Source organism: Onychomys torridus, chromosome 8 (genome assembly GCF_903995425.1).
Source record: "Onychomys torridus chromosome 8, mOncTor1.1, whole genome shotgun sequence".
In the NCBI taxonomy this organism is placed as follows: Eukaryota; Metazoa; Chordata; class Mammalia; order Rodentia; family Cricetidae; genus Onychomys; species Onychomys torridus.
Window position 1 is genome coordinate 78,474,900 of NC_050450.1, and position 72,089 is coordinate 78,546,988.

Below are 72,089 nucleotides of genomic sequence, written 5' to 3' on the forward strand. Positions count from 1 at the left end.
AAAGTTTTTGTTGCTAGGCACTGGAACTCATCTTCCTGATTCATGTCATCCTGTTTTTCCAGTAAAGACTCTGCAATATTGCATTAGTCAAAGAAATCTGCTACATCATTTAAATGACATAAGGCATCTGCTTGTGTCTGAGCATGACTCAAAAGGGCAGACTTGTGCCAACCCATCTGCTCCTCTGAGAATATACCCAGAATTAATCCTATTAGAAACTTGAAAACAACAGGCTCACTTTGACAGATGACCCTGGTGCGTGGATAGAAAAATACCATGTGCCAAAAGATATGTCTTTTCTTCCCTCCTTTTGCCCATGCAAACCCTAAAGAAAGCCCAGGGATGCTTTCTTGGCTGGATATTGTAGTTGTAAGTTTTCACCGGTCCCATCTGGCCTCATGGTCCCTCAGCCACTTATAAAATAATCACTCAGAGGATTAATATTATTTACAAACTATATAGCCTATGGCAGGCCTCTTGCTAGCTAATGCTTACATCTTAAATTAACCCATTTCTATTCATCTATGTTTTGCCATGTGTTCCATGGCTTTACCAGTCTGCTGGCATGTTGCTCCTTGGACAGCAGGCTGGCCTCTCTCTAGACTCCTCTGCCTTTTCTTTCTTGTCTCTCTCCTTGGATTTCCCACCTGCCTCTAAGCTGCCTTGTCATGAGCTAAAGTGGCTTATTTATTAACATGGGAACAACATATATTCACGGCATACAGAAAGACATCCCCAGCAGGATAACACCATTGCATCCTCTATAGTAAACATAAGGAAAGTGGAAGTAAAACTTCACCCTCTTCAGACTCCCAGCTGGGCCCAAGAATTCAGTTATCATGAGATAGATTAATAGGAGAAGCTAATAAACATCCATTAAAGGTTTTTACATAATATGGAAACCCTCAAAGAAATGCCAAAATCTACAAGCATAACCAAATGATGTGGGGAAGCTAAAGAGCAAGGTAAGGCATGTTTTACATGGTCTTTTTGTGCAAAACTCTCTGGGCAAGACTCTCACTAAAGACCACATCTTTCCCTCGGACATTTTAATTTCTTGTTTGCATAGGGAAGGGAGAGGAGCTTACAACACCTTTCTTGCATTTTTCAAGTGTCTTTACTTGCAAGTAATCCTATGTCAAAGTAGTGTGTTGCAGGGGGCTGGGGGAGAGGGTGGTCGTAACACATTCTGATACTCTTCATACATCCTTTAGGCTTATCAGCCGTGAGATCTCAGTGACACTCACTCAATCCTGACATTGTAAGTATGACACCAGTAGAAAATCAGATGGAAAGAAATGAGTATGGCTCTATTTGATACGACTTTACTTACAAAAGCAGGCAGGGATTTAGATTTGTCTTCAAAATGTTAGCTTGTTGGCTCCTATACTAGAGTCTGGTCCAGGCTATGGCTTTTCAAATCTTAATACACTTAGAAATCAGCAGGTGTCCTGTAAAGATACAGATGCTGGTTCAACAGATGGAGCCTGACTTTGTCTATTTGTACTATACTCTTGAAAGAGGCTGACCAAGGTCCAAGGACCGTATTAGGAAGGCTGAGATTTAAACAGTAGTTCTCAGCTAGTGTCACGCTAGAACTCAGAGAACTATGAAAATACCAATCCTGGTTCTTGATCTCCCCACCTCCATACAGTTCCTCATCCTGAGCTGTGGTCTGAACATCAAAATATTTTCACAGGTCCCCAGGTAACTCTGACATGCAGCTAACTTAAGAACAGTGTACAGCTTGTGAAAGAAGAATCCCTCTGAGAAGTCACTGCTCAACTTTCTGAAATGAAACATTTGCTCAAAACAAAATTGTCCTTCGGGGAAGAAAATACTCCTATTCAAGAAGAATAATACCCTCTCTTATAGGTAAAACAACCAGGCGCCTGAATTACCCAAACAGGATCATATCAAAGCCCATGGAGATGAATGGAAACCTGACAAAGAGATCAACAAAGAGATCAACACTTCCGCTGAGGTTGAAGCAGGAAGAGAAACTGGAATGTGTTAGCGTTCTGTATTGGCAACCTTTATTTTTGGTGTGGGCAGATGTGGGGGGAGGGAGGTTGCAAATGAAGGGATGAAAGGTTGTTTGGCCTGGCTTACGGTTTAAAGGTACTAACCATCACCTCAGGGAAAGCAGAGCGCCAGGGGGGCGAGTCAGGTGGCTACGTGTATCCCCAGTTGGGGAGCAGAGACAAAAGAACGCGGGTGCTCAGGTGGCTTCCTCCCTTTATTCAGTCTGAGATGCTAGTCCACAGGACTGTACCATCTACATTCAGGTTGAGTTATTTCTCTTCAGCTAATCCTCTCTGGAAACATCCTCACGTGCATGCCCAGGGGTGTGTCTTCTAAATTCAGTCAAACCGCCTGGAGCACATAGAACCTTTCTCTAGGAATGCTCCACTGCGGCTTTAATGAGCGAGCATCCCACAGTCCTGGCATCCCCAGCTCCTGGGGTTTTCATTACCATTTAGGCTTTACTTTTACAGCTTCACGCAGTGGTTTTTTTTTAGGACATCCTTGTGGGAAATCCAACCCTGAGCCACACTGCCTCGGTTGGGTGGTTTCCTGGAATTTTGGTGCAAGCTCCTGTGACCCCTTCACTCTTCTATCATTCTGGCACAAAAGCAATACATGAATGATGTTACCAAATTCCGCTGCTAGCTCTAGATACAGCCACCCCCACCGCGACAGCTGTCACAGATACTGTGCACCCTTTGAAGGGTGTGATCTTGCCTCCAGGGCTCCTTTCCCATTGTCTCACCCTGGTCTCTAGCAAACTCCCGCCGTAATGGTCCATCCTAGCACCACTCTAGGGCTTTTCTAGCCCACAGTTCCAAATACTTGCACATTCTTCCTGCAAACCAGCTCAGAAGGCCTGTGAGTCGTGTGATCCAGAAATACCGCACTCCTGGCACTAATTTTCTCCCTTACTTCGTTTTTATATTACAATGACTAAATACCTGACAGGAAATGACTTAGACTTCATTTGGCTCCATGTTTGAGGGTACACCACACTGGAGAAGGCACGAGAGCAGGACTGGCAGGTGGTTGGTCACACCGCAGCCAGTAACGGGAAGCAGAGAGAGAGATGAATACTCAGATGGCTTTCGTCTTCCTCCTTTTTAGGCAGTGTGGAATCCCAGTCTATGTTATCATGCGACCCACATTCAAGGTGTGTCTTCCTTCCCCAGTTAAACATCTCTGGGAACACTCTCACAGGCATGAGCAGAGCTATACCCCAGAGATTCTTATACCCCAAATCTTGTCAAGTTGACAATAACGGTTAACTGTCATAGGTCCAATGTAGAATTTTGGGATATTCATGCCAACTCTTTCCTGGAGAAAGACTCACACAGAAGACTTGCTCAGCATAGATGGGGGAGGGGTCAGTTGCTTAACAGGGGACACGAAAGTAAAGAAAAGGGCTTCAAGGGAATTGTGACATTTTAGAATCAGTTCTCTGACTACTAGGGAAAGGTGCAGAGTCGGGCACAAATGGGTTTCCCGGTGCTGTAGAGGGCCAGCTGTGGTTAGAAACACGTTTTAACTGAATAAAAAGAGGAATTTGCTGACAGTGGAAACTGCAAACTGTCCTGGGCTGACACCAGATATAGGGAATTACCAGTGTCAGGATCTCTACTGTAGGGGAAATCAGCACTTTTTATTTTAAAAAGTTCCGTATGCATCAAGAGCAGCCAAAGGGAGTATTATTAGTGATTTGGGGTAATATAATTAAATGCCAACGTTTGCAAGGACATAGTTGTAAAAATCTACTTAGCATACTATAAAGGTTGTTTACATAACAGCTGCCCCTCATTTTTCCTTCTACTTTATTTTTATTATGCTCCCTCCAAAATGTTTTATTTAAATTTTTTCATTTAATATATTTTAATCATATTCCTTCCCTTCCCCCAACTCCGCCCATATCCTCCTCACTTCCCTATTCACTCAACTTCATCCTCTCTCTCCCTCTCTCTCTCTCAAACAAAACAAAAACAGGACAAAAAGATAGATATCAAAAAGTCAAAACAAACAAATTAAAAAAAAAAATCAGAACAAAAAGCTCCTCCCCCATACACACACACACAAAAGGAACAAATATAGAGATCATTTTGTGTTGTCTTGGACACAGGGTCTGCCTTGGAGTGTGGCTGGTATCCCCAGTGACATTCCAGTGTAGAAAACTGGTTTTCCCTTTACCAGTAGGTACCAATTGCAAATAGCTTCTCGGTTAGGGGCGGGACTCCGAGTCCACTTCCCCCTTACTCGGTGCTAACATTTTTGTCTGGTTTGAACTTGTGAAGGTCTTGTGTGTGCAGCTGCCACTATTAATTTCTTTCAATATTAACTTACTTTGAGGGGAAGAAAAAGGAAGGGCAAAAGATAAGCGTGCCCAGAATTGCAAACATTCTGCAAATTCTTATCTCGAATGCAGAAGTAATGTATCTCTCACATGAATGTTACATTCAGAGACTGAGGAAGTGAAATAAAAGGACTGATGATTAATGAGACAGATGATGTAGCGTTGTGATTATGAGTCAGAAATGCCCCTCACAGGTTCACAGGTTAAACATTTGTTATTCAAATGATGACACCATATTGAGAGGCATGGAACTGTTAGGAGATGGCGTGGAGCCTCACTGGAAGAACTAGGTCCCTGGGGGAGTAACCTTGGGGGCAGCTCATCCTTGTCTACTTCCTGGGTTTGTCCTTTATTCCTGGTCCATGATGATCTGACAGAACTGTATCTGCCATCTGTGCCTGTCACATGCTCCTACAGCCATGAGCTGAGCCCTGCCCAGCCTTCCCTGCCACAATGGATTGAAAATCTTTAAAAGCACGAATCAAAATAAATATTTTTTCCTTTAAGTTGTTTCTGTTGGGTGCTGTGGTCACAGCAACACAAATGTAGCCACTACCGTGAGGTAGAATACAGAGCAGTCATGTGGAATTCAGCAGCCGTCTAAGGTTTTCTGATCCTAAGATGCTGTGATTCTAAGAAAAACATCCGAGCCTCAGTTTGAAAGTAAAAGCCTCTGATGAGAAGGGAATGAATCACTGTATAAATTATTCATTCAGGGCTTCAAGTCCTTCAGGGAACTGCTCTCTGAAATTTGATTGAGGCAGCTATCTCTACCTAACTATCTCTAGAAGGAGGTGCATATTTTTATCTCTCAAGTCCAGAGATAGGCCATGGGTGACTAGGACATGAAAACTAGGTGTTCCCTCAACTCACTTCATTGTGATTGGCAAAAACGTCACCTCTGTTTGCAAAAATTACAGTAAACTATATTTCTGAAAGCTCAGAATTGCTATGAGGCAAATTGTTGTGAGGTGGTGTTGCAAAAGAATTTTATTGCAGTGTAATGTCATGGTCTGCCTGCATTTAGATATTAGTTTTACCACATTGCAAGTAGTGACCTTAGATGGGTGATTTAGGCATAGTGCCAGCCTTAGATAAACAAGAACATCCATGCCTCCAAGGGCTACTATGAGAACATAACACATATAAAGTATTTAGAATAGTAGGTGGCAGGAAGAAATGTGGGTTATAGTTGTGCTTGTAGTATAATTCCTAGTATCTCGCAGCTGAAAGAAAGGTACACTTGCCCAGACTCACTTTTACAACACTGTGTCCAACACAAAAAGGGACATAAGTGAAAGTAATATTAACCCGTTCTATTGCTTTTTAAAGATAGACTACCTTTCTGAAATCGGTCACTGACTGATTCCTTTGGTGTCAAAGTCCATAAGAGGCTGGGGATATAACTCGCTGGGATGGCTCTTGTGTAGTATATATAAGGCTCTAGGTTTGAATCCCATCACCAGAAGAAAAATGTCCTTCATGACTCAATGCCACTGTTAGTTACATTTGTGTGTGTGTGTGTGTGTGTGTGTGTGTGTGTATGTTCTTCTCTAGTAAATGAATAGCATGTACTTGAAACAAGCAAGACTACTTGCTGTGGGCCTACTAGTCACCACTCTTTCAAAACTCTGAACACTTACATTATTTACTCAATACATATGTAATTTTTTTTTTTTTTTTTTTTACTTATCTTGGGTGGCCAATATTTTTCCAAACCTTCACCATCTAGGACAATTGACTTCATCATGAAGACTTTCTCCCAACACCACTTGACAGAAGGTGCCTATCCTTTTTTCTGGCACCTTACCACTTCATGTATATGCACTTGACATATACTCCTCTGGTTTAGACTTGTTTTGTGAGCTTCACACCTATATCTTCAGTGCCTAGTGAAACCTAGAAATTGGTCCTTATTTATATCTCATCTTCTGGTTGGATCCTACCATCCCACCATCCCACCTTCCCAACACACATAGTTATGTGATGGTACCTTACACACTGTAAGATTTTGATAAATCTGGGATGGGCATAGGAGTCTTGAGGATGTTTTTGATGCATATAATTTGAATAGAGATTTGGAAGTTCCCTATCTAGCCTAAATGTGGCAAGATAAAGCAGATGTCTGCTTCCTAGGCACTGTGAACACTTATTGAAATGAGATGTTTAATGTCTAAGAAAAAATTCTTATATGCACTTAGTATTCATCAATTTTCAGTTGCTAGCCACTCATTGGTCCCCTTCTATAACAACTTTCCCACTTAAGCTCCAATGATAGATAAGGTGGATGACACGTCTGTTCGCTCTATCACATCTCCCACTTAAACTAATTGGGATCAGGACAGAGAGTCTGTTTGCAGAAAGTCTGGCTACTTCTAGGCCAGTGAGACAAGACAAGCTCTGCCAACAACACCCTCCAGTGTGAATTTCCAACAGAGACCTGAGAATCCTCATCCAGGAGCTACAAACACCAGAATTAATATAATAACAACAGCAACAATGGTAATAGTAACTATATTCATTGAGGATGCACTACACAGCAGCTGAACATTCAAGGCATTATCTTTATGTCTCAAAGCATCCTGTGAGGTCAAAGCTACTAAAGGGGTAGAAAACTAGAGCACAAAATACAGTGCCCTGGAGCGTTGACTACTTCAATTAATTTCAATGTTTCAGTGTTCCTCTCTAGCACCCCCTGTTTCTCACCTTTTTCTTCCCTTGAGGCTCGAGAGGGAGGTTTTGTTTAAATTCTCTCTGTTTGACTACAGGCTAGATCGTCTAGAAGATAAGTGACTGGCTGGAAGGAAGACTGGGCTTATCATCACTTTAGAGCTCAGATGAGCTGGCTCCTTGGTCATTTCCTATTCTTCAGACCCATGGATCACCCTAAAAATGATTCGTTTCCCTTCTGAATTGCCTCTCTTCCCCCAGCTTCCCCCATTCTCTGTATCCTATGATGAATGTATGTATACTTCTACAACTTAGTGGGTTGGTGGGTCTTCACTGTCCAGGGACACCATTGCAAACTTAAGGTGCACACCTTTTCTGATAGTAACATACGTACTGCTAGTTCAATCTAACTAACTCAGCTACCGAATCCACCAAGATGAGAGGGGAAGTTCTTATCGATCCTATGAAGCTACAGTTGGCTCCATGTCACAGATGAGGTATCTGGAACAGAGAGAAATTGCTCCGCCAGGCATCACATTTACTCCATCTGTCTGCAGTAGCTCTATTAACAACTACGGAAATGTGATTCTCCAGGAAGGGCAGGGAAGGAGAAATGTCCTGTAAATTTTATCAGGGTACTTTAAAAAAAAAAAAAAAGGTTTCATGATGTCAGTCTGATGAGAAAACACCAGCGCCACCATGGAGAACAGTTAATGGAAGGTTAAGTAGCAGAAAAACAACAAAGAGCTCCATGTCTCCTCAGCTGGGAAATTCCCCGGCTTTGGCAATACCATGTTTCCTGCCTTAGAATTTGTGAACCCCGGTTGACTTTTGTATCCTTTACAGAGTAGGGCTTCTTTGCAAGGAGAAGAACCATATGTGCACTTGGTAAAAACCCATGTGGACTCCAAGTCACCCCTACAATTGTTAATTCCTCATCAACTTGATACAAGCTAGAGATATCTGAGAAAGGGAACCTCAGTGGAGAACATGCCTCCATCAGATTACCTGTAGTCAAGTCTCGAGGGATATTTTCATGATTAATGATTGATGCTGGAGTGATCTGGCCCACTGAGGGGGTGGGGGCGTGCCACCCTGGGAAGGTAGTCCTGGATTGTGTAAGAAAGCTAGCTGAGCTAGCCAGCAAGCAGAAAGCATTCCTCTGTGGACTCTGCTTCAGTTCCCAAGTTCCTATCTGCTTCAGCCACTGTCTTAGCTTCCCTTCATGCTAGATTGTGGTCCCAATGAGTAAGCCAAATCAACCCTTTCCTTCCCACGACGCTTTCAGCCAGTGTTTTGTCACAGTACCAGAAAGAAAACTAAACACTCCACTCCGCAGGCCAAGTCTTTGTAGACTGTCAAACTCTGGGAAAGATTCCTTACTTGGATTTGGCTTTATTGAAACACTCTACCATATTCACAGGGAGGTCTGTTCCTTAATGTGTCTGAACCGCCAAAGTTTCACTCATAACATGGCCAAGGCAGGGAGGAAGTCACTAATAACATTCGCTATGTCTTCAGCTAAGAGATGAGGCTGCAGCTAAGCTAAGATGTGGAGTGTGAACACCACCATCACTCCCTGCCCCTGTTCTCCCCCCCCCCCCCGCGCGCCCCTTTTCTTTATATAGCATTCCTTAGGGCTTGTGTGGTAGAGCCCATGTTACCAGCTGGGCTGGGTTGGTCAGTAAAAAAAGAAGGTAATTTTATCTATCCGGGTTTCATTTCACTCTGGTGACTCTGTTTACAAAGTCTCGGGTATTGCCAGAGAGTACCCGCATCCCTTTGTTCTCAAGGGTCAGCTCTGCAGGCACTGGGCTCTTTATCAGTGAGTCTGGTCTATTTTTCCAGAGCTCTGTTTACTCATTATCTACAGCATTCTTCCTAGGCTGCTTGTTTATTGTGCTGGTCTTTAGTCTTGCTGTTTTCTGTTTGGTCAAATCTTACTTTCCTACCCACTTGGACCTAACTGGCCACTTCCCTTCTGTACCCCACCCCACCCTCTCAACATGTAACATATGGTTAGAAAAGAAATTTACTTGGCTACAGGGCAATGGATAAGAAAGCTATCAGCCTGAGTTCAGCCAATTTTACAGTTCCCTAATACAGTTAAGTATATAGCTACAAAGGGGTCATATTTAATTGCGTTCTTTAGTGGATTTATTTGTAAATGAACCAGGCCTGTTTTATAAATATTACCCAGGGTTGTTTCTGACTTTTGAAAGGTTTTAGGCCTCAATAAAATTGCAAAACTCACTGATCCCAATCTTAATGTCGTGACCACATGACCAGATGTACACAAACAAGTTGTGAGATGGTCGAAGAACCCAACATTAAGTTGTGGAGTGCAAAGGACCCTGGGAAGGATTGCCCTGAGGTGGGATTGATACATCAAGTACCGGATGCTGAGTTAAACTTGAATTTCAGAGAACTAATTAATTACCAACTAATATTGCACCAGGGGGCAGAGGCAGACATTTTATACTAAACAAAAATGCTGATAACTGAAATTTGAATTTCCTTGGATATCCTGTATCTTTATTTGGATCTGACAGTTTTACCAAGAGGTTGAGTTTTAATTCTTTTAGCAGCTAGTGTTTATACTCTCCAGCCCTTACACTCTTCAAGGCTGAACAAGATGGATCCTAAGAGTTTTTGCAGCTCTACAGTTATGTAATCCTATGACTCAAATACTAATGAGCTCCCGGAGTGATGTTAGATACGGTATTTAATCTCTTGGTGGATCAATTTCTTCATCTTCAACATAAAAATTATGTAGCCAGTGAATAACCTGACTCAAGCTTCCATCATGGATAAGTAAAGCTGGACATTGGTATATAGGAAAACAGATTTTACTTGGTAAGTGGTGAGGATAAGGGAAAGACATAAGCTTTGAGCTCTGATTTTGGTGACTGCTCCTTTAAAGGGAGAATGAGGGAGTAGGCAATGGGAGTATGTTGAGTTCCTGCAGAGCTATGGAAATGAAAAATCACAGAGGGCTGACCCATGCAAATGTGACTAGGTCAGCTGTGCCTGCAAGCTGGCAGTTTGGAAAACTGGGATTCTATCTTCCCCCTGAGATCCCGGCCACAATCTTCCTGAGGATTCTTTTGCCAAAGAATAGTTTTGAGACACTTGAGAAAAATGTTCCTGAGTTCTAGGAGATAATGTAAAGGCTCAAAGGGCCCGGGAAAGGACTCCTCACCTTGAAGCCCTTTTATACCATTCAGAGGGTGACGGTCAGCTCTTGGCTACAACAGTCAACTTTCCTGACAGCTTTGAACTCAAAGTGGTGGGGGGGTGCTGAAATGACCTAGCAATGCCGCATTAGGCTGCTAGAATCAACTTAGTACAGGATTTAGGTTTAGAGAAGTCTTTTTTAAAAGTTTATTTTTCAAGTTAATTTTGTTCGTTGACCATGTCATACATGTAAATAATGCTTTCTGATTGCTCTCCCCTCCCCCTCTTTGATCTCCTTCCCATCCCTATCAACTCCCTCCCCTCCCTGCCCCAGCCACTTTCACAGATTCATAGCTTTTGGTTGTGTTTTGTGATCCATTCAGTTTAACCAGGGCTAGCTGTGTGAGCACTGGCTTGAGACTAACTGTTGAAATCTGGTGGGGTCACTAGTGAGTCAACAACGGAAGACAATGAGTCATCCACTCCCTGAATCTATCAACAGCAAACAGATGAGCAGTGGAGGGTAGCCTCCCCCAGTCCCTTCTCCATCCACGCCTGACTATGGATGGGCCCATTCTTTTGTAGACCCAATGAAGACACCCACATCTGCTGGGAGTTTGTGATTACAGTGGCTGATTTTCCTAGCAGATTGCATTTGGGAGCCCTTCTTCCTATCTTTTGGCTCTCACATCCTTCCGCATTCTCTTTCACAGTGTTCCCAAGCCTTAGAGAATGTAGTATGAATACCTTGCTTAGGTTTGAGCACTCACTCGTCATGTATTCTGAACGCCTTGTAGAGCCATGAGACTGCATTTACCATTGTTCACTGGGGAGAGAGCTTTCCCCAACTAAGGCTGTGGGTGGCATTTGTCTATGAATATGAGCACAAATAATTAGAAGATGATTTAATATTATGTCAACTTAGCTCAACAGCATTATTCTGCTCCCTATGATCTCCTCTACCACGGCTTTTGACCAGGTCTATAGTATCAGGCAGGGATTCTCTTTTGTGGAGAGATCTTCAAATCCAATTAGAGGTATGTTGGTCAACTTCATAGCAATGGTGCCACCACTGCATGAGTGAGTTTGTTCATTTATTTGTTTATTTGTTTGTTTGTTAAGGTTTGTGTGCCCCCAGCTGATCCCAAAGTTATCATGCAGCCAAGATTAGCTTAAACTTCTGATCCTCTTGCTTCTACGTATAAAATTCTGGGATAACAGGCATGCACCACTACACCTAGCTCTAGACAAGTTCTTATGTGCAGCTCTGACTCTCAAAAGTTCTTGACATGCCCACTCGTGTGTGAGAAGCAGCATAAACCTGAAGTTGCAGCTACTCAGGAAGCTGAAGCTGGAAGATCTCCTGAGCCCAGAAATTTGAGACAATCCTGGGCAACACAGTGTGTAGTGATATATTGTGTGGTGAGATACTGTGTACCCTAATAAAATTTGCCTGAAGATCAGATGACAGAACAAGCCATTACATTAAACATAGAGGCCAGGCAGTGGTGGCACACACCTGTAATCCTAGCACTCAGGAGGCAGAGATCCATCTGGATCTCTGTGAGTTTAAAGCCACCCTGGACTATATGAGATTGACTCATTCTAGGAGAGAAAACAGCGAGGCAGTGCTGGCACACACCTTTAATTCCACTATTGGGAATCACATGCCTTTAATCCCAGCACTTGAGATCTCGTGCCTTTGCTTGGGAAGTACACACACCTTGAATCCCAGAAGTGGTGGCTGGATGGAGAAAGGTGTTTATGTAATGAGAAGATAGGAACTAGAGGGTTTTTCAGGCTGAGGAGTTGGTGAGGTAAGAAGTGGTGGCTGTGGCTTGTTCCTTTTTCTCTCTGACTTTTCAGTATTTATCCCAATATTCTGGTTCTGGGTTTTTTATTAAAAGACTTTTTAAAATTTGAGTTACCACCCTGTCTTAAAAAAAGAAGCTGCTGGGCAGTGATGGCACATAACTTTAATCCTAATTTAGGAGGCAGAGGCAGGTGGATCTCTGTGAGTTTGAGGACAGGCCAGCCTGGTCTAGAGTGAGTTCCAGGGCAGTCAGAGCTGTTACACAGAAAAACACTGTTTCAAAAAGCCAAAAAGAAAAGATAAGGAAAAGCCAAATAATTACTTGCTTAAAGCACTGTAAGGTCTCACATAATCAAATATATGTAGTTTAAAAATTACATGCATACGTGTGTGTGTGTGTGTGTGTGTGTGTGTGTGTGTGTGTGTGTTTCTCTACACTCATTAGATTTCCATTTTTAAGTAGGATTAAAAGCTGAGTTAGGCACAATGCACACAAAAGCCACCATGGTTGGCACTGTCACTCCTGTCTCAAAAGCATTTTCACAGATTTAGGCTTTGTATATATAGAGTCTTCAGCCAGGTATGATGGCTCACACTGGTAATGCCAGCACTTGGGAAGCTGAGACTCGATCACTGTGACCCCAAGGCCTGTTGAACCTCAAAGTGAGTCTCTAAAAATGATGAAGGTGGCTAGGGGAGTTAGCTCAGGTGGTAAGGTGCTTGCTGTGGAAGCATGAGGACCTGAGGTTAATCCCCAGAATTCAGGCCAGCAGCTGCTTGTGGTGGTCTGCGCTTGTTCCCAGCACTGGGGCGGTAGAGACGGGTGTATTGAAGAGTTCACCAGCCAGCCAGCCCATCCAGGGAATTCCAGTAAAAGAGAGATGCTATCTTAAACTGCAAAGTAGAAGCATCTTAAAATGCAAGGTAGAATGACATCTAGGTTGACCTCTAGCCTCTCATGCACACTGGCACACACACACACACACACACACACACACACACACACACACACACTAATTCTTTTATATTTTTCCAATTATTCCCCTTTATTCCTCTCCCATGATATTATCTTAGTATTCAGCTGTACTGCCTCTTGCCTGGACGGTTGTAATCTGTTCATCAGTTTCTCTCGCAGTATTTGCTAGGGTAGGGTAAATGTGAGAGAAGCTCCATTTAATTACAATCATGAACTAGCATGGCAGTTCCACCGAAGTCATTGGACTTAAGCTCATCTGTCTTGCTGTTCTATCATGCCAGACTCACCCCGTGCATCTTCTGTGTCCACAGTTCAACCTATGCAGGAGGATAAGTAGGCAAAGGCCTTGACTCTTAAAGCATGACCCAGAAATTACACTGTAGCTCACATGGGATTGTCTAGTACTCAGCCATCTGACCACATTTGCTGCCAAGTAAGCGGAAAAACATAATCTTTATTCTGGGCAGTCATGTGTTCAGCTAAAGACTGGAGTTTCTATTCGTACACAGACAAAAAGGATATAGACTGTACTGTGCAATGTGGAAGCCACATGTAACTACTGAAATTAAACATAGTGAAATGCAGTAACAGTAACCATCATATTCCTCAGAGCACCTTGAAGGTACTCAATAGCCAAGGGTGACAGTGTGCATTTAGACCATTCCAATCCTCATGGCACACTCTACTGGCTAGAGTTGCTATCAGTACCGGCCATCTCAAGTTTCCCTCTTTCAGCTGTTTCCCATACATCCATCTAGATATGAAACTGATCCCTTCCCCTGAGTGTTACGAGATTTTCCAACATGAACTCCAAGTGTTATCTTAATGCTCCCATCCCTTCTTTACTATGAAGCCTATGTACCCACCATCTCCACCTGGGACTCTTCTTCACTGAAGTCTCTAGCTTGCATCACGTGGGATTGTCTCAAATGCATCAGGCCTTTGTATGGTCCATGTTTTTCCCTTGGAGCTTAACTTGCTCACCTTCCTCTCCTGCCTAATTTGCTAAATTTCATTGTCGCCTGATGACCAAGTTACCCCACACTGCCCCATTGCCTTTAGAACATCCTGAGCAATATTCCACCTGAGGATCACATACTGAGCTGTCATTTTTGTTTGGTTGGGTGTTTTTTGGGGGGGTACTTTTTTTTGAGACAAGGTTTCTATGTGTAGTTTTGGTGCCTGTCCTGGATCTCACTCTGTAGACCAGGCTATCCTCAAACTCACAGAGATCTGCCTGGCTCTGCCTCCTGAGTGCTGGGATTAAAGGCATGTACCACCACCGCCTGGCTCTGAACTGTTACTTAATATCAGATGCTTATCTCCTCCTTGAATTATCTTACCAGACTTTCTACCTGACATTGGTATACTCATCAGACTGTATGCAGTGTGCTCATTGAGAACATGTGTGACAGGAAAAATATTTCCCTTTTCATATTCATAAGAAAACTAGCAACAATTAGTACTACTTAGCTGTGGTTTTAAAATGTCATTTAAATTTATGTTTCTTCCTTGGTATTCATGAGATTTGGTTCCAGGACTCACAAGAATACCAAAATCTCAGGCTGCTCAGTGTATACACATACATATGTAGAGTTTTCAGATAATCTGTGCATATCCTTCTGTATACTTTAAGTCGTCTCTGAATTACCTATAAATCCTAATGCAATGTCAATAGCCCACATCACTTCACTTACGTGGATTTGGTGTGGTACTTGGTGCATAGTAAATTCAAGATTTTACTCTCTGGAATTATTCTTTAAAAGTCTTTCCATTCTGCAGTTGGTTGCATGTATGGCTAAATGCACAGCCTATGGATGCAAAGTGTCAACTACAGAAGTCCGGCAGTGGGTGAGCTACGGTGACTTGTCCAAGAAGGTCCAGCTGAACAGGAAGTATAAATGATGATGTGAGTTGTGTCTGGATCCTCTCAGGAGGCTAGGGTTTCAGAACAGCTCCTGCAGTGTGTGAGCATAGAGAAATACTCTTGGGCAGTTCCACCAACAAACTCTACTTTTCTCTCCTTAAGAGAAGTTATGTTTCATCTTTGCCCACAAGCCAAAAGAGTACCCAAGAGACACAGAGACACAAAGCCCCTCTCAAATCCTTTCCTTTGTGGTTCACTTTGGCCATGGTTGTCCGCACTGACTTCTTAATATCCCTTTAAGAGCAAGAAGCATGAATTAGATGGCTATCCATCCAAATTCAAGGACGTCCAGACTTTTTAAAAAACCTGTTATTCTTTCTTTTTTCAGTGGGGGGAAAAAAAAAAACCATAGACGATGGTTTTGTACAGACCAGCGTAAGTCCGTGGTATGCTCTTGTGGCTTCAGAGCCACGTGGGTGACAACCACTGCCATTAACTTCTGCTTTGTTTGAGGCGTATTTCTTTGCTTACCCAAAGCTGCACCTACCAAGCCTTCTTCTAAAAAGAGAGCTGCAGCTAGCCCAAACCTTCTATAGTCCGCAAGAACACTGTGAGACTGTAGGAGTATCCTATGTGGATCTAGTGCAGTTGGGTTGGGGAACCCAAACACTACAGTCAGTCCAATGTCATGTACTGACTTCCCACTGAGAGTGGAATACTGCTTCACACAGGGGAGAGTCACACACTCTGTGAGGAGGCCTACTTAGAGGGACAAAAAGCATGGGCGTGGGGGCAGAAAGTCTACTACACTCTTAACCCTTTCACTTACATTTACAAATCGAACCAACTCCCAAAGTTCTCTTAATGCTTTCACTTCTTCACTTATAAAATAGACACATTTTCTTGAAGGATTATTATTATTCTGGGAGGATGAAGTCTTACTATGCTACCTAGGTTGACTTACAACTTCTTGGCTTAAACACATGATTTTCCTGCTTCAGACTCCAAGTAGCTGATATCACAGGTGTGCAGGCATGTGGCACTTTGCCTGCCTTTGGCGGGATGGTTTTAAGGGGGAAAAAATGAAAGAATGGACGTGAAAGTAGCTCGTCAAAAAAGTTAATCTGACTAACCACTTTACCAAATTGTTACACACGATCCAGTCTCTAAAAGAATTTTCAAAAACAATACTAGAAAACAGACAATGATAATAATAATTTTTAAATAGGACTGTACATTTTATTTGTTGAGAAATACAATCTTTTTCCTACTCCTGTCATTCTTGTACCTTACTACCTGTCTATGAACCCTTACACTTTGCTGAATCCCTCCCAATCTCATCAAACACCTTAACCAACATTCTCTGGATTATGGACTATTCCTTTCTCTTACTCATCCTCACCAGAAAGATCAATATAGACCACATACAGGTATTAGTTACTGATTTCCATTGCTACAAGAAAACAAATGAAAGGTGAATGACAGACAGACTGAGAGGCAGCTGACCACACTGTCCACGGTCCTGAGCAGAGCAATGAACATGGGTGTTCAACTTGCTTTCTCATTTCCCCCTTCTTGTTCAGCCTGGGAGCCTGGCCAATGGGATGGTTCCAGTCACATTCAGAGAGGGTCTTCCTTTGTTGGTCCAGCCCTTTCCAGATGCTCCACTGAGGACACAACAGAAACATGTCTGCTGAGTGATTGCAAACCTAGTCAAGTTGACAATGAAGATCAGTCATCATAGTATCTGGGTCCCTCCCATTTCCCCGGGTCATCATTTTATGTCTCATTGTGTCTTGGGTAACTTTCATCAGGAAAGCCTGGGGACGGAGCATACAGAGACAACAGATCTCAGGGAATGTGAGTAGAAGAACAGGAAAAGGCAGCATTCCTCCTTTGAAGAAAGGGGAAGGCCAGGAGACTTCCATTAAAGTAGTTGCTTTACCCTGTCATTTGTACAGACACACCATAAAGTAGTAGTAACCCATCTGAGTGAAAAGTTCATTTAACCTTCAAAGGGCATCTCAAGGCAAAGTTTGAGTTCTGAGTGGTCCATCACTGTCAGGGAAGCAGGGTCCAGGTGCTTGCTAGTCACATCAGCATCCTGTCTAGGGACCCTGTGTACCTCAGTCAGCAGAACAGGTGTTCTCCCAAAAGCTGCTTCAGCATCTGGTGTCTACACAATGACAGATCTCCTCACCAAAGAACAGGTTGTTCTTGCAAATGTATCTGCAGTTTTGTAGAAAGACCTATATCCCCAAACCCACGAAGAACGTTTGTGTTCTGCTAGTGCAAAACAAACAAAAGAAAACCCACAACCAGTGACCAAAATAAACAAATAGATAAAAAGCCAGACCTCTCCATTTTCTTTAGCTCCCACTGTCTTAATCTCAATTTCTAAATTGAAGCCAGTATTTCTCTGCTACACATACACTTGAGATTTCTTCTCATAAACCCATGAGAAGGGGGCATCTCACTTCGCATGTGTATGTTGTATATACATGTCTATGTGGGTATGTGCACAAGTATGTGCATATGTACACGGGAGCACATCACATCTGTATGAAAGCCAGAGGTCAATATCAAGTATCTCTCTTCCTTTGTCACCTTACGTTTGGAACAGTGCCTCTCACTGAACTTAGGCTGGCTGGTTCTACAGCTGTGTAATAATATGTGACCCTTCTTTGTCTCTGGGTCCATTCATTTCACATAATGTCCTCAAGGTCAATTTATGTTGAGGTATGCATCAGTGTTTTATTTCTCTTACTTTAAAGAAAAAAAAAAGCAAATCTTCTTAACAGTTCTCGGTTTGGAGCAAGACTGAAAGAAGAGCACAGAGACTTCTCACGCCCTCTCACGTATAACCTCCCTTTTGTTCCCCAAGGAAGTGGTACATTTGTTATAATTATGGTTCCTGGTTCCTATCCCTTATGTCATCATTTCATGCGACTAATTGTCACTTATCCTTTTTAGTTACTTCCACTGTTACCATCCCATGAACCACTGATCATTTAGCTGGGGTGTGTCAAGTAGCCAACTGGTAGATCTTCAGTCTATGCTAATTGTCGAGCTTTGCTGTGAGTGGAAAAAAGTCAAGTGCCTGTTTTCAGAAATGTACTGCTTTAAAACTTAGGGGGAGGCCGTTGGCACCCTGAAGGTTTCTGGGGCTTAGTGAGAGGAAGCTGCCTGTGAATCTGTTTTGCATGAGGCAAGTTTCTTTTTCACTCAGCAGATACTCGTTGTACAAAATAGTAGATTTCATTGTGACATTTTCCCATACATGCCATGACGGTTAGCTTTTTCAACTTGACACGGCCTAGAATCACCTACGTTGGGATGGCTTGCGGAGGACTGTCTTAATAAAGTTCACTGATGTGGGAAGACCCAGCCCACTTTGGGCAGCACCATTCCCTAGGCAAAGGCCCCCTAACTGTGTGAAAAGAGACTCTGAGCCCAGCACAAGCAAATGAACGTACATGCATTTACGTTTTGCCCTCCTCTTGTCTGTAGATGTGAGGTAACCAGCTGTTTGAAGTTCTTGTCTGGACTCCCCCATAAGGCTGCCTTGAACTTGGACTTGTAAGCCAAATAAACTCCTTTCTCCTCACAGTTGCTTTCTGTCAGGATGTTCTGCACAGACATGAAAGTAGAACACACGCCTATAATATACTTTGAACAGATTTATCCCCACCCCATACACTTTTTATCTCCCTTCTCCCTGATCCCCTTCTACATTGAAGACTTTTTTTTCTTTCTTTCTCTATATTTAACATATGATAGAGAACATTCAGTATTTGTCTTTCTAAGTCTGGCTTATTTCACTTCACGTGAGATGCTATCTGTTTCCCCACTGAGGACATGACATGGTTCCTCTTGACAGCCTGTGTGGGGAGTTCTAGTAGTTACTCAGACCCATGCCTGAAGAGTGATCCAGTCCTCCTCGATTGGGGGTGGTTGTCCTTTTAAGTCAAGTGTGCAGCTTTGGAATGGAAGCACCTGGAGCTAAAACAAGGAAACAGATCTCTGCCTAGCCAGCTCCATCAGCAGACTCAACCCTGGAGATCAATGGCCTGACCTAGCGCAGTCAGATTACTCTCATATCCTCCTTTGTTTGTGTTCCCTTATGGCTAATTTTCCATACTGCCTCTGTGCACATACCGCATTTTCTTTCTACATCCTTTGATGTCGGACACCTAGGCTGACTCAATAACTTAGCTATAGGGAATTGCACCACCACCTTCCAAAGCCTTGGCTTCCTTACCTGTGAAACGAGTAACATGATGTCGATTCCTGCCAAGATCAATGCAGTTGTGGAAAGTACCTCTAGGCACTTAGAGAAAAGGAAACTAAAGGACAAGTGGGTGAAACCATTCCCCAACTTTGGGGTGGTTCGTTCACGGCAAGCAGAGTAAACGTTCTTAGGACTGGCCCTAGGTACCTCAAGAAGGTGTTTTGAGGAGTCGGGGATGGGTGTGAGCAGGATTCTTGGAGGGGAGCACACCTCCAGGAGAGGTCCTGCTAGGCTCTGTTAATATCAACCACTTTCCTGTTTCCAGTGTTCCAGACTACGTTCACGACCTCTTATCTCCTCTCTCCCTATAAACTGCTCTTCTGGCAAGCCCTCTTAGCTTTAAAAAGGGTTCCCCAAAGGGCCCCGATTTCCTTGGGAATTTCTTAGGTTAAAAAAATAGAAAACAAGAAGACTTGTCCAGGAGAATCTCTTTTTCTTAGAGACCCCAATCTCTTCTTCACAGGATGGACATGTTAAAAACTTGTCTTCGTGGTAGCGTAAAATGGTGAAAAAATAAATGGAAGGAAGGACGCAGAACTGAATGAAGGATGAATAAATGACACGGGGCCAAGATTAGAAGGCAGAGAGAGGTCCTTGCTTGCTGCCACTTCCTGCACAGCTGCTTTTAAGATCACGGGGCCATCTCCTACACAATGTTTCTTCCTCTCGGTTCCAGCTCACCCGGCTCAAAGCTTTAATGCAGAGCACCGCCCTTCCAGCGCTCCTCCCCTTTCCGCTAACCACGCCCCTCCTCCGTGTGGTTCCGCCCCACCTTCCGAGCTTCAGGGGAATGAATGGCAGCGGAGCCGCTTGCCGCTCCTGGTATTGATTGGCCACTGGGCGCGGTGACGCGCAGGCGGCCGCGGGAGCACGCAGAGGGCGGAGCGGGCGGGGGCGGAGCCGGGCATCGGGGCGGGGCGCAGGCACCCGGGGGCGGAGGAGCCCGGCAGGCGGGAGGCGGGAGGCGGGAGGCTCCGGGGCCGTTTAAGCGGCCTCCCTCCCGCCCCCAGCCGCCTGCTCTGGCTCCGGCCCTGTGCTGACCCCCGGCGTGGCCCACTCCGGCCCAGCCCAGCTACGCGGCTCCCGCCTGGCACGCCGGCGGCCTCGGGAGCAGCTCAAACCCATGAGGCCCGTGCGCCCCGCCGCCGGTGCAGACGAGACGGAGCTCCCGGCCCCCGCGGAGGAGCGGAGGATCAATGCGGTTCAGGAATCGATTCCAGCGGTGAGAGCGCTGCAGGGCGCGTGCTCCATCCCGGGGAATCCCGAGCCCTGACCTGGACCGGCTCCCCGGGAGACCCCAGTCCTGCGATCCCCTTCCTCCAAGCCGCTCAGGATCTGTGTGCCCCGGGACTCCGTGTCTGCCTTGCCTCCTCCATCGGCTTGCACACCCAGCTTGGCCCTTGCGCTCCCTGTTCAGACACGGCTTCTGCTAGATCCAAGTGCCCTACCCCAGCCTCAGAGTCCCCCAGTCTTTCAGGGCCTTATGCAAACATCCTTGTACAAACCCCAGTGTGAGGTCTCTTGGGGCTGCTCCAGCACCCTGTGGCGACATCTGTCTTACTGCACGGTAGGGGATCTGGCCTGAGCGTTTTAAGTGTTTTGTTTGTGACTGGCCCTAGATACAGGGAAACTGAGGCAATCTTCCCTGCATCCAGCTTTGCCCGATGGTGTTAGGTCTAGTGGTTCTCAGGCTAAGGGCCCAGTGGGATGCTATTTGGGGGCTTTTGGCAGGGGCAAGTTAGCATTCAGGTGGAGAGACTTGCCTTTGAGACGCCTGTTTTTAGGAAATGGGGAGGAAAAACCAAGAAGGCGCCACCGAAGGCCGGTCGGCTGCTCTACACTGTAGAGGTGGTGGGAACGCCCGAACTGGAGGGCCATGGTGGCCCTTCTCTCCAGGTACCTGCCTGGAAGGAATGATGAAGGCTCTGGCCTATTGTTCCCAAAGAAAGCTCTGGGCTTTTCATTTTTTCAAGTGGGTGAAAGTTCACCCGTCGGGTTTCTGGTAACTCTCCATGCCTTTGTCTGAGCCTGGCAGCCAGACACATTCCCAGCCCTTCACCACCAACTGGCTTGCTTACTGTGAGGTGCCAGGGAATCCAAAAGCAGAAATGAGTGAAATCTTCCAAAGCAGGCTATTGAGTTTGAAGTAGTCCTCCTCCTCCTCCTCCTCCTCCTCCTCCTCCTCCTCCTCCTCCTCCTCCTCTTCCTCCTCCTCCTTTTTCTTTAAATTTTAAAACGTAAACCCACAATTTAATTTTCTTGCCTGGTCTTTTCACCCATTTAATAATGCTTATCTCATTCCTCTCCAGTCCAAAAGTGTAAAGGGGCCAATACCTACAAAGGATGAGTGTGGTCTTTGACATCAGTAGAGGGGGATCAGCTTGAAGACTTGGATTGCCTTCTGATTATTGCTTATTACTTGGCAGCTGAACGTCTAACACTGTTCTTGGAGGGGAACTACGTATCCATGCCAAAGGCAAAAGGGACTTGTTCTTTCTGGTTTTGAACCTCATGGATTTAAGAGAGACTGTAGCATGTTTGAACCTCGTGCCCTGTGTGTGTGGTTTGTTTGATTTGGTTTTCTCCTCTGCATGTCTGTGGGCTTCCTGGTTTCAGAGAACAGTTGCTATATTCTGAGAAATTACTCCTTCCCGTTTTGATGAAGTTTTGTATTTCCTTTCTGTCCCTTTGAATACTTCTATATAAAGGAGGAAAGTGTCTGTTTGTGTTGCACCAACATTCAAGCAGCTCAAGAATGGAAAAATAAGAACCACTTCAGCTGATTGAGCAGTCTCTCTGATGGACAGAATTTGCTGTCATCTTATTTCAGAGTCTTTTACCCATTCGAGAATTAGAAAACACAGCGATTATCTTTTGGAGTATCATAGAATGTAATTTTTGAGTGGTTACATGTTATTGTACTCCACCAATGTTAGTGATGTTTTTGTCGATGATCCCTAAGTCTCCTCTGATTTTGATGGACATAATCCCTCCATTATCTGTTTTTCTGTTATAGTCTAGATTGGAAGGCTATTTATAAGCATCAATTTGACTTGAAAATAAGCCTGCAAATACAAAGTAATGCTGGAAGAGTCCCGATGATTATGATTCGCACATTAAAATATTGAAAGTAGTTTTCCACATATTTTTGTGTTCATTAAACTTCTTGGTGTGCATTCACCATAGTTACATGCAGGTCGGTCACAGGAGAGCTATGGGGGAGGGGATGACATGACGACACACAGTCGTCTTTGAACAGTGTGCTCTTTTCCCTGATAGATGTGTTGGGACTCAGTTGAGGAACAGTTCATTAGACCATAGTTTATGCTCTGCCTAAATAAAAGAACACCTTGCAGATCCACTCAGAGTGTACACTCAGTGGTTACTGTGGCTTTGGATTGTCTTCCAGACTTCTGTCATTTATATGGAGGAAGATTGCAAGGGAACAGTTTAAAAAAAAAAAAAAGTCATGACTCCTAAAAAACACTTAGGATGTGAAAACATTCCTCTGGAATGCAGCATATTTTGTACCTTGCTTTATTCCTTTCAGTCTAGTCTCTCAAGACACCTAAGCATGTGCCTGCACACACACACACACACACACACACACACACACACACACACTTACTCCTTCCTTTCTGTAACATCTCTGACTTGATAGTAACTGTTACCATTCAGTTATTGCCTGTTTGTACCAGCAACTGGCTGGGTACTTGCATATTTGTTGACTTACAAGTAATAGAAAAGCAGATAAGTTTGAAGAGTAACAAAGTCCTTGTCCAGAGTGCTGCAGGTAGGCAGAGGCAGACTTTGGAGTTTAGTTTCTTATCTCTGCAGCCACTCACTGTTCGCTCACCCTTTCTGTCTCTCTGCTGGAAAAGAATCGTACTTCCTCAGCCCCAGCTGTCACTACCCTACCGGTTAGATTTTAAACTGAGTGTGTGGGAAAGCATCTTCATCACAATCTAAAGCATGTCTGATGTCTTTTTGGACCGTTTCTTAGAGCGTTGAACCACAGAATGGGGTGGTCGTCTATCTTCCTTCTCCCATTGGTAATTACCAAGAGTGCCATCACAGCTAGTGGTGCTGTCTCAACAATGTCATACTCAGTCCTGAAAGGAAGCTGGCATGGCAGCAGGTGTTGTGCATCGGGTCAGTTAAAGCTGCAGCATCCAATGGCATTGAAGGGCCCCAGGGATATTCATTGCCTTGGCCTTTGAGTTTTCTGTTCATAAGACTCAAGGTTCTTCTGGCTCCATGGCTGTCTGCTGCCCTTCTCTATGGATCCTGTGCAATCTCCAATACAGCCAAATTGACTATGGCTTATCTCCATAGCTGGGAGGGCTGTATTTTTATCCATCCATTCAAAAATATTTAATTAAGCTGCAGCAAAAGATGAGCATTGTGCTCGAAACTGGAAATAAAATAATGAAGATCACCTTTATAGATTTGTGTTACCATGTGAAAAGATGGGATTAAAAAAAAAAATGTTTAGGAACCAAGTTCTTGCTGTTACGGTAAGGACTCTCTGCTTGGGTGGGCTAGACCAAAGTCATACTTTGTGGTGTCTGGAAGATCTCTTAGCAGGTGACACGAGTTAGCTTGAAGGAAGAGAAGCAAGTTGAATGTTCTGAGGAGAAATAAACAGCCAGTGCTTTCAAGCGGATAAGGCCTTCCTGAGTCAAAGGACCAGAAAGGAGGTAGTATTAGCCAGAGGGCAGATAGACAAGGAGGTGATGCCTTGAGCTTGGGGAATAGCTATCAAGGCTTGTGGGTCAGGGATGCATCGAAGTGTTTTCCTAAGCATTTTGGGAGGCTGAAAGATAGTTTTAAGTAGAGGTACAAGATATGATGTGCTTTTAATAGTTATGGCTGCCACATGAAGAAGAGTCTGTCTTGGGACAAGCAACAAGGCCAGTTACGAGGCTACAATTTCACAAGTAGGAGATGTTGAGTGCTGGTCTTGATATCAGTTGGGCACTGTAGAGTTGCAGTGATGAGCTGATTTTAGATATATTTTGAAAGTACTGTTGACAGTATTTGGACCTAGGGAGTAGGCAACAAAGGAGACTCAACCTGTGGGGTTTGGTCTCATGCCTATGAATTCTGCTGGATGCGCTGCAGAGCCCAGTGCTGTGGTCTGGATTTAGTGTGCTAATGTAGAAAGGTTGGTGCTGAACTGTTCTTTCCCTCCATAGCTTTGGGATTCTGCTGTGGGGCAAAGAACACATAACAATAACCTAAAAGCCAGAGGCAAAGGAGAGAATTGGGAAAGAAGTGGGTAAGTCCTGCTTCACTATTCGCCTTGCTGAATGTGATTGCCACACTCAGAACTAAATCAGAGCCCCTGCAGGTGTGTCCATTCAGTCCATGGCCTGCATATGTGTCAGGCTAGCTGTGAATGAGGCCTAAGATGTTTGTAGATGACAGTATCATGTCACAGTGTTAGAAGTTTGGGCACCCTTGCATGCTGGCTACTCTGCCCAGGGCCCTGAGTAGCCATTAGGTTGCTTTCTCTTTAGGTACAGATGATTTCCATAAATGGGGGGCCCTTTTTCTCTCAACTCTTTTTCATTCTTGTGGGGGTTGGAGAAGAGTGTGGGAGTTTGCGTTTTGCATCTGCTTTTCCATTTAGTCTCAGGATTGGTTTCTTTGGAAATTGGAGGAGGAGGAAGAGGAGGAGGAGGAGGAGGAGGAGAAGGAGGAGGAGGAGGAGGAGGAGGAGGAGGAGGAGGCGGTGGCTTGATTGCACTCTGGCAGATCAAGAGAAATTGAAAAATTGTATTATTATTTTCCAGCAGAACAGTTGTGCCATCTTTTCTCACTGAGCCCCAGAGAGTACATTGTTCCCAGGATGGTTGCTTTTTACCTTTGTCTATAGTGTAAGGCTCATCCACCCACCAGGACAGGGTATGTCGACCACAAGAGAGGAATGTTTCTCTGTAGCTTCTCCCTCACTCCCCCTATTTTTTCAGTTTCGTTTTCTGCTTTCTTTTTTCCTCTGCATATGTATGCACAGATGTGTGTATATGTGTTCATGTGCATGTGTGTATTGTATGCGTGCACATGGAGGCCAGAGGCCAGCAACAGGTGTCTTCTTCAATCACTCCAATAGTTTTTGAGACCGAGTAGCTCACTGAATCTGGAGCTTACCGAGTAACCTAGGCTAAGTAACTAGGGATGGGGATTTACCTGTCTCCATCTCCATAGCATTGGAATTACAGGTGCGTGTACCAATGGTGCATGTACCGATGCCTACCTTTTTTAAAATATGCATCCTGGGGATTGAACTTGTCTCCACGCTTTGCTTGCATAGCAACTACTTTTGCGCCCCCCCCCCCCCCCACCAGCCATCTCCCCTCCATCAACCTGAATGATTTCTGCTGGGCAGAGACTAGCCGACGTGGCCACACAGCTTCTTTGCTTGCAGGAGAAAATGTGAAAGTCTATCCCCCATGCTGTGTAATGGTTTGACTATTTTTAGACTAGGGCTGCTTGAGATATAAGTTGCTATTTTAGTCGGCAGCCTGGTGGTGGGTAGACAGCTCCTGCTTCACCCTATATGGAGCACTCTCGCCTGGATCCAGCGTCAACCATTTCCAAAGCTCATACTCCACCCCTGGAAATTCCTAGTAGGGTATGAGCCCCGGAGCTCAGTTATTGCCTCTCGGGGTGAGGATGTGGTGGACCCTCGGGTGCTTGGGACATTATGAAAGCATTCTTCCCCAGGGTGTAATTATTTTTCTTTCTACTAATAAGAGCTACAGAGCAGTGCTTCCGTCCCGTAGGAAATGAGTGATATAATTTAGGGGATTGCCAGGGGATAGGAGGGTAGGCTGGGGCATGTACATCCACATGCGAAGATAGCTTGGATAAATTCTGAAGCAACTAGGTGGGTCATTTGTTCTTCAAGCTGGTTAGTGGGATACACTCAGTAAGTTCATATAGGGTCTAGCTAAGCAGCTAGTCCAAGTGAAGTATCTTCACTGTGCCATGCCCAACTTGCACTGGGTATGGGCTTTTCGGGGACTACCTCTTGTGTCTTCCATTATTTGGTCTGAGGATACCAGGTTCCTCCTAATTGGGGGAGAATATTAGTTTGTCTTTTGTTTAAAAAAAAAGTTTTAAAGATAGGTCAGATTGGATACTGGTAAACAAACAAACAAATAAACAAAAAGAAACCCTCCACACTATCTGGATTTAAAAAATGACTTTTTCTTTTTACTTTGGGTTTTTGTTTGTTTGTTCATTTGGATTTTTTGTTATTTTGGTTTGGTTTAGGGTTTGGGGTTTTTTTGGGGGTGCTGAGCATGTTGACAGGTGGAGCTCTGGGATTTCAAAGCTGTCAAGGCGTTTACCCATTTGTTTCTCTGTGCCTTCTGCTTTGCTCTTTTATTCTGTGCTCTCTTGCTCTCTCTCTCTCTCTCTCTCTCTCTCCCTCCTTCCTGCCCCCCCCCCTCTGCACATGTGTTAACCCTCCAGAGAATAGTCAGAATGATGCAGACGTCACCAGAGCCTGGTGTGAGGGTGGCCTTAGGTGGCGTTAGGTTTGGAGGGCTCTCTTCACCCTCTGGCTAGATTGGAATAGCAGTCTTCTGGAATGCATGCACATTTTCATCCTTCTGCTGATAAATGGTAAGGTTAGCTTGAAGGGAAGCTGGGGCTGTGAGCATCCGTGTGGGTGGGTGTGCCAGGCTGTGTGTATGCATTTTAGAGCCACAGCATCAAGTACTGGTAACGGGTGCGGGGTTTGAAGCAAACTCTTTTTCACTCGGGGAGAATGGAGGTGAAAAGGTGCCTCCTTGTTTAGGTGGCCTGGATGTAGCCAGGTATCAAATAAGCTGCCTGGTGCCAGAACAGGTAATACAATACAGGGAAACTAGTCTGGCAGGCCCTCTAATGTGGGGTGCGGGCTGTCCAGATCTGCATACGTAAAGCTTCACAAGTTCCTAGTGAGAAAGCAGAAACCTTTCAAATGCAGCGAGTACTCTTTTGTTTAATGACAATGACTAAAATTCGGGGTGGGGGGAGGGGGAGAGCAGAAATCCTTACTTTTTAAGATTTAAAACTTGGTTATGCACCACCCCTTTGATTTGGGAGAGGGGTACAGCTGAGTTTGATAGAGTTTCTGTTTGCTTTTGCTTGGCACGAGGTTTATCTATTGAGCAAACTCAAGGGCTGTTTCATTACATAAACTAGATGTTTGCTTTAGATTCCACGCTGCAGGCCAAGTTGACACCTCTTTAATGGCTTTGGTTTTTCTTGTTGATAACAGCAGCCTTTTCATTTAGAAGGGAAGGTCAGGTTAGAGTGTGTCTCACGTGCTGGCTTCTCTGTTTCCATAGTTTCATGAACCATCGGGCCCCAGCCAATGGCCGCTACAAACCAACGTGCTATGAACACGCTGCTAATTGCTACACACACGCAGTGAGTACTGCTTCTCTGTCACCATCCTTCACTCAGACCAAAGCCCTCTCTGGCGACTTCAGCACCAGTGATTGGGACTGCTTATCCTTGTGACCTGAAGTACCTGAGTGTCAGTGCTGGGTTTTGCCACTAGAATCTGAAAGTTGTGAGCATGGAGAGTGCAGTGGACACTCTAAGCCATAGCCCATGTTCTCATGGACTTGTGTGCCTCAATACATCTTCAAAAGAATAGTGGGAAGTAAGTACCCTGGTGAGGGGACGATAAAGAAGCTGACTTATGGATGCCGTGGCACCTTGAACAAAAGGGTACTCCTTTTTCAAGACAGCTAGTTGCTGGGCTTACTTGGCAAGGGCAAGTCATGGTTTGTTAAAAAGAAGAGGTTTTTTGGTTGTTGCTTGGGTCTTTGTTTTGCCAAATGATTCTCTGAGACAGGGAGGCTGAATCTTCTCACCTTCATGGTGGCCATTGCCTTTTCCTATGTCATTATACATTTCTTTTACCTTTGGTTTTATGATTCTCTTTGGGAGTTTCATCCTGTGAAACCTTGAGAGAGAAATCGTGACTGAGATATTCTGATGTTCTAAATACTAAATATGAGTATTTAGATGAGGCTTATGTTACGGATGGGGTTGGGCCAGTGTGGTGGTTTAGATATTTAGATAACACAGCCTACCTTCAGAAATAACATTTATGTAGTTCAGACCTGAATTCTCCTTACCTTTTCTCCACATGTCCTAAGTTATGGAATTGTGCTTAAATGGAAACTTAGTAAAAACTGATGAAAGCTCCATGCTAATATTTTAGAACAGAGTGTGTGATCTTGTTAAATATATGCATATTTGGGAGCATTATAGACCCATGAAATTTCTGAAGACAGCATCTGTATCTACCGCCCCTGTTTCTTTAAAGAGAAGGTGTTATCAGGTGTGATGATGCATTCTGGCGATTTGAAGGCGGGTAAGGATTGTGCCACCTGTCTCAAAACACAACAGTACCACAAGCAGACGTAACGAGAGAGGGTGCTTTCACATGAGAACAGTGAAAGGATGTAATCTCTAAGCATTTTTTTTTCCCACACAAGTAAGTTTTTCTTTATGAAAAAACATTATTATTCGTCCTGCTCTTGTCCTATTCTAGACCAGTGACAGCTGCCATCTGATGATGAAATTTGGGTCTGTGGTATAAAATATAACACAGAAGCTGACCATGGTGGTACTGTCCTGCCATCCCATCACCTAGGAGGTAGAGAAGGGAGAGCTCCAAGTTGTCCTTACCTACTTAGTGGTTGGAGCGAAGGACACAGCGGGAGGAGGGGAAGGAGGTGGCAGTCAGAGTTCTTAGATTCGGGTTTCCTCAAACTTTGGCTTCGGGGATGGATTGATTATTCAACGTGTGCTATTTAAAACAATGAAAGCCCCAGCCCTCCTTTGTCCCGTAAGCACCCCCAAATAGATAAAATGAACAAGTTTCAAGTTAAAAACTAGGACATCCTAATTCAACAACTGATTGGGGTGGGCGGTTTCATACAGTGGACTATGGATTTAATTCACTCATGTACCTTGACTTCAGTAGCGGGATTGAGGCCTGGGTGGAACGCTTGGAAGTGGGGACCTCTCTGGGGAGTCTACAGCATACTTGATGTTTGGATATTTGAAATACCCCCTGTCTATCAGACTAGAGAGGAGAATGGACTGTGCTCTCGTCTAATGAAATTAGGATAAAGAACAGCTATTTCGCAACAGTTGGGCAATGTTGTGTCTGCTTGTTTGTGCGCTCGTTGGGTTGGCCCAGTTCCCTGAAGCAGGAACACCTGCTTCCAGTGCAGCAGCTAACTGCATCCGCCTCTCCTTTTGATTAGCCAAGGGGGACACATGTTCGCCCAAAGCTTCCTTTCTCGGAATTGGCCAACCTCTGTGATTTTTGAGCAAAAGTCTCGGCCCCGTAGACACCAAGGTATTCATTTCTCTTTCCCTTCCTCCCAGTTCCTCATCGTTCCAGCCATCGTGGGCAGTGCCCTCCTCCATCGTCTGTCCGATGACTGCTGGGAGAAGGTAACAGCATGGATTTATGGGATGGGCCTCTGTGCCCTCTTCATCGTCTCCACCGTGTTTCACATAGTGTCGTGGAAAAAGAGCCACTTAAGGTACGTGGGGCGGTGCACTTCTTGTGCATATCCACACAGTTGACTAAGTGTGTTTTCAGCTCCCGGGCTACTGCAGTTTATTCAGGAGGGTGGCGAGTGGAGCTTCTCCTATCCTGTAGGCTTTGAGCTGTCCCCGAGTTCTAGACAGTCTCTTTGGGTTGGGCAGTTGTGAAGACCCCGGTGCCTTGTTTGCATCTAAGAAAGCGGTACCCTGGCTGGCTTTCTAGGTCCTACAGCTAAGATCCTGAGAGCTAGTTTCCAGTGATCTCGTGCACCCCAGAAATGCGAGGAGAGCCATAGCTGTGGCCCAGCAAGGAAGGCCATTGAACTTCGCACTCCTACTTTTAACCTTGAGCAGGTAATTCCACCTCGCAGGAAGAGCCCCAGTTTCTTCATTATGAAACTGAAGATTGTTATGCTACCTCATAAGCTATTGTCATGCAATAAAGTGAATAAGGTGATAAATATGAAGATCGTGTGACAAATGTAGAATGTAGGACATGGTGACCAGGAGATACATCATGGTGAAGATTGACTGGGAGGTACTTTCCAAACATTATCGTAGTCCTTGGCCCCCCCAATATGAATGTAAAAGTGTTTGTCAGTGCTAGGCTGGAAGACAGGGCATTGATTATATGAAAATGTATGCTTATCAAATAAAACCTTCAATACTTGAGTAGGTTAAACCCCAAAGAGGAAAATAATTTTTAAAGGAATGGAGAGGACTTGGAGCAGGTGACAGGTGATTCAGAGGAGCATGAAACTTGAGCTGGGCATAGTGGCACACGTCTGTAGTCCTAGCATAAAGGAAAGAGGAGTGGGAAGAACAGAAGTCTGGGGCCAGCTGGAGCTGCATAAATCAGACTCTGCTTCGAAACAGAAATGTAAGACTTTTGGTTTCATAAATTGTCAAAAAAAAAAAAAAAAAAAAAAAAAGTCTCCCCAGACACAAAGGCACTCATGCTTACAATTCCAGTCCTTGGGAGGCTGAGACATGAGGAATAGCATGCCTTTGAGGCTACCCTGGATTCATAGTGAGTTCCAGTGAGCTACAGAGTGAGACTCTGGCTCACAGAAACAAAGCAAACAACAGAAAAACCATTGCTGGGGAGGAGGCAGGCTTGGAGAGAGGCCTGGCACCCTGCGTTATCCTTTTTCACTATATCCTTTAAAATACTACCTGAAGCTTGCTTTCTGCTACCCTTTCCTATAAAATGACAGTTCCCTAGGATTCAAATAAAACCACAGCGTTGAATCACAAGGGCACCCTGGGGCATTCTCACAGGAGAGTCACAGAAGGACCTGTGCTGCTACCCCAGGACACACAGTCACAGGACCCAGAGGCCCATCTGGAAGGGAGCACCTCATCATCTTCTTGGCACGGTCTGATGTTTGTGGTTGCCTCAGCTCACTTGGCTCTGATGTCTAGGTTTCTGAATCAATAAAGAGTTGTAGATGCCTACTTCAGTATTCGGGACCTCCCTGGCAGAGGCTAGAGAAGAGGTATAATAGAAACAAGACTCCCTTGAACCTTGAAAGAACATTGCTAGAATCACAAACCACATGTAGATTTGTTTGGCTCAGCATTCAATCAGTGTTTTTTTAAATGCCCAACAAAGTCTAGAATTAGGAGAGAGAAGGAAAGTCCCAATTTCTGAGTTTGTGCTGGGTACTATACCAAGAACATAGCCTGCCTACGTTTCCTGCATTTAGTGTTCTGTGTGCTCAGATTGGTCTTCTTTTTGTGTGATAGTGTGAGTCAGAAAGGTGGCCGGCAGAGCTTTCTTGTTTTGTGGGGAGGTGGTATTGGGGACTGGCCCTCAGATCTCATGTATGCTAGGCAAGTGTTCTGCCTTTGAGCCACCTTCCCAGCCCTCTTTTTACTTTTTATCTTGAGAACAAGTCACACTTTGCTACTTAAGAAGTCTTGAAGTCACTGTGCATCCCAGGGAGACCTTGGCCTTAAAATCATTCTGCTTTAGCATTCCAGTAGCCGGGACTACAGGCCTGTGTCCCACGGGCTAGCTGGTGGCAGAGCAGGAGGAGGGTTCTGAGTTTACATATCTGCCCTAAAAATGTCTAGAAAGCAGGCTTAGGAAGTCCTCAAGCCCTGATAGGAACCAAAATCATCCCAGGAGTTCAAAATAAGAAATGGAAATCCTTCGCTTTCCTCCTCTGTGCTCTTTTCCCAGCTCTTTCAGAATGGAGTCTTGTATACCTGAGATGACTACCTTTATTCCCAGGTGACTCACAGAGGTGGTGAAGTTCGATTGGACGTTTGCTTCATTAGCAACTAAATTATCAGGGAGTCAATTGCAGCTTCTCCAATATTCTTCATCACCAATCTGGCTTTCACTTGTTCACTCCCACATCCTTGTCAGTCTACTTTGCCCAACAGTGTGTACGGTGAGGCCACACTGGGTGCTGAAATCCCGCAAAATGGTAGCTTTTACATGCCTAGAAACCAAAAGTAGACTCAACGTAATGTTGTGGAGCGGGGCAAGGGAGCACATGCCTGTAATCCCAGCACTGTGAGAGCTGTAGGCAAGCTGACCAAGAGTTCAAGCCCAGCCTCAACTGTATAACAAGATCCAGGCCAGCCTGGGCTGTATGAGATGTTTCAAAACAAAATAATAAAGACCATCCTCTGCATTTTCATTTTTTATTAATTTATATTTCAAAAGATTATTTTATGTATGTGTATGTGTGTGAATGTTTGCCATGTGTATGTACTGACCAAGGCCAGAAGAGGACATCAGATTCCCTGAAGCTGGAATATGGGTGGGTGTGAGCTGTCTGACATGGATTCTGGGAACCACATGCAGGTCCTTTGGAAAAACATGTTCCATGGAAGGGCAGTTTGCACTCCTAACTGCTGACCCATCTCTCCGTCCCCATGCATTTCTAATTTTAAATGACCTCAACAAAATACTGGGTCTTTCTGACATTTTATGAGTCGACCTCAGTGAGTCAGATCTTTGTATATACATTTTCTGGCTTTGACTCTGGACCAGTTCAGAAATGCAGTGGCTACCTACCCATTTACAGCAAATATGCCGTATTTATGTCTCTTATTGCTGGCCCTACACTGTCTACCATACACTGTCTACCTTGGCATGTTTAAAGTTAAAGATGTGTGAAAAAACAAGAATGTAAGCTCAGCAAAAACAAAACAGGAGACTTGAAAATGGGATAGGGACCTAGTAAAAGGAAGAGAGGCAAGCTGGGGCCAGGAAGAGATGGCAGAGAATTGAGTGTTGAGAATTGACAGACTGTGTTATGTGTGTATATGAAATTGTCAAAAAAATAAGTTGAGGGGGGTTGGGGATTTAGCTCAGTGATAGAGTGCTTGCCTAGCAAGTCCAAGGCTCTGGGTTTGGTCCTCAGCTCCGGCAGGGAAAAAAAAAAGGCTTAGAGAAAGGATTTGACCTCAGCTTGGGACATGTTAGCTGGGTGCTAAGATGGAGCCCTGTTTTGTGATAGGAACCAGGCAGTGGTCTGCCCCCACAGATTTTCATCTTCCAAAAGAAAAGGAAAACATCAGAAAAGACTTACATCACCTGGCTATCGTGGGGTTCCACCGTCTTAAGCCTGTTGTATGTACAGCCTAACAATAGAAAGCTTTTACTGTGGATTCCTATCATTAAAAAGAAGAGCTGTGGTTTTGAAGGGCTAGTTATGAATGGAGATGGTGGCCTTGTAGAGGGCTAGCCCAGACTTCCTGTCTGAAAGCTCTGACAAATTTGCCTGCCTTTTTAACTTACCCCAACAGGACAGTGGAGCATTGTTTCCATATGTGTGATCGAATGGTCATCTATTTCTTCATTGCTGCTTCCTACACGCCATGGTGAGACCGAGTCCGTGGGCCCTGGGAAAGCGTCTGTGATTAGAAGTCCTCACTCCTTTCCCTGCTTCCTCTCCATCCTGCTCCACAGCCCTCCTGCATGACTCTGCCCCCCCACCCTCCACCCCCGTTACACACTTGCACCTCCCCCCCAATTTGATTTACTTGGTTACATTACTCAGTACCTGGAAGGGCTGTCTGGCATGGAGTCATTCCAGGGGAGGTGCCCTGGACTTGGGTGTAGCTGGCAGGCTCCCTCTCCCCCTCCATCTTCTTCCCATCCCCCTCTGCCGCTTTTCAGAATATTTGCCAGTGAACTTTGGCAAATGGAAATGCTGTGAATACGTATGAGGAAAAGCAGGCTTTCTTTTGAAATTTAGACTCTTCGTTTCTGCTCACTCAGTAGCTGGTGTATATCTGCACCTCTCTCACTTCTTTTGCTGAGTAAGTAACTAACCATACCAGTTAACTACTTAAAATATCAAGTCTCCTGTGCCGTTCCTTTGATCTTACTGCCCTTCAGTCAGAGATCAGATGCAGCCTCTTGTTGCTTTAAAAACCGAAATTAAAGACACTTTTAGCTTTTAGTTTTCCTTTATTAAGCCCTGGCCCAGTTTTAAACACTCAGAACGTCCTGTTGAGCCCTCCACTATGGTAGTCAGAAACAGCAGGCCTCTAGAATCCGGCTCATGCAGGCTCAGTCACTCAAAAGAAATGTAATTATCTGTTAGAATAAAAAGAAGTGCAGCGCCTCCCCCACTACCTCGCACTAAATTATAGGTCTGATTCATATAAGAGCTAGCATGCTTAAAAGCTTTTGTGAAGCAATTTAAAGTAAGTAAATACATTTAAAAAATTCAATGGGAACTGAACAATCAGGCATAGAGTAGGAAATTGGTGCCCATGTAGTTTTAGATATGTCCATAGCTAATTTTCCATTTGGGGATATTAATTTTATAGTTAGAGCCAAACTGAACTTTTTTTTCATATTTAGCCTTAATATACCGGGGCACATGATGTTGTGATATGTTGAACTGTGACAAGGCATGTCCCATAGTGCATGCGAGAAGAGTTCTCACGTTTTGTCTTGGCAGAGAGATTACTAAAGGAGACGTGTATATCAGGTGTCTTACTGTGGGTCCGTGGTCCTGGTTCAGGATTTGATTCTGGGTTCTCAGTAAGCTTTGTAAGCATTCCAGATGCTTGGTCAGAAACTAAACAGCCTGTGGAAGCCTTTGCTTCAGTGGGCCCTGCTAGGGAGAAGGCTCAGCAGCATTCTGGCATCTCTGTTTTCAGATGGTGCTAACTTTTAAATCATGTTTAATTCCTAATACTAAAATTTGACCAACAACCTTACCTTTGGATGATTAATTCCACCCACACTTCCCAAACGCCTCCTTGCTGTGTTGAAGGCCTGTTAGGCTATTGTGTTCTGTTTCCTGTGACTAGGAAAGCATGGGCTCTGACTTCCTGTCATTTACCCTTTGTTACCATTTACATTTGTAGGTTAAATCTCCGTGAACTTGGACCCCTGGCATCTCATATGCGTTGGTTTATCTGGCTCATGGCAGCTGGAGGAACCATTTATGTATTTCTCTACCATGAAAAGTAAGAGAAAAATCATTTCCGTTTGATTGCCTAACAGTGAACTGCCTAAATTATTCCTTTGTTACAATACAGTTTCCTCTGTGCTTATGCCTCACAATAGTAGAAATACATAAAAAGAAAATATATTGCTCTGCGTAAATCTTTACCTCCATTTTGGTATTCACTATTGCTGGACAGGTAGGCCTGGAAAGGCACAAATGGCACATGTATGTCATGGTGAAGTTGAAAGACAATGCGACCCATCATTTAGAGCCTCGGGGACCTCATTTCTCATCCAGAGGCAAACTAGCCCTGTCCGTTTCATAGACATCTCACATGGAAAATAGCCTTTTCCTCGTTTCCATGGAGATCAAGGATAACGGATTTTAAGTGTCACAGCACAAAACTTACCTAGATAGAAATCTGGAGAATTCTTGAGAAACGGAGCTAACACTGGACACAGCTTCCTCCCCTGCTACGCATAGCAGTAGTCAAAAGTATGAGCGATATAAACAAAGGCATATTGAAATGTACCATTTGGGACATTCTTAGTAGGAGCCAAAAGAAAATGAACTTTGCTGTGAGATTGTATCTCCCGGGAGTATCAGAAGCTACCCTCATGAAGATTACAAACATAGCCACCTAAACCATATCTAAACAAAGAGAATACCAAATAGACAATGTGGATGCTGAGCTTATCACCGACACCTGACTCCAAGTACCCTTTGAATGTATTGAATGCTGTATGTATTATGTAATGCATATCAATCCAAGGGAACATTTGCTTCTTGGGTTCACACTCCCAGGTGATACCCTTCAGATAGCATAATAAGGAAAGACGGGCCTTTCTGGTAAACCAAGCTCTGGAGCCCATTCTTCCTCCACTGGGGTGAGAGATTTCAGGTGTCCTGCAGCCTAATGGGATGAGACTGGAAATACACGTGCAAAATGACGAGACACAGGGGACACATCGTTTACTCTGGCTGCTACTCCAACCCTGAAGAAAACCATGTTTCCACCTGTTCTCACCAGTTTAAGGTCCTTTTAAGTCTGGATAGAACTGGTGGTGGACCAACCGGAGATGGGAAAGGGAAAAATAGTGTACTGGACTAGATTACAACTAGCTTTGATGGCAGATCTGTTCTAGGCAACCTGTGTCAATTTCTGGCCTTTTTATCCTAGAAGAAATGTTACCTCGCCATTACTCAGTTTGGTATGCTTAGGGAGAGGCTTGGTGGTCTCCTTCTGGGAACTGAGTTTCCTTGGTGTAGTTTAAAGGTGTATATTTCTCTTTCAAAATGAAGAAAGGGGAGGCTGGTATGGGCATGATCTAAGCATTCCTGGAATGTGTGTTTATGACTCCTTTTGTGTTCCTGCAGGTATAAAGTGGTTGAACTTTTCTTCTATCTCACAATGGGATTTTCTCCAGCCTTGGTGGTGACATCAATGGTGAGACACAGCTGTATAATTTTAGTTACTTCCTTCTAAAGTCCTGATCCTCTGATGTAATGATAGACAGTTTTGCCTTTCGGAACTATGTTGTGTCCATTAACTATAGTCTGAGAGAGGAACCTACATAGATAATGCAGCGTGCCACCGAGTTGCCCTAGGTACCACCCGAGGCTTGGTGAAGCTGTGTATGTTAGGTTTTCTCTGTATTTGTTTGGTTTGGATGATGGGTCTAGTGTCCCTCACCCCTCACTAACTCCTCACCCTTCTTCCAGAGAAGAGTCTAGTCAAACTATTTGACTATAAAGAAGTGGCTGTTTCTGGTTAAATAATTGTTTGAGACTGAATCTCTGGAAGAGGCTATTTGGAGGTTTGTTGTAGTAAAGAAAACCTGAATTACCAACTCATAAAATCTAAAGAATTAGGATGGTGGTGGCCCGCAATTGTGGTCCCTACCCACCTGAGGAAGAAACATCAAAAGTTTGAGATCAGAAAGTTCTTATCCCCAAATTTAAAGAGAGAGAGAGAGAGAGAGAGAGAGAGAGAGAGAGAGAGAGAGAGAGAGAGAGAAGCACACATCCTGTTGGGTATTTTTCAGTTCCTTTCACTCTATTATTTCTCTTTCTAAGAAAGGACAGTGGCTGTTTGTTTGTTTGTTATTTTACTTTTAACGTTGCCTGAAAATAACTTTTGGGAATTTAAAGTATTTTGTTATCTTTAGTAGACTCTTGCATGGAGTGTATTTTAAATTCTCTTTCGAGTTGAATTACTGTTTAGAAATCTGTGCACGTCTTTCACTTTGAATCAAAAACATACATTGCAATCTGATCCAGTGGTACCGCCTAGTTACTTATGTTCTCTGGTGCCTTGTGTACAACACTGGGCATTAGCCACTGTGTTAATGAAGAAGTCCAGCTTGTTTAGTTTGAACTCTTTTTTTCCCCCTCAGTTGCCCTGAGTCAGTATTGTACTTGAGATTTTATTACTGAGCTTTTACATACAATGTGAGAACATAATTCCACTATCCGGTGCCCACCCTCCTCAGAAAAATGCCTCTCAGAGCTAAACCCTGGTCTGAAGATTCCAGAAATATGGCTGTGAAAATGCCAAAAATATATATCCTTGAGATGTGAGCTTGATGATGTCCCTGGCACTATTGCACATATAAACACATGTATCGTTGCACGTGTGTGTGACTACATAGGTGTATATAGTGCAGTGGTAAAGGCACCAGAGAATGAGGAGAGGAAGAGGCACGTGACCAAAACGAGAAAATGGGCCATGGCTGTTTTATCGTTAGAGGGCAATTCAGGACAGCCAGAGCCATATAAGCAAAGGCTGTGTGGCTTGGTTACTAATTATTAGAACAGAATTTCAAGTCAATTCCCTCTGGCTGTCATAAAAGCAGGTTTATCCGGTATTTTTACTAGCCAAAATCTTTAATCGGCCTTTTCATAGGTGGTATAATCGCCAGTGACTAATGGCTATGAAAATGAAGCAGGATAATTCACACCCTGCTGTCCCAGAACTTAGGGACCAACAGGCAGACAGTTTCTGTTCAGCAGGAGACTAATAAAATTTTATAATGTCCTTGGCTGGGGGGATGGGGTGGTGGAGGACTCAGGTTGCTATGGGAACATGAGATCGGAGTACTGAAATAGTGATAGGTAAGCTGATTCCGAATGACAAGTAGGAACCAGGAAGTGGTTGGAATGAGGCAGGTGTTACTAATAGAGGATACAGCACGCCTCAGGGAGCGTGCCACCTTCTTTGGAGAATTGATAATTATCTGGGGGATCTAGACAGAGTCCAGATCAAAAGGATTACATAAGAGTGAACGCTGAGCTGGGGAGCTGGGGGCCTGGGGAGTCTCGGATCTTGAGTTAATCCTTCTGCTACAAGAAGCTATGAAACGAGGTAATGAATTAGAAAGCATCTCGCACGGATAGTGCCGGACTGCGATGCTTGAAGGAAGAGAAGCCAGGCACTGAGCTTCCTTTTCTACCACCTCCCCCTTTGTCTTCCTGTAGACTCCAAGTAGCAACTGAAGGAGAGAGCCCGGAAGGCAGCAGTCTGCCCAGAAGTTAGCTGTGAGCCAGTTCATGGGGCAGGGACCTAGGGAGGAGGGAGCTGCTGAGAGAAACCTCCAGAAATCTACAAAGGGTGTGTTTGGAATTGTGCAGGGCAGAATTCTGTAAGCCCTCACTTAGCATGACCACTTGAAGGTGATGAGCAAAATGGTGATTCCAGAGGCACCTGCTTTGGGGGGAGTCACCGTGTTCCTACCATCCCGAGTGGTGAAACCTCACTGGACATCAAACATCCCCAGCTTGCCGATGACCAGGATCACCTTGGGGCCAGAGTTCCTCTGCCCTGTGTCTTAGTTGCTTTTAATCACTGTGACAAAAAAAAACCCCAAAAAATCAAAATCAGAAGCCACAAAGACATGAAGTGAGGAAGGGTTTCTTCTGGCTCCTAACTTCAGAAGCTTTAGGCTGTGGTCACTTGGCGGTTGGTGGTGGGCTTGTGCATGGCAGGGCACATTGGGGATGGAGCATGTGATGAGCAGGGTAGCTCACCTCCTGGCAGACCTAGAGATGGCTAAGAAGGAGCCAGGGACAAGCTAAACCCCTCAGAGGCCTACCCCACCCCAGCAACCTGCTTCCTCCAACAAGGCCCTACATTCTAATAGGTCATGATCCAAAGTCTTCTGATCAAACTAGACAACATGCTAGACTATCAAATCATCTTACATGCTAAAGAATTGAAACTGCCCCACCCCCCCAAAAAAAGATAGAGAACTCCCAAATATTTAAAGATTAAACAACACACTTCTGTATAAACTCCTGAGTCTTTGAACTGACCGGTAATGAAAATGCAACCTGACAATTTGTGGGCTGTAGCCCAAGCGGTGTGGAGGAGTATGGTGCTTGAGACGCCTCCGTGAGTGTGCAGATTAATTGTGTGAGTCAACTTGACCAGGCCACGGTACCTAGATGTTTGTCGGTTGCCAGCCTGATTGTTGTGAAGATACTTCATCAGTAATGCTTGCTTCAATTCAGCAGACAGAGTGTATTTCCCTGTAGTGTGGTGGGCCTCAAGCAGTCACCTGAGGGACTTAAGAGAAAAAGGCTGAGGCCTTCCTAGGAAGGCTCCTGTTGTCTTTGGATGCTGACTCCCACAGGGGCATTCCCTGGACCATAGTCTGCCTGCCCCGCTGCAGAATTTGGGTTTGCTGCTCCATAATTACACAAGCCAGTGCCTTAAAGCCTGTTGGTACACACATGCACATGCATGCGCGTCTGTTCTCCAAGCAGACACCCACCTAGTCCTGTACCTAGTCCTGCACAGTCCTGGAAGCCTGACTAGGGTGAGGAGGGAGTGAAGAAAGAGCAGACACAAAGCTGAGATCAGGTGGGCTGTGCTCATTCTACTGGAGGGACTCAGATTCTGTAGCTAAAACCCCAGGGAGTTTATTATATATGGCATGAGAAGGAGGACTTAGCTAGCCTTGGTAGGAGGTCTCCATAGGGGAGCAGTCTCAGATTGCAGCCATCTGTAAGGAAGAGGCTGCAGTTGCTAGTTTTCACACCTCCCTATAGGTCAGCCCTTGGTAAACATTAGTATTTGGATCAAAGTGAAGCTTTGCCATCCCTCTGAGCTTCACCCAGAGAAAGGCTTTGCCAATGCTCATGCATCTGGGGCGTTGGTGTCCGCTCCGTGTCTGTGCCCATGTCTGTAACACACATTCGCTCACTCAGGGCTGCCTCAGCCCCCCACAGTTGTACTTCTTTGAAGAATTCCGAGTAATAGAAAGAAGAAGGTTTGAAATTAGTGATGTAAGCATCTACCTTCGGATGGGAAGTGAAGAAATAATTGGAGGGCTGTGGGTATGGTTTAGTGGTAGAACTTACTTGTTGTATAGGAGGCCCTGGGTTCAATTCCTAGGATTGAAGTGGGGTGGGATATGAATGGGAATGGATCAACAATTGGAGAAAAATAAATGAAACGAAAAACTGTCTCTTTGAAAAGGTTACAATCAGTAAAACTTAGGTAGACCGAACTGGAAGTAGAGTAAGTATAAACTACCATTATGAGGCAAGAAATGTGGAATATCAATCACCACAGCCTGCAGCTGTGAAAGGATGATGAAGGGGTATTGTGAAGTACTTGATATCAACAAGTACAGCAACTTAGATGAAGTGGACACATTTCTTCAATCGTTTTTCCTACAACAGTCTGAAGAGGCAGCAAAGATTTGATGTCCTTATAATAATATATAAGGAAACTAAATGCATAACCAGAAGCATTCTGCAAATAACAAACAAACAAAATTCCAAAGCCTGGTAGCTTTATTCATACATTCTAGCAAATTTTAGACCTAGGGTCAGAATAATAATACTTCTACACAAACTTTCACAAGTGGAGTAGAGCTCAGTGAGATGGGACATTTCCAGTACCTGGGAGGTAAAGAAGAAAGCTCAAGAGTTCAGGGCAGGCCAGAGCTACCTGAGGGCTATCAATCAATCAATCAGTCAGTCAATCAATCAAACAAACAAACAAACAAAACAGGAGTGGAAGGAACACGCCTAGTTCCTTTTTTAAGGCCAATATTACCCTGAGAATCAAACACATGTTGCAGGAAAACCACTAACCAGTATTCATGAAACAGAAGGCTCCCACAGAATATCAGCAAATCTAGTGTCATGAGAATGTAAAAAGAGTCATAATCAGGTTACATTTCATGTAGGAATGCAAGGTTGGTGCATCACTTAGAAATCAGACATTGAAATTTGCCACCTTGAGAGAACCAAAGAGAAAGACTGGTTATCTCAACAGAGGAAGGAAAAGTGCAAACTTAAAAACTTCATATATCCGACAAAGGATGCTTCTAACCACGCTACCAGCAGATGTATTTTTTGGTGAAAGATAGTGATCGATAAGATGGCGATAATCCTCACTACTTCTAGTCCACATGCAGCTGATGTCCTAGCTATGCAGTGAGAGATAAGAGAAACAAAAGCCTGCCACTGGAAAAGAACAGGAAACGGACTTTATCTGTGGATGACCATCAGTGCACAGAAGCAGATATTGACAGCAAAGTCCTAGACACTAAGAATGAGTTTAGCAGTGCAGTTGGATACAAGGTTACAAGAAGTAATGGCATTCTTCCTTGGGAGGCCTCACACCGGCTTGTGCCACCTGCCATGTCTCTAGTAATCCCTGAGGAATTTGGGCACATGTGGTGAGTACTCAACACTAATGTCAATGGGATGCGGAAGATAGCCACCACTGTCCTTAAGGGTGTGGGAAGGAGATATGTTTGTGTGGTGATGGAGAAAGCAGACACTGGCCTCACCAAGAGGGCTGGAGAACTCCTGGAGGATGGGGTGGAACACAAGATCACAGTTCAAGTTCCCAGACAGGTTCCTGAACTGAGAGATGGAGAGAAAGGATGGAAAGTACAGTGAGCTTCTGACAGTTGTCTACACAAGTTCTTCGAGGATCTAGGGCAGCTGAAGAAGATTGGAGCTCACAGAGGGCTCTGCCACATCTGGGGCCTTCTGTTGTCTGACGTCAGCTCACAAGACTGCTGGCTGCTGGGACCGTATCATGGGTATGTCCAGGAAGAAATGAGTACAGATATTTTCTGTTTATTTAGGAAGTAGTGGCATTTATGTATGAACACAACTTGGTGGAAGAAGGGAAATGTTTTAAGAAAAGATCTAGAGTGTCAATTTCAAGTCATCCACAAACTTCACTTGAAGTCTTGGCTTAGCTGTAAAACAGGAAGCATGAGGTTTCTTGAAAACAGAAACTTCAGGAAACCTGCAACATCTTGTCATCAGTATTACCAGGCACAGATATTGTGAGATACAGAAATAAAGACCATAAGAGAAGAAAATTATGTTGGGGAGTTTTTCAAAATGGAAGTCTTTGCTTCTCTGAGGACTCAATGGGAAGTACTTGCTATGTCTGTGGTAAAGGACATATGTCCTGGAAGCAGCCACCTGTTAAACATGCCCAGTCTATGAACCTCCAAATCAATCCTAAAATCCTTTAAAGATGGGTAAAAGATTTTAACAGGAAGAAAAAAATACATATCAGAACCCACAGCCCTTTGAAAACACATGCATTTAATTAGTGGTCAAGAAAATGGAAGTTAAAACCCCCGTGACTGCCACAACATAACCCATAGAACAGTTATGATTAAAAAGATGAGGTCCATGCTAGCAGCCAGGATGTGAAATACTGTGCCCCACCTCTGTGTATTGTAGAAAATGATAGGGCCCACTGCCAACAGTTTTGTTTCTGAAATTTTTAGTTTCTAATCAAATTAAGCATGCATTTATCCTGTGACTCAGTGGTTTACTTGACAGAAATGGAATCATACATCTTCAAGAAGACTCATGAAGTTAAGGTTAGTCTCATTCATAGCAGTCCCCAAAATGGTAAGAATTAATAAGTTATGTTCAATGAAGGAACCACTAAGCAAAAGAAAGGGAGGGAGGGAGGGAGGGAGGGAGGGAGGGAAGGAGGGATGGAGGGAGGGAAGGAAGGAAGGAAGGAAGGAAGGAAGGAAGGAAGGAAGGAAGGAAGGAAAGAGTGAGAGAGAAAGAACTGAAAAATACACACTTGGGTTCATGTGATGCCAGAAATTAAGCAGTATAGTTCCATTTGTGTGAAGTTCTAGGACAGGTGGGCCTTATGTGTGTGGTGGTAGGATTAGGAGCAGTGCTTGCCTTGATGACTAGAGGGGTCCAGGATTAGTTGGCAAGGGGGCACAAAGAACTTTATGGGGTTATTAGGGTTATATGGATGTAATCAATGTAATCAAACTCATTCTGTTCCACCTGATCTGTATACTTCACAAAATTAGGCACACGAACTCCTGTTTTGAAAACACCCATTTCCCCCAGTCCCAAGTGAAGGTTCAGAAGTTGGCACACTTTAGTCCATATCCCAATTCTGATACTAGGAAACTACATGGCCTTGAGAAAAGTACTTAACCTCTCCGTTTCTTGTCAGTAAATGCTGTTGACAGTTAATAGTACCCAATTTAGGGTCACAAGGATTAGAGGGAATAAATACACATGAGTGCTTCACAATGTGTCTGCCAGGTGGTGCCAGTAATGCCATGAGTCACAAAGACTACACTTGGCTTGCTCTGGCTTCCTAGTCTTTGAGTGTCTGAGGGGAGGTAATGTGTTTCAAGGAACCGTCTCTCAATAGAATGTGTTAAAAGACTTACTGGTATACTTGGTTGGATCTCTTGCTTATTTGAACGAGAAGGATTGGAGTGTGTCAACACCAAATTGTGGTGTCCCTAAGAACAGAGTGAAGTGCCCCCCCCCACGTGACTGTATCAGGCTTAACCTCCTTCCCTCCAAATAAGGAGGTGGTGCTGTATGAGTGACACTTCCACTTGGGGTTCCTGGACCCCTAAGAATCTGTGGCAGCCTTTATTCTTCTAGAACATGCTCCTAATGCACATACAAGGATGTTGTATGATGGGTGTTGGTAGCCCCCTAATGGGTATGAAGTAGTGTGTGTGTGTGTGTGTGTGTGTTAAGTTGGTTTGGGGTCTTTGGGGTTTTTTGTTGTTTGTTTTGTTTTTTGTTTGGTGGTGGGTTTTTTGTTTTTTGTTTTTTGTTTTTTTTTTTTTTTTTTTTTTTTTGGTATTTGGTTTTTGGTTTTTGGAGACAGGGTTTCTGTGAGTAGCTTTGAAGCCTGTCCTGGGAACTCCCTCTGTAGCCCATGCTGGCCTGGAACTCACAGAGATCCACCTGTCTCTGCCTCCCGAGTGCTGGGATTAAAGGCGTGCACTTTTGTTTTTAAAGTCTGGTTGAAGTCTCTTCTTGCCCCAAAATAAAGGCAGTCTGGTATCGGTCTTTTTGAGTCCTCCCCGATCTTTCAATCCTACCAAACCCAGAGGCTCACATGAATGCTGAAAGCAGGGCTATTTATTACACCTGGCCTTGTGTCCTGGCGCCTGGCACTCAGCTCCCCTAGGCTGTTGTCATTGCTTCTGCCTAGGCCAATGGCTCCTTCTTAGCAGGTGGCTGGGCTGGAATTTCCTCTTGCTTTTGCCTGACTTGGCCACTGGGAACGTGGGGCCACATGGACTTGCCCCAGGCTGCCGCCTTTAGCACTCAGCTGCCTTTGGGCATCTACATTCTTGTTCTCTTCAAAGCCTAGCTACCAGCTGGCTTGGCTTTCCACTCCCCCTGCAGGCCTCCTGCAGCACCACCTCATTCATTCAAGTCGGTTTACAGTTTACTCTTGGAGCTGAGCCTTTGACTCTCCCAAGACAGCCTTCAAAATTCTTGCTTTTGACTCAAAATACACAGGACTTACTTTACTACCTGGAAGCACAGGGCAAATTAGGAAATCTCTCGGGCTGTGTGATGTGTCCCTTGTCGGCAGTCAGGATGCCCTAAATTCATACATACTGCAAAGATCTAAAAAAGCAATCAGTAGAGATGGTGCTAGAAAGGTCAAAGGCATGAGACAAGCCTGGCTGAGATACAAATTATAAACCAGTTTATTGGGCCTGCCGCATGTGGAACGAAGCTTTCAAAGAGCAGTCTGGGAAGTGAGGATCATGCAGCCTTTGGAGGCACTTTATGGCTAGCTGTGATTACAATCTGCTTAGATACACAGTTAAATGAGCAGAATTGCCACCTTGTCCAGTGGAGCCTGTAATGTGTCCAACGGTCAAATCATGCCTGCAGATCCAAAGGGTACTCCAGGTCAATGGGGACTAGACATTTTAGGGCTGCTTTATGTTTCCAGATTAGGGTGTTGTTCACACACACTTTTTAATACGTAGAAAACCAGGAGCGTTTGGGGGAAGGTAACTTTTTCCTTGTGACATCAAAGTAACATCCCACCTTTCCCTCTGTTGACAGAATAACACAGACGGACTTCAGGAGCTCGCCTGCGGGGGGTTGATCTACTGCTTGGGAGTTGTGTTCTTCAAGAGTGATGGCATCATTCCCTTTGCCCATGCCATCTGGCACCTGTTCGTGGCCACAGCAGCTGCTGTGCACTACTATGCCATTTGGAAGTACCTTTACCGAAGTCCCACGGACTTCATTCGACATTTGTGACCAATCTGTGCTAGGCCTTCAAACCAGTATTATCTCAGCTGAGGCACTTGAGTGGGGGTAAGAGCTGACTGTCACATAGGGGAGAAGGATGAGTAACTTGCACTGACTGTGTTTAATTTTTTTGACTCTAATTACTGTGAAAGTATCAAAGCTGTGCCCTGGAGTTTTCCTCCTCACAGCCAACCAATAAGGTAGTGATTAATTCTCATTCCATTCCACTATCATGAAGGACTCTGGATAGACTTGGCCAACGATGTTTACAAACCAGAATTTTGTATTTTCGTTTTACAGATTTTACTAGATGATTTTTTCTAAATTCCTAGGTCAGGTTGTCAAAGTCAGTGCAATAACGCAACTTCCTTTTTAAGAAAAACAAAAAGTCGTTTCTATCACTTTTCCCGTTCACTGTGTAAAGAATCATGGAAACTTAACACTACTTTTTACCATGTTTCATCTTGACATAACATGGTTATTTTTTAAAAAGAGGCATTAGTTCTTTTGTAAATTTTTAAAGAGCTATTCCATTGACGTGCACCCACACGGTTCCTCATTCATGTGAAGTTTTGTAGGGAGCAGTTCACATTCCACAAACTAACATACCTCTTCTGATGGTCTTATTAAGTGAGGAGAATTTGCCAATTTTTTTAGAAAAAAAAAAAAAAACCTGCAGTTTTCTGAACCTTTCTGCAATCTCTGACCCTGAACTCAGTGCTACTGTGGAGCTGATATCCTTGACCTGGTGTGGTCCACTGGGCATGAGAAAGTATTTTGATATCATCAACTTTTTCAGAAGACGTCACTTTACTCTAGGCCTTTGCCATGGTTTCTCCAGGGTCTCTTTCCACAATGGAGGAGGGTCCTGTGCGTATTATGATAGTATTGTTGGGTTGACCATCTGCCAGACATGTCTCACGAGCGTTCCGAATTATAGTGTCTTGTTGGACTGTCACTCTGGTGGCAACGGTTCAGTCATTGAGGTTAAAAGTCACTGAACTTTCTTGTATCAGTTTGATACCCATTTTAAATTGTGGGACTAGATGCATAAATTCACATTTCTGCCTTTTCCTCTGCATTTGTCAATGTACTGTTTTTTTCATACCATATATAAAATTTTGATTGATACATAGAAACTCACATCAGTAGTCCAAGTTTTCATGCTGACTCAGTGGAGTGGTATGTATATATTCCAGTTTTCTCTCAATGTCTTATATTAAGATTGATGGATTAGTTGCTTTGTTGTTACCTTTCTTGGTGTTTAAGAGAAATGAAGTCACCCTGCCTTTAGATCCGACATTAATATAACCTGTTAGTCTAGAAATAGGCTTGCTCAATGGAACTGTCAGATTGAAGATACACTTTATGAACTGAAACTCTGTACCGTTGTAATTTTAAAGGAAAGTTTATTTTATGTGTATGTTCAGGCTCTGATTTTGGTAAATTGTTGAGGAATGACGGAAGAACTGATACTGGCTGGTGATTTCTTCAGTAGGCATGGGTACCCGAGGAGAAAACCAGCCGGACTATTCTATATGCATGATCCTGAGCATTTAGCTGCCTGTTGTTTTACTGTGTATAATATTTTACTTTAAATATATTAACTTTTGTGGATTCATTTAAAGTCTGCTCATAAGCAACACTGTCAAAACCACTAAAATGTATGTAAAAACTTGTGCTGTAGACTAGAATAAAGTTGTTACTTGGGTTGACTCCATTGTCTGGAACATATGGCTAAAAGTAATGCTGGTACTCAAGAGCTTGATCGCATCGCACCTTTGTAATTTGTGTAGTCATCTTGCAAAACTCAGAATAGAGAGACAAACAAAGCAGCCCTTTCGGTTGGAATTCCTAGCCACTCCTCCAGCTGTATGACCGCACATGTGCAGTTCGGTAGCCAAGCAAGGGGCCCTACATCCTACGTAATCCGCATGCTGCATGATTGATTGCACAATGCACGCAGTGTGGTCATGCAATCTGCAGATGCGTGTCGCTCTGTAAGCACATATGCACATGTGCAGGGGAATCCATAAGGAGCAGATCACACACCTCTCCCCCCTCTTCCTCTTCTTCATTTTCCTCCCCTCCTCTCTCTCTCTCTCTCTCTCTCTCTCTCTCTCTCTCTCTCTCTCTCTCTCTCTCTCTCTCTCTCTCTCTCTCTCTCTCTGCATGTGTCTCTTCCACAGGCCTGGTCATGCTCTCTTCTGTCCCTCCCCCTTCTAATAAAACTCTGTTCTGATAATGGGTTTTGTCATGCCTCGTGACCTTTCTCACACGGTAACCGCATCGCTTATTAAAACCAACACTTTTATTTTTAACTTTCTAATCCGCCTGATAAATACTGACTTGCCAGAGCTAACTCAAGCACCAATCAACACATTATCTACTTGCCTGGTGTGCTAATGTTCACATGAAATCTCATTTCATTTGGGAACTAAGCCAGGAGGGTTTGAGGCCAGTCCCAGCTACATAGTGAGAGATCAGATCATATATCATAAGAATAAAATATAATTGTGTGTGTGTGTGTGTGTGTGTGTGTGAGAGAGAGAGAGAGAGAGAGAGAGAGAGAGAGAGAGAGAGAGAGAGAGAGAGCGCAAACTGACAATGGTCACTTTTAAAAGGCCAAGCCCCACAGCTCAGACAGTTAAGAAGCTGTCTGAGCTGAGGTCAGGTTGGAGCCCCTGATTTATGGTCCTAACCAGCACCTGGCTCTTCAAGCTCTTTGTCACGGATGCTATTGAACTAAATCACTTGATGTGAAACTTCCCCTAATAGGTTGTACAAAGTTTGATTTCTCCTTTGTTGGGGTTTGGTCTGGAGACTTCCCTGGGGATTTGTTCGAGGAGGAGTTCTGAAGATTGCTCTCTCTGAAGAGGCTCTTCCGGCTTTCTCCCATCAACCCTTTTGTGGCCGTGTACTCTTGAGGGCTCACTCTCTGCCTTCTCATTTTCAGTCCTAAATGAAACTCCTCTCCAGGTTTATATGGGAAGCCTCCCCTTTCCTCTAAGGCCCTGCCTCTGGTCCCTCTTCAGTGTATTATGACATCTCCTGGGACATGGTCTTCCTCCCACCTCAAGGCCTGAAGGTTGTACATTTGTAGATACATCTTTACCTAGGGCAACATTTACTTAGCTTATGTAATGCATTGTGTGGTTCACATTAAAAGCTTTCATGTGACCAATGGCTAGCTTAGACAACACTACATCCCTAACCACAACTCAAATGTTAGATGTAATTCTTGACTGTTGTTTCTGGTGTTGGGGATTGAACTTAATACCTACATGCCACATAAGTGTTTTACCACTGAGCTGCACCCCCAGCCCCTCTGTATTTCAGGCAGGAAGAGAGGGATATGACTTGCTTCTGACCGCTTTATCCTCAATGGAGAAAAGGCTCTGGGTCAGCCCAGCTCTAAAGCCTTGCTTTTGCCGTGTACCACTGCATTGCTAGAGTCAGCAAAGTCCAGGAACTTGAACTGAGCATTCACCAATCAGGCACACAAAAAAGAAACTGATTTCCATACAGTTGAGAGCCTCGGTTAGCCCCAGACGACCCTTCAATGGCCCTCTGAAGTCATTTCCAGAAATTCTGACACCTAGCCCCAGGGTGCTATCACCCATTTCTAGAGTGCCTGCCCACTTAATGCTGCCTCCTTATTGTCTCTTGTCCTACGCTGTCCTCAAAGACTAGATCTCTGATTCACCACCGCCAATCTGCCCATCCTTGCTTTCTCTCCCCACTGTTCCCCATAACCAGTCTCCACAGTTCCCATCTGTACCTTCCTCACCCCTCCATGAGAGGGTTCCTGAGCCCCGTTCCCCCCCCCCCCCCCCCCCCCCCGCCACTTCAAGGCTTTAGAAAATCCTAGTTAGCCCTCAGACTACAGCAGCCACCTTGTTTGCATCTCTGCCCCTGCTGAACCTTCTTTGAACAAACAGTCTCCACACTGCTATCAGCATCATCTTTCGCACGTCCACCGTTCTCCCCAACGTCTGCTGCTAGCCTGTGGATCCCTGTCCAAGGCTTCTGGTAAACTCTTCTCACGCTGACTCCTTGTGATCTTGCCTCTCCTAACAAAGCCCAAGAGACCAAACCAGCTGGTGATTTTTCACAGTCCCCCGATGCAATGCCTGTATCCTCTTGCTGCTTCTGTGTCCGCGAGTCGTGCTTACCTGAACCCCTCTTACCCGGCAATGGGCTCATGCCCAGCTGCTGAAAGATGTTAAAGTTTACCATGCTATGGACATAGGTGCATGCCATGGCTAGAAGGCCTCTCATTGAACTCACCAGCTTCGACATTGTTTGCACAGCCCATCAGGCCTTGATGGTGTTTGCTGTCTCCTGGTCTCTCATCCTGCCTGAGAGGGAAGTCTTTCAAAAGAGAAGTGAGTCCCACCTACTTCTGGTCTCAGCTTCTAGTATGACATTGGGCTCAAGGTGAACGTTTGCTGAGTGAGAGAAAGGAGAGTGGTTGGGGGAGACCAGGAGGTTTACTATTTTAGCTCTTGGAGCTTGGCTTTCCTGCACTGCTTGGAACTTGACTTGAGGCTTCAGGAAGCTTGTATAAGCCACAAGGAAGTTGAGAAACTGGGGCGTGTTCATTAGACACTACCCTAAATAAAGAAGAGTTTCACTTGTTTATTAAAGCTTTCATAAAACCCACCAACAGTTTACGAGCTTAGAAAATGACGCCCCAGCGTTGCAGAAGAACTTTGGGGAACTGTCCAGGCAGCCAGCTGTCTGTCATTCTAGATTTTTGGAAGTTGCTTACAATCTTCTTCCTGTTTACTTAGGTAATATTGTATCCTTCTGAGGTCTTTTGATGTAGTTGAAGACTACATAGTTATAATTACGGTTTTCCTTGGTTTTGATAAGGTATGAAATCTTGGACTCACAAATATAGGATAGATAGGGTATCTTTTTTGATTTTGCCAAATACAAATAGACTTTATATGTATATATAATTATATATGTATATTTTATATATATATATAAAATTCTTGCTTGATAACTGTTTTGTTATATGTAATTTTGCTATGTTGAAGTTGAAACCTTCCTTTTGAATAGAAAGAAAAGGGGAAATGATGGGTGATGTCATTCTGTATGCTGTGAAAATGTGTTGCTCTGATTGACTGATAAAGTTGTTTGGCCGATAGTTTGGCAGATTAAGGTTAGGCAGGACATTCTAAAGAGAGAGAGAGGAATGAAGAGAAAGGGCAGAGCAGGAGAGATGCTGCCAGCTGCCAAGAGAAGCAAGATATAAAGATACTGGTAAGCCACAAGCCATTTGGCAAAGTACAGATTTATAGAAATGGGTTAATTTATGGTGTAAGATCTAGATAGCAAGAATCCTGAGCCAGTAGGCCATGCAGTTCGTAATTAATATAAGCTTCTGTGTGTTCATTTGGGTCTGAGTAGCTATGGGACTGGTGGATGAAAGATATTTATCCTGAGCACGGGCCAGGCAGGACACAGGAAAACTTTCAGCTACACACTTATTGATGTTATACCATATATTTTATCCCCGAATCATGCAAGTGTACAATTCCTGGAAAAATAAAGATAGAAAAGATTGAAATCTCTGAGTTGACTCATCCGAATACTCCTCCATATGCGTCTTGTCAGTCTTCTTTTCCCATGTTTGTAGGACTTGGTTTTGTTTCATGCAGGTATATCTGTCTCATACATAAAAATTGTAGGGGCTGGACAAATGACTCAGTATTCAAGAGCATAGGTGGTTCCTGCAGAAGCCTGTAACTCCAGCTTTGGGGAACCCAATGCCTTTGACCTTTGCAGGCATCTCTATTTATGTGCATACAAACACACACACACACACACACACACACACACACACACACACACATTAAAAATTATAATAAAAGCAAATCTTTTATGTGTCACTGCATTTCCACACTTACCATACACATTTAAAACTATTATCTAGCTCTCAGCTGGTGAGATAGGTCTAGCTGTCTAGCTCAGCATGTCAGGTCATTTGCAGCCAACCTCAGCTCCATTCCTGAGTCAATGGAAGTAGAGAACTGACCCCCGAAAGTTTTCCTCTGATTGCCGTGTGTGTTCTGTGGCATGTGTACAACACTCACACACACACACACACACAAACACACACACACACACACACGCGCGCACACAAACACACTAAAGTAAATGGTTTCAAAGTGTGTATGATATATGTTGCAATACATCATTTTAATAGGCAGAATATTCTTTTTTGGTGTACTATTGGGCACTGAAGCTGAGATCTCATTGCATGCTGAGCAACAGAGACAGAATTTTCTGTGGCTCTACCATTTTCCAGAAGTAAAAATTCTACGAATTTTGGACTTGTTTTTAGGGTTCTTTTTCAATATTTTATTATCTACAAATAGTGCTGCAAGGAACCTAAAGTTTGTTTTTATTTGTGATTTGACTTTCAAGGCAGTAAGCAACTGTGTTTATTTGATTATATGTTTATATTCATGGGTGTGTAGTCTGCATGTATGCTTGTGCACCACATGCATGCAGTGCCCAGGGAGGTTAAGAGAGTGTTGGATTCTCTGGAACAGGAGTTTGGACAGTGAGCCACTATGTGGGTGCTGGGAATTGAACCTGTGTCCTCTGAAAGAGTAGCCAGTTCTCTTATCCACTGAGCCATCTCTCTAGCTCTGTGTGTTTCTTATAGGGCAAATACAGTTCTGATTTACCTAAGTTATCTCATTCAACCAATTGAAAACTTCTTGTTAGATTTTTTTTTTTCTTGTCCCCATTTTATACAGGATGAAGTAACCGTGGAGCATGAGTTTTTGCCCAGGCTCAGTGGTGATAGCCTGGGAGCCAGGAAGCCTAGAGTCTATTTTTTGTTTTTGGCAGTTCAACCTCCAGGTCAAAGTTTCTCTGATGGGCTTAGCCAGAGGAAGATATGTTTAGAGGCAGTTTGCTCTGTATCTCGCCCATTCTTTGTGTTTGGTGTCTTTGGCTTCTGGCTCCTGCCATATGCCAATTCAATAGTTCAATAGGAAATGACCCTGACCCAGAAGCAACCTCCCCCTCTTGACGAAGCAAACTGAAGTTTCCCCAGAGGACCTGGGCTGTGTGTTCAGTTTAACCAGGCTAGGTTTACTGCTTTCAAGTCTTTCTGCTGCTCCTGCTGTTTTAAATAGACAGCGCCAATATGTTCTTACATTCGGTGCTGTTCCCACCTACATGCCTGCAATGTATCAGTGGTGGCATTTTCCAAGAAGTGGTGCCACTGTGCACTCTAGCTGCTTTGCATGGGGAGTGAGGCTATTCTCATCGGGGCCTGCTTGGCCCAACAAAACCCATTCTCATTCTGCATAGCTTATGGTCACTCTGACTTTCAGCACACAGTCAAAAGACTTGAAGTCAAAGTGGTCTGAGTAGGCTGGGGGAGTTTGGGGAACTCAGTTTTGGAGCCTTACTCCAACTCGGAGGAGAGACCATTGTTCTAGGCTACTCTTAATATACCCAGTTGGTGTTAGCCAATGGAAAGACCAGCCCCTATTTCCATCACAAGGATTAGGTTTCCCTAAAAACTGCATTAGTGTTTTCTGGATCCTAAAATGGCATTAGTGTTTTCTGGATCCCGTTGGCGAATGACATAGTCAAGTCAGCACGGAGTCAGAGCACCTGGAATAGATTGGCTGGATTAGTTTAGGCAAGTTACACTGAACCTCAGTTCCTATCTGTTTAAGGGGTTTGTTTATCTGTTTCTCTCAGTTCAGTCATAAGCGGGAAAATGCATTGCATCCTGGGATATGGTTGGCACTATATAAAACATTCATGTGCTTCCTTGCCATATGGCCAACCTTTTGAAATGATGGCTAGAGCCCACCTGGGGAGATTTTTTTTATGCAGAAGCAGCCTCAAGGAAGGAACCCTTTAAAATGTTTGTGCACTTTTTTTTAATTCTTAAAAATAACCGTGGGGGCTGGAGAGATGGCTCATCAGTTAAGAGCATTTGCTGCTCTTGCGGAGGACCCGAGTTCAGTTCCCAGCATCCATGTCTGATGCCTCCTAACTGCCTTTAACTCCACCTCCAGTGGCTCTGACATCCTCTTCTGGGCTCCATGGGCACCCTCATGCATGCATGTGCACACAAACATATTTTTTTAATGGTCCATACTTTCTAAAGGTTTTGTGTGGTTTAAAAAAAAAATCAGTTCTTTAAATATTCAACATTTCTCCAGGCAAGAGGCTGTGTATTCATGGAGGAAGCTGGGTGAGTTATTTTGTGCCCAGGCAGTGTGGTATGCTTAGTAACATACTAGGCCTTCAGTAAAATCTGTTCATACTGAAGCCTGGTTTCTTTCTTTTTTCCCCTCTAAGGAGTGCCTTCCAACTACCCACTGTAGTGCCTTTACCTTGTTTTTTTTCTCCAGTGATATATCTCACTTTTATTCAACCCATGTTTCTTGGATTTCAACTATATGCCAAAAACTGGTCAAGACATTGGAATGCTAGAATATTAGCGAAAGCCCAAGCTCCAGCCTGATGCAGGCTACATCCCTCCTTGTCTCACTCTGTCATCTCTATCGGGGTCTTCATGAGCTGTGGTCAGTCTGTTTGTTGGCACCATATGAGTGGTCATTAGATACAGCCATATGCATATGCAAACAGAAATGAATGCTGATTTACCCAGCTTTCCAGCGTAGGGCCCTTTGTGCCACTTGCTTATCTACTAGGCTGAGTACAATTTGCCAGTTTGAGAATCAGCTCTTCCTTTTGAGAGCACCCAAACAGCACACACTTTTTAAGGGAACCTGTGATGAACTCCACCTTCAAATGAATAACGTTCCCAAGATGATGCCTGAGAAACACCTGCCTAGGCTGAGACGTTGTCCTTGGTTCTGGAATCCCTATAGTCCCTCAATTATCCACACCAGTCCTTCTAGTGTCATATCAATAGCCATGGCTGGGAATCCAGTACTTAATAAGGTGAGTCTTTGCTTCCTGGTCATTCAGTCTCCAGGGGAGGGCAGGGGAACAAGTGAACAGTTATCATGCAATGTTTATATTGGGTGTCATTGTCAGAGGAGGGTGTCTAAGAAGTCAGAAGAGTGCCCTGAAGAAGCACCATCTTAACTGAGACTTGAAATGTGACTGTGACTGGGATATTGGCAAGCAGGTGGTGGTGGTGGTGGTGGCGGCGGCGGCGAGGGCGGTGGTGTGTATGTGTGCAGAGTCAGGGTAGGGAGCAGTATGGGGTGTATTGGGAGAGTGAACACTGCAGGGATGTCTGGAAGAGGAAACAATCATAACAGCTAATATTGATTGAGCCCCCACTAAGAGTCTGGCCCGTTCTTCATGGTTTTCATCCATATTGACTCATCTATTATTTTGAGAGCGAGGAAGGTGATTTTGTAAGCATGTAAATTCTTTTCCAGCCAAGTGAATCTCTTTGTCTCAATATTCCTGAATCTCTTTGCCTTTTATCTACCCCCTATGATCATGGACCTCTATAAAACTGTTATGAAAGAAAAATATTTTATGGTCCATCTGAGTTATCGCCTTTGTTAAAATTGTGACAAAAATAAAGGCATGGCGAAATGCATTATGAATGGGTCACGGCTCATTTGTCATTGGGAGTTATTGTGTTCTGCTACTGACATGCATAATCAAGAGCTGAAGGTGTTTATAGAGGCTCCATCCAGACATTCAATTCATTCAACTGAGAGAGCCCTTCCTATGTGCCGCTTGTTCTTCCAGGTGCTGGAGTGAAGGTCGGAATCGGAACAGACACTGTCTGTTTCACAGGACAGGTACTGCACAGGAAGAAAACAATGAAAACACATCAGGGAACACACAGTGTGTCTGTCAGATAGGTAAAGCCTGCTGGATAAAAGGGTAGGAGAACAAAAGGCCCTGGCCACCCTGAAGTTTGCTGGGAAAAGCCTCCAGGCAGAGGCCACAGGAAGTGCAAAGGCTTCAGCTGGAGAGACTGATTTGAATACCATGGATGAGGCAATGAGGTCGTGGAAGTGACAAAGGCCTTGAACCAGGCTTGAGTCAGACTCTTCCTGCCCAGTCCCTGACCACCTGTGTCATTTCATAAAAAATTCCCTGCTGTGGATGGGTAGTAGGTTGAACTCCTTGTCCCTCCTCGCCCGGCCTTCAGTGAGAATCTGCCTACCATTGATGGTTCTTAGTAATTTTCCATCTACTGACCCCCACTGCTCCTTCTGGACTATAAATCTCCACTCATCCTTGTGTTCAGAGTTCATCCTAAGTAGCCTCACTGACTAAACATTGCCTTGCCACCCTTGAGAAATGTCAAGAATTATTATTTCTTTAATAGTGGCTCTGAATGACAGGCTACATAGGGCCACATAAGGCCTGGAGGCACATGCATGGCATAATTATTATTGGTGACATTTCTGGTCGAGTCTTCCATGCAGCAGATATTATCATTATCTCGGCATCTCTGTTCAGACTACTAAATTGAGACCTGGCTCCTAAATGGTGAAGGATACTTGGACAAAGACCTCAGTCTCAGCTCAGTTCCTGTTAAAATGCAGCTGATTTACCAGGGTCATTGACCTCACAGAGCAGGGAAACAATATGAAGATGTTAGTTTAAAAATGTTCATCTTTTTTTTTTTGTTTTACTTTGTGTGTGTGGTAATGTATGTGCACGTGTTCATGAATGTACAAGTATGTGTAGGTGTTCCTATGCATTCATGTGCAGAGGTCAGAGAGTGATATCAGATGCCTCTATCATTCTCTACATTAGTTTATTGAGACAGAACCTCTCACTGAACTTGGACTTCATAAATTCAGCTGGACAGGCTAGACAGTGATCCCTAATAGCCACCTGTCTCCACTTCCCAATGCTAAGGTTATAGTGGTATACACTGGCACCTGGCTTTTTATGTGGGTGTGGGGGAGTCTGAACTCAAATCATGTTTGTGCAGTAAGTCCTTCACAGATTGAGCCCTCTCTCCAGCCCCTAAAACTGATGATCCTAAAGAGAAATGTGAGCCAGCATATCCCTAAGAGCCTCGAGAGCCTAATTTCTTGGTCGATCGATTTGCCACTCAGGAGGAGGAAGCTGAGCTACCAGCCGAATTTCCTCCTTACTCTGCTCCTCCCTGAACCACCCTAGCTCTCCTCTGCTCCTCTGGAAGATGGTATCTGTGCAGAGTGTGGCACCTCCCTGCTACAGGCTAGCATAGCTGCATTCCCGCGGATGTCTCTGGGAGAGATAACATCCCTGACATCCAGCCAGCCATTCTTGTCTTTACTTAGCATTAAGGGCTTGAGACACTGAGAGCCAAAAGGCTTTGCTGAGGCAATTGTAACTTGGAGACCCCTGGAGAGAAAACAAGGGAGGCAGGTAGCTTAGCATGCTGAGGCTTGATCTCTTCCTGTCCATGGGAGAGAAGGTTATGCATCCAGCTCCAAGGGCTGTGGTGTAGTTATTTACATAAAGCATCTAGGATAAGACCTGACAATCAATATGCACTAAGTTCTATTTCCACCTCTTCTCCCCGCCCCCATCGGGGTGCTTTGACAGCTGTGAAATTGTCCTTGGCTAAGAATTAGGACAGAGCAATGCAGGTGGGTTGATCACCTATTTCATCCCTTTTATGCTGTGTATTAGTAGCAGGCAACCCTGGCCCTGTCTAGATGCCCCCTTAAACACATCAGTTGCTTGGCCCTTACTGAACTCCTGAGTCTCAGCACCTCCCCATTTGGGGCTTTCTTTATACTTATCCTCTAAAACCTACATAACGTCTGGGCATGGTGGTACATGCCTCGGCCCTGCTCTTCCGGCATGACTACCTTCATTTCCCACGTGTATTTCTGACCTCTCGTTCTGAGACTTCTTACTGCTTCCTCCTGTTCTAAGAGCCCCTGAATCTTGTTTCCCATGATCCTCCTTCCCCCTCCCTACCCACTATCCCTTGGTGATCTCATTGACATCTATAGTAAGAGTCTGAAGCCCTAGCCAGTCCCTGATTTCCAAATGCTCCAACCTGTTTATCTACTAGCTATTTCTCCACAGGTGTCCTACCACACCTACATCAAAGTCAATATTTTCCAAGATAAATTAATCATCTTTTCTCTGAAGCTGGATTCTCCTGCTACATTTTCCTTGCAAACCAGCACTGTAAATATCGGTATATTCACCCAGGTCAGAGACCTGGAAGTTACTCAGATTGTCTCCCTCTATTGTGTCTGTGCTCTGCACTCCATGGTCCCCAAGTCTCTGCTGAAATGTCTTCCCAGATTCTCACCATCTCCACAGAGGGCTAAGGTCTTGCTCCACTCTTTGTTGGCATGTTATGATAGCTCCCACAGGTCTGCCTGCTGCCCAAAGTCATCTTCTTTCTAATGTGAGAATCTAATTCAGTTCTCTCCAGTGTTCCACTTCTCCTTCAAGATGAACTCAAGACAGGATCTGCCATTGCCTGTTAGGACTCATCTCTCTTCCCCCTTTTTTTAAGCTGCTTGTTGTTCCAAGATGCCAATGCTTTCTCTCCCTTCCCAGCCTTTGCACACATTGGATTCTTTTCCCAGGATGTTTTTCCTGCCCCCAACCTCACCTTTGTCTATCTACATTGAAAATCCCCACTCATCCTTTAAGCCCAATTTCAAGGATCGCCTTTCTAAAATTGTTCTGACTGTCCTAGGATTAGAGCTTGCTCCTCCATCATGTTCCCCTAGTATATTCCATTGTGCTGGTCATGAATCATATTGTGTTTTACTCACCTGTTTCCACAATAAACCACAAGGTAAAGAATTTTCTTAAATCTTTGTACTCCTGATCTTCAAGAAGACCTTGACATGGCGGCATCACTTGGAACTTGTTTCTAAAATGAGTCAGAGAATGACTTGAAAATGTGAATGAAGACATGATGGTCAGCAAACCAATGGGAGCATTCATTGAAATGAATGCACGGACAATTCTGAAAAGAATCGGGCTGTTCACCTGTACTGAAGTCTTCAATAATGACAGCAAATAAGGAGAAATACCTTGAGGCAGGCTTAATTCCAGGTAATCTACACACCCACCCCTGCCTATGAAGAACACCTCTCACTTTTTCCAGGTTCAGCCTGAACAAAGCAAAATTAAGACTATAACCTTAGTACCTTTTTATATTATCTCAGTGCTGAATTAGAAAGATTCATACTCTTTAAGATGAACTGTTCTTTGAGGTGATTCTGTCTCCCTTAGCATGGACACGGAGAATTAGTTACATTCTCCAAGAACACTCTTTCAGGACGCATCAGAGCAAACTCATAATACCTTTCAAGATGAAAGTTGTGTAAAACCAAACCAAACAGAGGACCAGAAAGAACATGAGACTCTGGAGAGCTAAGGTCCCTTTCCAGCCATACACGCAGTTAGGGTCCTTTCCCATTTAATGCTAGGAAATTTGAGATCCTTGAAGTATAATAACCATAGCCCAGGGGGTTCTGGGGGTGTAGTAATGATAATGTCTCCCATCCTAAGACCACTCTTTTTGAAAATTTCTTGAGTGCCCGTCACCCTGGCTCCTCTTCAGTTTTTCTGGAGGCCACTGCATGGCACATGTCCTCAATTCTGTGATACAGCTGAGAAGCAGCGTCTCCTAGGAGGTTAATGACCCAGGATCACACAGTGAGTTAGAAAGCCAGTCAGGCCCTGTGCTCAGGCTTAATAACTAACCAAAGGCTAGTGTACCAAATCTTCTCTGAGGCATCATCTGTTCTTTATTTAAGCCTGGTGTAAAATTAAATTTGGGTAAAAAGAATAGAAATATAATTAAAGGATCTGGCAGGAGAATATAAAACCCCAGGGAACAAGTCATTCCATTGTGCCTTTTTCTTATTTTTTTTTTTAGCTGCTTGAACATGCATGTAATTTTCTTTATTTTTTTTATTTCCAAATGTTCCTCTTCCTGTTAAAAGTTAATTCTTAGAGCACTAAAGCCCAGGCCTTTCAGCACCTGAGTGCCTTGGGCCTGACCTCTTCTTGATGTACTCTACAGGAGCTGACCAAGAGACTCAACTTTGGTCTTTTACATTTTTTTTAAGGTTTGCATTATTGATAACGTCATATGTATACAGGAGTTCACAACGCAAGTCTAAAAAGAAAATCTAGCCCAGAGAGATTATAAATGCATTAGTATCTCAAGACACTATCCCATTTTCCAGCTACCCTGAGGCAGAATTAACTCAAGACTTGAAGAAAAATGTCTCCATTCTGTTTTCCCTGCTTCTACCTGGGTGGTGTTGGGAAAGGCACTCGGAGGCTTGCTTTGTCTGATTGCAGGTTAACTAACCTTTGGAAACTCTGTGACAATCAAATAAAACAGAGGCAACGAAGACTGAGTTCATTCAGTAAGTTATACAATGCTCTTAAATAAGAAAAACTATTACTAATGTTTCTCAGGATTCTTGGAGCCTCAACAGGCAAAGGTGTTCCAGAATGTAGATGTAAGTGTTCAGACTCAGTGCTGAACTGACGATCACCACCTGCCATCTTGTTGTTTTCTTTTTTCCTGCCTACTTCCCTACCCACCTTGTTACCACTTCTGTTTGACCTCTCTGTTCATAAACAGTCTTTCCAACAAGCTTCTCTTCCCACATCTACCCAGGCTCCTCCAGTCACAGGTCCTGGTTTTGATATCCAGACAATATCAACTCATGCTGGCTTTGGCTAGACTTTCTCCAAAGGACAGCTGGCATTTTCTTATTCTGAAATATTCCTGATGGGTAGAACCTCCAGTCAGCAGTGAGAACCCAAGAAGGAAGCAGTGTAGGTACTTGGAGAAGAGAGAGCCCTCGAGGCAGAGGCAAGCACTCTCTTGTGGACTATGGAGAGACATGGTCTCTTTATGAGGGGATTTAGGGACCAGCGATGACCAGATGAAACACAAGACCTCACAGAATGTTACAGTCTAGAAGGGGAGATGATTAGGAACAAGAAAAGATAAAACTGATAATAAATAAAATAAATGATAAATAGTTCAGATGGAAGCAATCAAGGGTTAGGGACAGACAGAAGACTTGGACTAGAGGGTAGTTAACTCAGATGGTTAAGGTCAAGGGTTGTGGCTTGAGTTTTATAGGCAGCCATCCCACCATATCCACTGGGTCTAAGGAAGCACTGCTTGCTGCTGGCAGCCCTCCCAATACTAGTAAAGGAAGTTAGAGGTAAAGCAAGACATCAGTGTAGATAACAAAACGCTTTTGAGTTGGCTCCTTGAAGCTATGATTAAGTGTGGGGTGTTTACCCACCAACCCCACAGCTCCCCAGAGTTTTCTTGAGTGTGAGCAGCAGGAAATATTAGATAGAAGGATTTATAGTGTGGAGATAAACAGATAGAAAATAAAGGATAGCCTCGAAAGAACCTGGAACCTTTTCCAACAGGCCCTGACTGTCTCTGCCCCAGGGTATTTATAGAGACACCAAGGGGGTGGAGCAAAAGACCTCCTCCCCCAGCACAGCCAAGTGCAGACCATTTCAGACACCTGCACTCAGGCCCGCGGTCCTAATCATCCTGTATGAGGACCTGCTGGGTAAAGCCACGAGGAACCCCAAAACGGACTCCCACAATTAAGACAACGACTTATTAAACTTTGAAGACCGCCCACATTGAGATCTTCCCATTGGCCGAGTGGACACCTTCTTCAGGCCATTTTGATTGGGGCTTTCCGTCCCCAGCAACCACAGATACCGTGGCTAAGTTATGCCTCGAGTGGGTTATTGTTCCCTCCCCAGGCAGTTTATCCATCTAGCCACTTACTGTTCTTGCCCTGAGATTCTAAAAAGACCATGCTTGTCTTCTTACATTTCCAGGGCTGACATTAACAGTCTGCGGCACATCTTAATGTGCCTGCCATATCAATGACACCTGGCAGATGTCTGACAGACTGAACCGAGTGAACAAGTCACAGGGATGCTTAAAAGGTGAAAAACTGAAGGAGGTCCTCGTTTCCCTCAAGACATTCCAAAATAGATCTCCAAGTCCTTTCTAGGTCACAGAAAGCTTTCACATATCTTGTATAATTTAACCTTAACCTTGTACTACTCCAGGGAACATCATTATCTCCACTTTATGGATGAAGCAATGGAATGAGAAAGTTAAGTCGGCAAGGTTAAGTCGGCATGCTGGCACTTAAACCACGCTCAAAGATCGTCTGCCTCCCTCTCGCACTTTTCTGGACTCTGTAAATAGATGGGACGATGCAGCCCAGGGTCAGGCTCTAGACGTGCCTTTAAAAATGACCTATGTGCTTACTAACCTAGGGGAACAAAGTTGAAGTGACTGGAAATGCGTCCGGAACCCACTGAGCCCTGGTGACATCACCCATTTGTTCCCAGACACACCGCCTGCTTCCACTATAGCGACACTCAAGCTGATTGCAAGCCCAACAGACTCAGGGGACAGAAAGTTAAAGACGTGTATAGCAGCCTGGGGACATGACCCAGGACTAGTCCCGCAAGCCAGAGACTCTGAATTCAGAGCCACAGAAGCCTTGTAAAGCTGGATGCAGGGATTGCGTCTCTGGTATCAGTTCTCCTAAAGAGAGATGGGAGGTGGAAATAAGAGAATCCAGCAAGTTTGGGGGGCACTATCCTGGCAATCTCAACCACAAACAGCAACAGACTCTTTCTCACATGAAGTGGAAGCTGAGGACCAACATTCCACCAAGTTGTCCTCTGACTGACACATGGGCATGCATGTGTCCATACTCACACACATGAACATGCACAAACATGCATGTATTAGTCAGGGTTTTCTAGAGGTACGAAACCAATGGGATGAAATATATATGTAACAACAGAATCAAGAGCTGGGAACCTGGTCGCTGCTCAGTTCCTTAAGGCTGGGAGTTTCCTTAGCAGTCCTAACACGGTGCCAGAAGCCAGGAAGTTTCTGGAAGCCTCTTCATCCCTCGTCTGCAAAGGAAACTTGGGAAATCTGGTTCTATCAGCAAAGAGATCAGTAGCAGCAAGCAAGAGGGCAGATTAACTCCAGAGCAAGAGGAAGGACCATGGGAGGGAAAGGCAAGCTGCTCTTCCTTCTGCCCACACCCACTTCAGGGTGGGTCGGCTCACATCAAACAGGGTGATCAGGACACTTCTAATTTGTGACAAGTTGACATTAAAATGGACTATAGTAATACATATACACAAACATACCACACATACACACACACACACACACACACACACACACACTATGATTTTTTAAAAAGACCCTTGCCTTCTAATGGTAGCGAATTATGAGGGTTTTGTTTTCCATTTTGCAATTCACCTTTGTTTTTAAATTTTATTTTATTTATTTATTTATTTATTTTTGTTGTTTTTCGAGACAGGGTTTCTCTGTGTAGCTTTGCGCCTTTCCTGGATCTCGCTCTAGTTGGCCTCAAACTCACAAAGATCTGCCTGCCTCTGCCTCCCGAGTGCTGGGATTACAGGTGTGCGCCACCACCTCCCGGCTTTAAATTTTATTTTTTGTAGACTTTTTATTTTAGATTTATAGAAAAGCTGTGATGATAATACAGCGTTTCCACATACCCCTATGCCCAATTTGCTCTCTTACTGATATCTTAGACCTCAGGATGTATTAGTCATGGTTAATGTACCAAAATAAATAAATTATACCTTGTTCACATTTGTTGTATTTTATATGATTCCCTTTGTGTGTCCCAGGGTCCCAAACAGGATACCATGTTACATTTAGTGATCATATCATGACTCTTCTCGGCTGTAACAGTTTTTCAGTTTTGTTGCTGGTGGAGATGGGAGAGAGAGAGAGAGAGAGAGAGAGAGAGAGAGAGAGAGAGAGAGTCTGTTTTGAAGAGTGCTGGTTGCTGTGTTGTATAAGGTGCATTCATTTGGAATGTCTGACATTTTCCTCACAATCAGCCAGTGGTTTCAGGGTTTTGGTGGAGACTAGAAAGTTCCAGTGATATTTGCATTCTGCGTTTTCAAGGTTACATTCTTCCACCATGACTCCTCACGGATGCTGTTGACCTTCATCCCTGGCCGAGGAAGTATTTATCAGGTGGCTTCTGTCTAAGTTATCTTCTCCCGCTTTCCACAGTAAGCCCTGAGGAAGGACATCACAGGGCTCAGCCCACAGTTAAGGAATAGGAAGTCACACTCTGCATCCTTGAACACGGAGTAGGAACATACAATTACTTGGAATTCTTCTCCAGGCAGTTGGTTATTCTCCTTCATGGACTTGCTTCTTCCATCATTTGTTTCCATCCGTATAGAGCTGAGGGTTTTATTTTATTTTCCGAAATATGCTGCTTGATTTGTTCGGCTGCACAAAGTTCTCTGGCTTTGGCCCCCGGGGGCTCTTTCCTTTGGTTGGCTGAACCTTTAACCCACACAGATGTTCAGATGTCTCTATGTGAAGCAATGAGTGAAGATTACTGTCCCCCTGAACCCTTCTGCATATTTTCCTGTCACTTTGGTTATGCCCCAGCCTATCCTGTCCTTTCCCTGTGCACTCACGTAGACACCATCTGCTTATCTGCACTTCTGCTGTGGCTGTGATGCTGCCATGATGGTCTCAGCAAGAAAGGACCCTAGAAAGTGCGACACACACAGACGAATCCTAAGCATCTTTTAAACCACTTTGGCTCCCCACACACACATTACTAGAGCCTCATAGTTCAAACTTAGTAAGTAAGTGAGTATTTTCATATTCTCTTTCAGACTGAGCTTGTGAATGAATTAGGGAAGAGAAGAATACAGCTTCCTGAGCCATGGCAGGTGGGAATTAAAGGAGGGTGGGGGAGAGATATCAATGGACAGACACATCAGAACACACTGCCTCCAACTCAGTTCATTTCCAACAGCAGCATCACAAACTAAGTTGGGCTTCCGATGTGCAAACCTTGGCCTTGGAGGAAGCAGGAAAGCATAAGGTTTAATGCAAAATATGCCATCAGGGATTTACAGCTGATGAGGGAAAGCAACTGTTCTCATGGTGTGATCTAGTTCATGGGCAATGAAAACGTACTTCTACAGGAAGCATGCTGACCTGTTCTTTCCACCTGACTGAACACTTAGTCAGTCCCAGGCTGGGGCTCTCATGTTTTCTTCTTTTAGGTCCTTGCCTCTCTTGAGCCCTTGTTTTGTAGGACTGTGTACTCCATGTACTGACTAGGGGATCAACACCTCAATTCATGAATAATCAATTGGATCGTCTAACGCTATCCAAAGTTCTAGGTTGCCAAACTTTCTTGAGAAGTCCACACTTTCTCCTGGTGTCTGCTTTCACTCTGAAATAAACTTCCTCTGGCTTGCTTTGTGTCATCTCTAAATTCTTTCACTGGCGGTGGCAAAAACTGGGAAAACTGGGTCAAGGTCTCCATCAGGCTTCTGTCACTGCTGTTGAGACCCCTCCAGGCTTCATCTACCAGCAACCATTTCAGGTGGTTCTCATTACTGTTGAAATGTCCCAGTAGTCACCTAAGATTATGTGTCTTAACCATATTATATTTCTTGGTGTCTTAGTTAGGGTTTCTATTGCTGTGAAGAGACACCATGACCATGTAACTCTTATAAAGGAAAGTATGTAATGCAGGCTGGCTTACAATTTCAGAGGTTTAGTTCATTATCTTTATGGCGGCATGCAGGCAGACATGATGCTAGAAAAGGAACTGAGAGCTCTACATCTTCATCCACAGACAGCGGAAGCAACTGTGTGGCCCACACTGGGAGTAGCTTGAGCATAGGAGACCTCAAAGCCCACCCCTAGAGTGACACACTTCCTCCAACAAGGCCACACCTCCTAATAGTGCCACTCCTTTTGGAGGCCATTTTCTTTCAAACCACCAAATTTGTATGTATGTCTTAACAGCAGCTCCTGGGATGGGATACATGGAGAAGTGTAAAGAAAGATGAATTTAGAGCATGCCCCAGAATCATCTGGAGTACTTATTAAAATATAAATCTAGGGGTCCTGTACCCAAGGATTTTAATTCAAGAGAACCAGCATGAGGCTCAAATACTTTTATTTCTGATGACTTTCCTTATGTTGCTGAGAGTAGCCATCAGGAGACGCTGGGGACTCTCCTTTACAGGACTTGGTGACCAATAGAATACATCAAGAGGAGCAGAGGGGAATGTCTATGAAGATTTCCAGGCCCTGCTCTTGCCGCCTAGGAAGATAAAGGCAGAGTAGAAGTTTGGGACAAAAGGCAATGAAATGAGTTCAGGATATCTGTAGCTTAGATTTCCTTTAGGACCACCAGGAGAATATATCTTTTGGGCAAAATTGGATATCTATGATTTTTAAATTCTAAAGAGAGATTGAAGTATAATTAGCAATTCTAAGGTCACCAGGATATCATCATTGGTCATCACAGCCAACTTTAATGCAAGTGAACTTGCCCAGAGACACAGTGGGAAACAGGAAGAGAATGAATCAAAGGATGGGTTCCCACAGTGAAAGCAGCTTCCTTTGTACCTGGGAAAATGGCTCAGTGGGTAAAAGAGCTTAGTGGGCAAGGATAAGGATAGAAGATCTGAGGTCAGTCCCGGCATCTACAGAAGAGCCCGGTGCAGCCACACATGCCTGTAACCTCGGTGTTGGAGGATAGAGACAGGTGGATCCTGGGAGCTTGCTGGTCAGCCAGCCTTGCCAAATGGCAAGCTTTGAGTTCAGTGTCTTAAGAGAATAAGGCAGAGATCAATAGAGGAGGACATCCAGAGTCTTCCTTCATTCTCCACATAAACCCACATGGTCATATGGACCTATACACTCACGTGCATACACCCTACACATGCTACATACTTATACACAACACACACATACACACACACAAATAAATAAAATTACATCTCAGTTTTAATAAAGATCTTCAACATTCAAGAAAAATAAAATGGGTATGAATTTATACTTGCTATTTTTAATGGGATTGCTACTCATGTTTGATCACAGTGACCCAAAATTAGTTAACCATTTTGTTGGGTTGCAAAATCCTTGTTAGGAATCTAACCAACAGTTACCTATGTTTTGTCAATGGCACAGAGTGAGTTAAGCAAAGCTTTTCTTTGTGATATTGATCACTAATAAAGGAGTCTTAGCTAAGTAGAAGAAGCTTTATGTTGCAAGCACTTCATCTATAAATTGAGGGTCTGTAACTGCCAGACAGGGTCATGGGGAAAGTGGGGATGACATATGTATGCATGGTATCGGACTGGCCAACAGAATCATCTCATGAAAGACAATGTGATCATTGCTATGATATAAGTGTGTTGATGAAGCTGTTTCTTACTGAAGAGTGATCAGTGGCAATTTCAGTTTTAAAGGGCTACAATGTTATAATTCAGAGAGAGAGAAAATAATTGTTTGCCAGAGCAATGAATGTATCCAGTCCACTGCTTCATTGTATTTTTTTTTAAATCATAACTGAATTGGAAAGAAAATAGCTTGCCTTCTTGCTAGAATAAATTATATTATCTCCTTGAAATTACCAATGTAATACCTTTAAATAAGGCTCCAGTGAATGACCCTAAATGTGTTTCTTAGGATGAACTGAATCCCTTTGAGTTTAACAAGGGCTGCAGAGATGGCTCAGTTGGCAAAGTGCTTGCTTCACAAGGACAAGGACTGGAGTTTCATCCTCAGAACCCATATAAAAATCCAGGGCAGTGTACGTATGCAGTCCCTGTGCTAAGGAAGCAGAGACAGGCGGGTCCTCAGGGCTCACAGGCAGCTAGTCTAGCCAAATCGGTCAACTATGGTTTCAGTGGGTGACTTTGTGTCAAAATATATGATGAAGAGGCATTGAGGAGCTGGGTCAGTAGGCAAGAATACTTGCTTTTCAAGCATGAGGCCTGGTCTAAATACTCAGGACCCATACCACATGTGCCTATAGCCCCAGCATTGGGGCCTGGAGAAAGGTAGATCCCAAGAGCTTGCTGACCAGCCAGCCTACCTGAAAAGGTAAACTTCTGGTTCAGCAAGGGAGCATGTATAAAAATAATAAGGCAGGATGTGATGGAAGAGGACACCCGAAGTCATACTCTGCTCTTCACATGGGTGCCATACCATCATTCTCATTTACCAAACACACACAGAGAGACATATACACACACAACACACACACACACACACACACACACACACACACACACACACACACACGCATGCACGCACGCACGCACGTGCACACACACGCATGCACGCACGCACGCACGTGCACACACACATATCCTTTACACAAATAAAGTAGAAAGTTGTGGTGGTATTGTGTTCCCCAAAATATTGTGCACCCTAATAAACTTATCTAGGGTCAAAGAACAGAACAGCCACTAGATACAGAGGCTAGAAAATGGTGGCACTCACACCTTTAATCCTAGCATTCCAGAGGCAGAAATCCCTCTGAATCTCTGTGAGTTCAAGGCCACATTGGAAACAGCCAGGCATGGTGACACTCGACTTTAATCCCAAGAAGTGAGCCTTTAATCCCAGGGAGTGATGGCAGAAAGCAGAAAGATTTATAAGCTGGGCTATCCCACATGGTCTATAGCATTGTTTTCAGATCAGCAGATGGCTAGACCTGGTCCTGACTCCACTGATGGTCAGCCCGACCAGGTGGACAATCACAGCTTCTGCACATCCTCTTTTTCCTATGGTGTTCTCCTTTTCTCATCTTCTTCTTCAGGAGCCACAGTGCTTCCTTTGATCCACATACTATTTTGCACCAAACAAAACTGTTTCCCACCACCAGAGGAAGAAGATCTCTTTCTTGCTGCCGAAATCTGAATACTCTCCTAAGCAACCTACCTGCCTTATCTAGTCCAGCAACTTAGATTCCCATGAGGTATGGAAAAAAATCAGAATTGAATTTGGGAAGCTCACCTGACATCTCTCCTAGTCATTCACATTTTCATTCGCAGAGATTTCTTACTTCTTCCCACATCCTGGTGCGCTAATGAAATACAACTTCTTTTTGGGTTGCTGCTGGGCACACAGAGAAGCCCAAACGAATTTCCTAATGTTTATTTTCCAGCTGAGCTGAACAGAATCAAAGCCACAAACCACCAAGGAGGACCCAAGATATCTAAAAGAACAAAGGAAGCCATTTAAAAAGAGCTAAAAATAAAACCAGATCAGATACCACTGGGATTCTCTGCAGTTGTTTTATTAAAGGATGGGGAGACTGTTTTATATGCATATAAACATATAGCCTCAACCAAGTTTCTTGTACTAAGTTGTGCACCAGACAACCAGCTATTCTGGTGCTATTGAGAAGGTATATGCTAAGGACTGAGGAGATGCCTTCTTTGGTAAAGCACCTGCTGTACAGCATGAGGAACCAAGTTTGGCACACACGTAAAAGCAGCAACACATGTCCATAACCCCAGCTGCAGGGGACAGAAGCCAGTAGATCCCTAGAGCTCACTGTCTGGCTAATTTTTGTCCCATCTATGAGTTCTAGGTTGATGAAAACCCTGTCTCAAAAGGTAAGGTAGAGACTGAGAGCAAGTCAATCTAACATTGACTTCTAGTCTCCACATAGAACAAGCACCCAGGTGCATGCTCACATGTACACACCACACACAGGCATACATAAACACACACACACACACACACACACACACACACACACACACACACAACATATCTATATAATATCCCCTTCATCTAAATAGTCCTTATCTTTGCCTCCCTCCAGCCCCTACCACATTGTCACCAAGAACCTACTAAGTGATTAAGAGACTCACCTACATTTCCAGATATTCTTTGAGTAGCTGTTACACTTCATTCCTTTGGTGACACTCAAGATAACTGTGTCATCTTCTATGACCTGAATATCTGTGGCTGGCCATTCATGTGTTGAAACCCTGTCTTGATGATGATAGATAGCATTGAGAGGAAGGGGCCACTTAAATCAGAAGAGCAGAGTCCTTGTGAACGGGACTGAGACACCGACAGGAAGAAAGTGGAAGGAGATTGCCCTTGACAATGAGCATGGGCACAGAGGGAAGGCACCATCTCTGAGGAGTGGACCTTTGGCTGACACCAAAGTCTACCAGCACCGTGAGCTGCCATTTCTCAACCTCTAGAACTTTGAGGATGACATTTCTGTTGTTTATAAGGCACCTGGTTTATGTATTTTGTAATAGCAGTCCAAGTGTTTTGACACTGCCCTGCTCTCCCACAGTTCAAGATTAGATGGTGGGATAGGTGTCTCCTCCATTCCCCACTGCTACTTCCAGACAATTCCTGTTAAAACCAAACTGAAACAACACCTCATAGCCATTATAAACACAACTTCTCTCAAGCCCAGGCTGGTTTATGTCACCCCTCTCTCCCTGTTACTGGTCACTTCCCCTGTTTGAGTGAAGAATTTAGGACCTGCTGCATGATCTTTGTCTCCCACAAGCATACCCCCCATTAGCTTTGAAGCAGGCCTGCTGCTTACCCAATAGCCAGGCAGTATGAACTCACTGACCTCCTCACTCCTACCCCAGCTCATGTACTCAGAAACATACCCAGGTGTCATCCTCCTCACAGATTCGTGTGCCTTTCCAAACCATGGTTTTGCAGTTCTCGTTTTTTTTGTTTGTTTGTTTTGTTTTTCCAAGACAGGGTTTCTCTGTGCAGGTTTGGTGCCTGTACTGGATCTCGCTCTGTAGACCAGGCTGGCCTCGAACTCACAGAGATCTGCCTGGCTCTGCCTCCCAAGTGCTGGGATTAAAGGCGTGTGCCACCACCGCCCAGTGCAGTTCTCATTTTTAAACCCTTCTTTACCAGCAATTCCTCACCTTCAAAGAAGCTTTCAATCTGTTAGAGGAACTACCTGTTAATCTTTGGTCTCATGAAGTTATCTCTATTTTACACTGATCTGTCAGGATCTAGCAGGCCCAGGCTCCCCTGGCCTCTGCTTCTCTTCTGTCCTTCCCAGTTTGACCACAAACTGAACAGTCTTCCATCTACACAATGCTTCTTTCTCCGAACTGGTCTCCATGCAGACCCTCAAATGTTTTTCAATTCAGAGTACAGCGCACTCTCAATTAAGAGAGGACTGCGCTCTGAGAGTTTATCAGGAGCTTGGAATTCCTAATGCTTAATACTTCCCCCAGAGAAATCATGCTGGCTTCTGCCTTGATTTCTAGTCTAATTCACAGAGACTGCTGAAGGCACACTGTTCTTGGGAACTTTCCCAAGGGCCAAGAGCCTGTCTAATTCATCCTAAAAATTCAGCTTCATGAAGACAGGACTTAAGCACCGTACAACTCACTCACCACAGTATAATTCTAAGGCATTTTTATCTCCCTTCTTCTAACAAACCTCGTGTGTCCTTCAGCAAACCATTAGCCCATCCTACCACTCCATCCCTAGGCAACCATTAATCTACTTTCGGTCTCTATAGAGTTAGCTATTCTGGACATTTTCTGAAAAAGATTTGAGCACTTTGGTACTTCTTGTGAATGGATTCTTTCTTTCATTTAGTATACAAAACAAAGCAAAACAAAAAACCAACAACACTTATTTTGTTGTGTGTGGTGGGACACACACACACACACACACACACACACACACACACACACACACAGCACTGTCAGGGCAAAAGGACAGTGCACCAGAGTTGGTTCTCTCCTTCTACCAAGTGGGTTTTGTGGATCAAACTCAGGTCTTCAGGCTTGACAACAGGGCCTGTTCCCATTGAGCTATCTCACCACACAGAGTCATTGTTTTTGTTTGTTTGTTTTTAGGGTTTTTTTTTTTCTCATCCATGTTGTATTATCATGTATCTTCAGCAAAGCTGAACCACATATAAGGACATTTCAGTCAAAATACTCCATGTAAATCAGTGGTCCCAGACGATCACAATGAGATTGAAAAACCCCTACCAACTATGGTGTAGTTGTAGTGGTTCAACACATTATTGGTGTGATTGTGATAATGCTGGTGTACAGAGAGCTACTGTGCTACCAATTGTGTGTAAGTACAGCACATGCAATAATACTGGGTAGTGATAAGTGCCCACGTTCCTGTTTATGAACTTCTTGTGCTATGCTTTTGTCATTGTTCCAGAGTGTAGTCCCATGCATTTTTGAAATGTTTGGTGTAAAACAATATGCCCTGCTACACCAGCATAAGCCTTATCCACCTCATGGCTGCTGAATCTCTTGATTACATAAAGAGGCCATAACAACAGTGCCGCCTGTACCATGGAGGTTTGCTAAGTGACTCTTTGATGTTTATATAGTGATGAGATCACCCAACAATGCAGTTCTCAGAACACATCCCCACTGGCAATCCGAATATGACTGTGCTTTCTTCCTTTTTATTGCCAAGTACTATTCCGTGTGTGTGTGTGTGTGTGTGTGTGTGTGTGTGTGTGTGTGTGTGTGTGTTTGTGGGTGGGTG

General features: G+C 44.2%; 1 protein-coding gene and 1 long non-coding RNA gene across 3 annotated transcripts; one reads left to right on the forward strand and one right to left on the reverse strand.

Moving 5' to 3' along the window:
- Nucleotides 1-16,150: 16,150 nt before the first annotated feature.
- Nucleotides 16,151-19,832, reverse strand: LOC118590288. The gene is made up of 3 exons (XR_004945725.1): nt 19,140-19,832; nt 18,355-18,508; nt 16,151-16,545 (listed from the first exon to the last, which is right to left on the reverse strand). It is a non-coding gene; the product is annotated as an uncharacterized LOC118590288 (long non-coding RNA).
- Nucleotides 19,833-20,101: 269 nt separating this feature from the next.
- Nucleotides 20,102-47,439, forward strand: Mmd (monocyte to macrophage differentiation associated). 2 transcript variants are annotated; one of them, XM_036195709.1, is made up of 7 exons: nt 20,102-20,391; nt 27,515-27,596; nt 29,580-29,740; nt 33,513-33,587; nt 35,091-35,192; nt 36,551-36,620; nt 45,533-47,439. In XM_036195709.1, exons 1-7 carry the CDS (start codon nt 20,366-20,368, stop codon nt 45,731-45,733), a joined length of 717 nt encoding a protein of 238 aa, XP_036051602.1. In that variant the 5' UTR covers nt 20,102-20,365; the 3' UTR covers nt 45,734-47,439. The 2 variants fall into 2 exon arrangements, with proteins under 2 accessions (XP_036051602.1, XP_036051601.1); XM_036195708.1 differs by lacking the exon at nt 20,102-20,391 and adding an exon at nt 26,755-26,804.
- The last annotated feature ends 24,650 nt before the right edge of the window (nt 47,440-72,089 follow it).

What these genes read in the sequence shown, in the direction of transcription:
- Mmd (XM_036195708.1), top strand. Translation starts at nt 26,770, where the DNA reads ATGCATGCACATTTTCATCCTTCTGCTGATAAATG. An exon ending in TGGAAAAAGAGCCACTTAAG is followed by an intron (nt 29,741 to 33,512) that starts GTACGTGGGGCG and finishes TTACCCCAACAG; the next exon opens with GACAGTGGAGCATTGTTTCC. An exon ending in GTATTTCTCTACCATGAAAA is followed by an intron (nt 35,193 to 36,550) that starts GTAAGAGAAAAA and finishes GTGTTCCTGCAG; the next exon opens with GTATAAAGTGGTTGAACTTT.